The 72,089-nt window shown below is 46.0% G+C and overlaps 1 protein-coding gene across 2 annotated transcripts; it reads right to left on the bottom strand.

Moving 5' to 3' along the window:
- Window positions 1-25,423: 25,423 nt before the first annotated feature.
- RRAS2 (RAS related 2) lies at window positions 25,424-58,628 on the bottom strand. 2 transcript variants are annotated; one of them, XM_082760952.1, is made up of 6 exons: window positions 58,466-58,628; window positions 37,768-37,855; window positions 36,939-37,041; window positions 34,500-34,608; window positions 27,357-27,475; window positions 25,424-26,883 (listed from the first exon to the last, which is right to left on the bottom strand). In XM_082760952.1, exons 1-6 carry the CDS (start codon window positions 58,568-58,570, stop codon window positions 26,796-26,798), a joined length of 612 nt encoding a protein of 203 aa, XP_082617078.1. In that variant the 5' UTR covers window positions 58,571-58,628; the 3' UTR covers window positions 25,424-26,795. The 2 variants fall into 2 exon arrangements, with proteins under 2 accessions (XP_082617078.1, XP_082617079.1); XM_082760953.1 differs by lacking the exon at window positions 58,466-58,628 and adding an exon at window positions 44,707-44,763.
- Between the last annotated feature and the right edge of the window lie 13,461 nt (window positions 58,629-72,089).

Below are 72,089 nucleotides of genomic sequence, written 5' to 3'. Positions count from 1 at the left end.
TAAATGCACAGCTTCCTCTAATAAGCAGGATTATCACAGCAGGAGCATCACTCAGCATCACCCTGCACCCACGATCTGGGGCTGTTCCCACAGCAGAACTCCTCCAGGCTCAGCGGGAATGCTTCACACAGGACAAGCAAAGAAAACACAGCAGAGCACCCGTTCTTAATCAAAGATGAGAACTTACCCAAACAACTGCATTTTTGAGTACTGAAACAGCAAGAGACACAACTCATCTCCCACACATACAGCATCCTTGTGCTTGACTCTCAATGCGGCATCTCCTTGCCATTGCGTTAGCAACTGTACAGTACAACCAACACAAAAGTCTTGCTGCAATGGATAAGGAGAGAAAATGTGTCTGGTTTTGCAGACGTTATACCCTAATTACGCTTTTAAACAACCCATCAGTCCATATACATCTCTCAGTGAATGAATTCAAGGTACAGATGGTGCATTGGTAAGGACGCTATACTGATTTAATCTTCAGTTACACGCAGAGGCACAGACATGTTTGCTCTGGCCACACACAGTCCCAGCCTACCTAGGAGGGTGCTTGCCAGATTAACTTTGATTTCACTTCCTCAGCACAAGACTAGCTGCAGCACAGCACAGCCAGCATCTCCCTGATGGGCAACCCATAGCTAGTGCCCAGGGGAGGCAATAAGTATCAAGAAAACATCACTGCCTTCCCACCCAGCCTCCCAGGCAAGAGGCAGCCTATTTGCATTTAATGATACCATACTTAAGACGATATGTTTAATAATCCCTGTTGTCAGGCTGAAGCTCTGCTCTGGGAGCTCCAAAAATCATGAACAGAAAAAGCTGTGGCTTAGCCTCAGTTCCTTTGAAAAGAGCAGCCCATCTGCAGCAGGAGACCAAGGGAGGAACACACCTTCAGAGAAGGTACAATTCAGACACCAACAAAAGCAACGTAATGTTAGATGATTGCTTACTGTCATACAAGAAACCAAATAATACCTTTACAATGCAAACCCTTCTAAAAACGAGCAGACAATGGGAGCCAAAGCTCTGGCTTTTAACAAGACTGGAACATCAACTCTCAGCTCTGATTTAAGTCCTTTTCCTATTTTTTGGTCCAAATTTCCTTTTCTTGATATATGTGCATGTGCTCTAAGCAAGAGTAAATTGCCTTAAAACTCAGTTCACCTGTGTTTTTTTTTTTTGGAAATCATTTATATCTTCAAACACATGAATGAAAATAGCCCAGAGTCTGTTATAAACATCTTTGACTGTAGTATCCAACATCCCATGCTTCGGGCTAATCCTCTTACGGTGATTAGCAGCAGACCAGCAGGGCTGTAAGGAGGGACTTAAACGGGCTTTGGCCTCAGCCTGGGTTCACAGCCCAGACCAGCTCCTACACTTCCCATGTCAGTGGCTCAAACTGAATTCAAAATCCCCACTAAATAAATACATCTAAGGAGTGGCTGAATAGGAGAGGAAAACTAAGACTTGCCAGAGAGAGTGAGGAGTTTATGTTGTGTGCGCTCAGGATGAAAGGAGTGAAACGTTAGGGTGGAAGGGGCAGGTGATGGACGTACTGGAAAAAGGTGACAGTGTGCCCGTGCCCACCGAATAACATGCCTAGGAAGCAAACCACAGCCTTCTGCAAAGTTTGGGGCAAAATCACAGCTCTCAGGACAAATGACGTGTCCGTCAGCGGCTGGGTTTCCGCCTGGGTTTTCAGTGCATGAAAACAGCGTATGTCACACAAAGTTACCTTGAGTGCCTTACCAGCCGCTCTTCACACACTGTGTCAAGGCCAGCTCCAGTCCCGCTGCTTCCCAGCTCCCAATTTTTACCCATTTGCCTATTTTTCACTCATCACTAGCAAGACAAAGCTATACATTAGTTATTATTTAGAAGGCTTCATCTTCAGCAATTGCACTGTGCAAGCTGTTAGCTCTTCCGAGATTCATTTTGAGCTATCTAATTAAAACCAACTAAATCCACTGACCACACACGTCATTCCTGGTAGCTAACAATAATTTACACCCAAAAAAAATCAACTCACCTGCTCTGTAGCGAGACAGAGCAGCGGTTTAATAATGAATAGCTTCCGATTTGCCTGCTCTCTTTATTTTCTCCTTCAAATTTCTGTGTGCCTTCCGACCAAGAAGTTTGTTCAGATCTGAGTGTACTGTTTTCCAATCCAGAAAACTGCATTCTGAAAATTGGATCAAAACTATCTGATCCTCTTATGAAGCCTAAGTTTCATTGTTTCTTCCTAAGGCTAGCCAGGTTATTTTAAAAAGCAGAGCACTTTACTTATTCCACTTAAGATAATAAAAATTACGCTGGAACATGAAATTAACTTTAAACAGCAAATTTAGCTTGGGAAAGTCCATACAGTTTCACTTCTATTGTACTTCATGAGAACAAAAACAAAAACAAGTGAGGAATGAAGTAGGAATGGAGCTTCCCTGCACAGAGCAGACTCCCAGAGAAGCAGAGCAACGCCAGGTGGCCTGGGAGCACCTTTACTCCCTGCCACAAGACACCAGTTACATTTGGAAAAAAATAACTTCAAGAACTGTTCTGAAGGATTTTCAGTGAATTCTGTGAAGACAGGAGTGAGCCTAGGTAAGTAAGCACAATTAACAAAGATCAAATCAGTAGTTTCACATTAATATCACTGCTACGAGTTCTCACAGGGGCCATAAGGAGGACTCCATCCTGCAAACCACAGCTCTTTGCATTCGCAGACAGCAAAAGGCCCAGCACAGGGGAAGGTGCTGCTGGTAGCGCATGAGCAGCAAGCAATTGGGTGTTTGAGCCATCGTGGCAGAGTAATGGCCAGAGTAATGTGGCCATAACATAACAGCACCAGGGGGATAAAAGGAAGCAAGCACGTCACAGCAAGCTTATGAAAACAAGGAATTTTTAAAGGTGAGAGATACAGAAAGCTTAAGTGTGCAAGGGATGAGACACCTTGGCAAAGAGGAGCGCAGCTCCTTGAGGCACTGAAGCTATGCTATGTTGCTATGAAGCAACACAGAAGCTTTGTTTTTCTCTCCATCTTCTAAAAGAAGTCGTCACTGAATTTGTTAATGAGTATTTGTTAATGACCTCTCCGAGCATGAAGAAAACCTTGTCAACATGAAGCTGAGGTAGTTAACCGTATTGCCATTCACTCTTCGTATTTAGAGACTATACTGCTCACCCCACACCTTCACAAAGAAAGTAAAAAAAATTAGTTTTAATACCATTTCCTTTTTAAAACTAGTTTAAATTCAAAAGTTCCTGCAAGGCTGCCAGAAAAAGCATGGCTGCTTTACACACTACAGATTTATTCCCCATGCCTTTACATTTTTTCACCTTCCCTAGATGATGCATGTATTTCTCTGCTGCATGAAATATTTTGATCAAGGGGTTTTCCCTAGTCATACATTTCTCCTCAGACAGCTTAGAACTCCTCCTTTTCTTTACTTTCTGCCAGTTTCCTCCCCTTGCACACTTAACCTCCTGTATTAAATATAAGCCGGTGTTGCCCCCCCGGCCTCCCCAGTGCTCCCCATTTCCTTTTCATTACTGCTTCCTGGGCAAACAGGCTGCAGTTTGCACCTGAGCCTCCTTTTCGTGCGAACATTCTCCAATCAGATTGTCCTCACAATTAGCTGCAATGGTTATTAATAACATCTTTCAGGCCAAGGTTCAGGAGGTGCAACCCCAGCTTCTTCACTGCAAACAGAGGCCATCTGTGCCCTCTTCCATGCCGCTGGCAGCCAGTGCTGGTGCTCAGTCAGGGTGCAGGCTCCTGCCTCCCCTTTGCCAGGGGTGCCAGCTCTGACCGCTCCTTTTTTAGTCTGTTTGAAACAAGCTCCTCACGCTTCTTCACCAATACATCCCCTACAACAAACCCCCGAAACATCTCAAAAGCAAACCAGCAAACAGACCATGCAACCCTCCCACGGGGTGCTGTACAGCAGAGCCCAGGCAGATAGATGGAGCCAGGGCGCAAGGTGGTGGCTGCGCAGTTTTTCCAAGGCAAATAAGAGCTAAATTTCAGGGAGATGTGAAAAAAAGCCTAAGGTATGCCTCCTCCAGATGAGGAGGCAGCAATAAAATGGGAAATTGTCTTTTTCTAGGTTCATTAATATAGATTTCAAGGTTCACAATCATCTCTCAACAGGGAGCACAAAGTCTTGATGTCCTGGAATCGTCCCTGTGAGTGGGCCCATGGAAAACTTTAGATGGAGCACTAAGTTCTGTGCACCAGAGAGAATTAGTGATGGGAGCATGCAAGTGGCATCTCCAAGGCCCAGTTAACTCACGTAAGTTACTGTCTCTTTTTTTTACTATAAGCTCTTAACCAATACATGATTTGCTATGGATAAACTGAAGTTCATCTGTGAAATAAGTCTCCGTTGAAAAACTCAGCCTTCACTTTCCTTGTCAAGCTGCTGGCAGTGATACCAAACAATTGCTCCAAGCACTTCTTACATTCATTGCGATCGCAATGCGGTTTGCGAGCCAAGTATGCTTAACATATTTCCTCAGGTTACTTTTGTTTAAGCAGCTTTAAAATTTCTTCTTCAGCGAAGTGGGAACAGAAGCTTCTTCTCACACCTCTCCCTGCCAGGCTGCCACAATTCTCCAGGCAGTCTCTGGAGAATCACACACGCCTGAGGACATGCTGCTAGCCAGTGCAAAGCACTGCCACTGAGCGCAGGAAGGATGTGTGTGAATGCCCCTGCAGACCCTTCACTGTGTTTTGATTTGTGGAAGAAAACATCTTTCCCAACTCTAGGTTCTCCTATGCAATTGATATTAGGACACTTTATTGGGAAAGGAACCTAAAACATGTCTCAGACTTCCAGAAAACTAAACATTGCTCATAAATTCTTTCAGTTTATCGGTTATGTGAACATTTTCTTCCAGCTTCACTTCAGGGCTGGCTGGTTTTGCTCCCTTGTTCTGTTCTGCAGAACAATGTATACAAATACACCTATGGAGGTATCTGCTTCAGGAGAAAAACACGGAAGAACACAAGCTGGCAGAGGAGAGAAGGGTGGTGGTGCTCAGGGAAGGAAATGTCACACCCCTCCTCATCTGTCAGCCCACTGGGTCCCTGGCCCTGCCTGAGTGTGGGGAAGGGCTCCTGCTGGTGCCTGCAGTGTGGAGGTTTCTCCCCACAGGAGGGCACAGAAGGCAGGCATCTTGACAAATTTAGGTCCTGAGAAGAGCTGAAGAGCCAGGCGGACTGGAAATGCAGTGAGTATCAGGAGCAGCAGCAGCAGTGGAAATCATAGGGAAGATAAAGGAGTTTAAAAGCCCTCAAAAATGAGATCGAAGACTGAAACCCTCCAACACCATGACCTAAATACACAGTCACGGCTTTTCAACACAGGATAAAAAAGGCAAAACAGAAATAGCAGCTTCAAAAGGGAGCTGCGAACAATGCTGGTATCCAGAATAGAACAAAGAGAGATCAATAGAAAAAAAGTTTTCATCTGCCTCCAAGAGCTGAAACAGCCTGGGAGTAAGTTTCCCAAAACGTACTTCCAAATACTAGTGGATAAAACCTACGTTAATCACAATGTGGCAATCTGAGAGCCCAACTGCACTAAAGTCTTCCAGGAAAAGCACAGAAAATAGACATGGAAATGAAGCAGAGAGGGTAGGGGAGAAAGACTGTGAACTTATTGATCACAGGAAGAATTTTTTTTTATTTTTATTTTTAGTTAAACTTTTTGGGTAGAAGCCTGCAGGTCACTCATTGCTTCTGCTGCAAAACTTTCCACTGCTCCTGCAGAAACCCCTTCTGGACTGGCTGTTCAGCTGTCACCCTCATGCAAGCTATGCACAGCCCACTGACATCTGAAAACCCTTGCAAAATCATGGAGCCCACCACTGCCTTACATAATTTCCCCAAATGTGCGCAGCACGATCCCAGTCTGCAGTATTTGCCCGTATGTTTGATTTCAAACTGGTCTCCCATGCCTACGGGCTGCTAGAAATGAGCAGCAACTGCCCAGGAAACACTATCTCACCGTGGGCAGAGGATGAAAGAGCAGCGTTATTTTACTCTAGCAATTCTCTGGCTGATGTCAGGAATCCTCAGTGTTTATAGGACATCTGAAATATCCCCAGTTTTTTGTTCAAATCACCGCCTAGCCTCTGCTTTTGGCTGTCAACATTCAGAGGGACAAGGAAATGCTCGCTGCTCTGAGATGAGAGGAAAGCACAGACACGATGGGGGCCTTTTAGGGAGCAACAGCAAGATGTGGGAACGCCACACTCGCTCATGGGGAGCCTTTTCATGCTCTACTTGTTCCTCTTTCACATACACGTTAATGTGGTTTGGGGGGACGTGAAGAAAGAAAAAAGCTTTCCTTTGCTGAAAAGAGCTGCTGAGGGGAGCTTTATTACCTGGTGTATCTTAATTGCCTGGGGTTTCCTCCCCTCGGGTTTCACAGTCAGTGTTTGGACTTTCTCCTTGCACAAAGCACCTGCAGGAAGGAGCCACGTTTTTCCCATAGCAAAAACCTGCAGAGCAAGTCAAGGGGAAAACTAGAGTCACAGGACCAAATTCTGAGAAACATCACAAATGTTGGATAGACTTGCACTAGAAAAGAGGCCTGTGTGCTGTACGTGGTGTTTTTGTGTCCTCAGAAGGAAGGGACACAGCAATTCCCTCCTTCTCCTCTGAGTTTCTACCATCATGCAACTTACCAAGTCCAGAGGCCCAAAGCTCTGTGCATTCCTCTTTGCCCAGTTTCATTAACTACAAACATTTTTTAAATGACAGACACAGTTTATGGGAGCCGGTGCCTGCTCCGTGGGCCCTGTCCATCCAGCTGACCAGGACTCCAGCAGGGACAAGCTGCAGAAGCACCATGACGCACCCTCCCACCTTCCCTGAGGAATAATAAACCCAGCCTTACTATCTGAGTCTGCGGGACGCTGTAAATGAGGTGAGCAACACTAATCCTGCTTTATGGGCAGGAACATTTGTTTCTTGCCCAGGGTTGCAAGCTTCCCCCGAGGAAGAAGCAAATCACACTAATTGGACTTTGACGAGCAAGGCTCCTACAACTCACTGTACCTGAGTGCTACCTCCACAAAATCTGGCAGGAACTTTGTGCTTTCAGTAAAACCCCACGGGTCACAGCAGTAATTCCACAGGAGCTCCCAGGTGAGGCAGGCCCCTGCTCACCTTGGGGAAGTGCCCACACATCTTATTCTCCTCACGTCTCCCAGGCTTGGGGCACCTGGGAGCTCTGGTGATACCACAGGACACGCAGCTCATTAAACGGGGGGAAATTTGTACAAAACACTGAGCAGACCGTGCCTGCTGCCGCTGCGTCCCCCGCTCTGCTGAGCAGCAGGGGAGCAGCAAGAGTCTGCAGGGAGAATTTCTCTGCATGTCAGCCACCCAGCCTGAGAGTAATGTGCTCGCAGCATCGAGAAAGACATCATCATCTGCAAGACAGGACAGCCCCTGCCTACGTGGGAGCGCTGCTAAATCACAAGGAGCTCTCACCACTACCAAAGTGCAGTTCTGCCAACAGAAAGTTCCCCCAGACATTTTTTTTTCCCTGTCATTTCTCAGCGAGACCAAAGATGAGGCAGCGATCGCGCTCCAAATGCAAACAGCAACAGCCAGGGGGGCAGACAAAAAGGGTTGCTCCCTCCTCCCGTCATGGGCCTGGGCATGAGGGGGCTGTGGGAGGACAGTGCTGATGTGCAAGAACAACTCTGCACCATTTTTCAGCAAGGGAAGACCGTGAGGAAAACAAGCCTTTCATTTCTCAGCCTCCCCGAACAGACAGCTGAAAAATATATTTATTACACAGACATGGGTTGATGGAGCTCGGATTTGTTGCAAAAAAAAATCCTAATCTGGGAACTAGCCAGCTAGAAGCCATGCTGGAGGCTGAAATCCTGCATTTCTCCCTCAGATGCAGTGCAAAGCCCCAACAGGGCGGACAAACAAGTGCAGCCCTCCCAGTGCAACAGTAAAACAGTAATCCGAGACTTCTTTGCCACGGTAATGAAGACTGAAAATGGGAGAAAGAGATCTCAGGCAGTAAGCAGGGTGACAGCACCGGGATAAAGCATCCAAGAGGAGTTCTCGTGCCATTTCTGGTTGGTTTATTGTAGGGTTAAGATACCCTGACTGCAGCCAACTGGCATGGGATAGCTCTGAGCACAACAGGGCACTGACACTGCTGTTACTGAGGACATGGCATCAGACGAGAAACATCCTCTGTGGGGGAGAAGCCACGCATCACATCACGGCTTGTTGTATAACTCAGCTGTGCACACACAGAAGCGTGCACGTGGTTTTAAAGGTACCGTCCCCACTGCCACCGCGGAGTGCACCTGAACATATATTTTGGGGAGGCGACGCACAGAAATGCACAGAAAACAAGTGAAACTCCCTGGATGCACGCATAAACCATACAAGCCCACACAGCCGGGGAGCGTGGGCGATGCTGAGGGTGTGTTTAAGCAAGGAAAACCACTTCCAAAAGGTTATTTCTTCACAGTCTTTTGGTGGCTTGTGGTAGTGATTCAGTCAGATGCTAATAGTGCAGCTGACTGTATTTCAGGTGTACCACTTGCACAAACAGAAAGAAAAAAGAAAAAAAGAAAAAAAGAAGAGCATGAAGTTCGTAGTTTGTACCTTTTTTTTTTTTTTTTCTTCTTCTTTTTTTTTTTTTTTTTAATCTGGGCTCAAAGAAGCTGTCAATCACAGCTGTGAATCACATAAAGGCAAAACTAACGGTACAATAATTTTCCATTACACATTTCCCAGAGGAGGAGATGCAGTTGCGTCTTGATATGAAGCACAGAGCGAATATTTCACCTGTCTCACCATCGCAGCCACTTCAGCCCTTTGGACTCTGCGTTATGGACTGCTTGCAGCATTCCTGACAGCCTTGGTTGGAAAATACCACTTTTTATCCACTGTCAGGGTCCCTGGCCCCTTCCCTTCCCAATTGTTTGTTCAGATTCACACAAATGTCTGGGTGCCAGCTCTGAACTCAGTTCCTAGAGACCACCTTTCTGCATGGCTCAGCACCTGCTGGGTTGATCACCACACATAAACTGAACTGCTCAGGGAAGAGAGAAATGCTCAGCCCCTGTTGCACGGGGCTGGTAATAGCCCCGGTCCTGCCAAAGCAGAGGGAGGGAAAAACACCCCAATTTCCAGACAAACACCTCCCAACCAGCAGCGAATGCCACTGAAGTGGCTGTCAGACTGTAAAAGCAGCACCAGCAAAGGTTTATGCTTTCCTCAAGAGGGCTCTCCGCCGTGGTCAGTATAAACATCTTGCCAGTATTTCCAATATCAGGCAGGAAGCAAAGGGAAAAACAAAACAACCAAACAAGCAAAACCACCAGCAGCACCAAGAAACAGCCAAACAAAGCAAATCGAGAGAGACGGTACCTGTTGTAACTCCATCTGCTGTACGACATGGTCCTGTTGCTGCCGACTCCATCCATCTCGGGCTCGGCTACTGCCCTTCCAGCATCCCTCGCCCACCGCAGGCTCCGGCTGCTGCCCTCGGAAAGCAAACACCTGCCCGAGGACGAGGACGAGGACGAGGACGGGCCCCCACGGGCGGCTGCCTCCGGCCTTGCACCGCGGGGCCACGGCTCCGCGGGGGCTCTGCGGCGAGCCGCAGGTGCACGGAGCAAACCACTGCCCGCACAGGGGAGGGACACGGGGAGCTCCTGGGGGTCTCTGCCCACGGGCAGGATGCTCTGAGCTGCCCAGCAGGCACAAAGGCGCTCAGGTAATAAAGGCGAGCAGCAGCTCTAAGCTGCTTAAGAGATATTCGGCGAAGCTGCGCTTGGGAGCAGCAGCTTGCACGCCTCCTGCTCCAGCACACGCTTTTTTTTTTTTTTTTTTTTTTTAATTTATTTATTCTGGTTGCCACAGATACGGGTCCACCGCTCTGACATCAGCCATCTCCCACCCCACAGCGGGTCCCTGGGTCTCTCCAACGCGATTGTTCAGGCAGGCAATAATTAAACCCTCGGCGTGCAGAGGCAGCGCTGGGATGGCCGCAGCCAGCCAGCTCTGCAGGGTTGCCTCCTCTCCTCTCCTCTCCTGTAATTGCTGTATCTGTTAAAATGTGCTGTATTGAACAGGGATCAGCAAGGCCCCAGTTTCTGGCTGCACACGATTTATTGCCGTGTGGAAACCAGGCACGGGCTGTGCTTTTTCACGCACCAAAGTCCCTGCCTCAGGACTCGCTGCACTTCAGGGTGAGCGGCACGGGGAGCAAACCCCATCCACTGGTACCCGCTGTGCTGGGAGCCACAGCAGAGGGGGCAGCAAGGACCACTGTGTGGTCGTCTCCAGTGGCCAAGGATTTTACCTTCTTTCTCCTCTGAATCACAACACCCACTTTCACACCCATTTTGTGTGCTCCATGCTGTTGCATGTGGTCTGGATACCATCATTTTGCATTTTGCTATTGAGGGTCTTGCAGCCTGTTTCAGCAGCTGATCTGGGAACCCAGAAGTAAAGGGAACCACCTCTGGTGTTATAAACACCCAAATCCAATTCCAGAGAACACCTGCCATCAACACTTTTATTTCCAGTCTTTATTTTGGGAGGGTGAATTGGCCACACCCGTAATCCCTTCACGGCAGGATAGGCAGAAGCAGCCTAAGAGTTGTTCGTGCTCCAGTTTTAATCCCTATCAAATGTTTGCTGCATGTTCTTTGGCAGCCAACAGCAAGGAATTCCTCGTTTTCAGCACCTGCTCCCTGCTCTCGGACAGTGCAGAAGGGGTCCCCTGCTCCGTGCCCACGGCAGTAAGGAGGATACATCCGTGCCACAGCCTCAGGACGTGCTGCCCTGCCAGCAGGAGCCCCCAGCTGTGGGCTGAGCCCAAACACTGCTCCTTGCACCCACCCATGTCCCGTGAGCCCCTAACCACGTCTGTCAACAGGTGGATGTCCCACGCAGGTCGCACGTTTCCATTATCTGCTACCAGCGTTGGAAGTGGGCAATCTGAAAACTGACCATTTGCTTTGCCCTTAAACCACTCAGCCCAACCAGCACCTTCCACAGTGGAGCAGCTGCAAACCATCCCGACTGGCTCCTGCCTCCCAGGACATCCCATGCCTGGCATCCTCCACCAGAAACAAACCCTCTGAGGCGCTCTCATGCCTGGAGGTGGCTGCGCCACGCTGCTTTCGGACACGAGGCCTCGTGTCTGCCATCTGACCGAACAACCTGCACTACCGGCAGCACTGCTATAAACATCTCTAAAACAGCTTTGATGGGAAAGCCAGAGCCCTGGTAAGCACGTGCAAAGAGCAGACAGAAATTAGGCCCGCTTTGACTCAGGCAGCTGAGTCCAGAGGATCTGGAATATTGGGCCTGAGCTATTGCAATGCCACAGAAATTAGACTGGCTCCAGAGCTGCAGCAGCCAGTCAGTGTCCCTGCATTTTCATGCTGGTGTATACCAAGCTGCAAATGAGTGGAAAAGTACCTGCTGAGTCACCAGATGATGCGTAACATTTTTAACAATGGAAAGTCAAAAAAAAAAACAAAACAGCACAGAACAGCTTCAGGTTAGGCATCCCTGAAACAACACGAGGCCTAAGTGGACATTTCAGGCACCCCCTGACAGCACATTTTCCAGCAGGACTGTGAGAAACACTCCATAGCCAATAACTTAGGCTCAGGCGAGGATCTCAGTGAAGTAGTAATTTATTCGCGATTGCAATGGCGGGCGCCCCACAAGCAGGAGAGAGCGCCTCTACTAGTTCCAAAACACAGTTTATATACCTTTTGATGGCAGGACCCTCCCCTGTTTCCCCACTGAGTGGGTAATCCAGGTTCACAATCTATCTGATGCTTCACAAACAATGCATGGCCTTCAGTCGCCGGCCTGTTAACTTTCAAATTTCTTTTGACATTTTTACTGCTTGAAGTGGTAATGTTTCTTCACTTATCTGACTTGACTTGACACCGTGATTTTCACCTAATTGTCCTAAGGAGTCTGATTGTCTGCATTTTACAAGGTCGCCTGCTAAGCTTTCTTATCACTGTAAGCATATCTCAGTACCACATTCCCTCCTTCTAAACAATGTAACTCTGCAAAAACAACATTTCTATTCCCACAATTCCCCCCTTTTCTTTTTTTTTTATAAACTGTTGATTTTTGCAAAAACTCTTTTTATTTTTATTTATTTATTTATTTTAAGTGTAATTTGGTAAATATCTTCCTCTTCTTCACTTTCTTTGCTCTCCATTTCCTCTAATATCATTTTATCTGAGTAGGGTGGTGGATCTATGGTCATTTGTTTCAATAATGTGGTTTCAATTAACCGCTGGACAAGTCCCCTTACACAGGGGATAACGCAACAGCCAATAGCTGTCAAAACTCCTGCTACTATAATCAAGGATGTAAATATGGACATTACCATCCCTTTCCATTTACCAAACCAAGATTTCAACCATCCTGTGATGGAAGTGTCTGCTCCCAAATTTTCTGCTAATTCATTGGCAAGGGTGGTAAGCCCTTGCAATGCTCTTGTTACTGTGCCATCCGGGGCAGTATTGTTACGGATAAAAGTACAATGGTTGCCCAGCATCACGCATACACCACCCTTCTCCACAAGCATCATATCTAATGCTATCCTGTTTTCCCAAGCCATTTTGCTGATGGCATCTAGTTGTTCAGCGATTCCTCTCATCGCATCCTTGGTATAATTGATGAATCTCTGCTGATTATAATAGAAATAATTAATCCAATCCACATTTTTATTGATTGTTACCCACCAGAACAGTAACTCAAACCCTGCAGCAATTTAATTTCTGGCTTTATATTCATCCCGAACTCCTCTAGGTACCCCAACAGAATCTATGTATACTCTATCATCAAATGATATTCCTAAGCCTCCTTTACTTCTTCTGGGTATTTGTGATGTTTCTCTTTCAAATGCCAGGGTGAAGGGTATAGCTGATTGAACAAGTGCACAAGTGCCTTCCCAATTAGATGGTAGGGTGGACCGTAAGATCTTCCCTCCACTGTACCACCAGAGATCTGCCCTGGGGATCTCTAGTCTTGAGCAGTTTCCCATCAAGTCCTTGGTAGCACAAGGCAAATTCTCCCAGATGCCAGGTAGCACTCACACCCTGCCGTGAGAGGCAAGCTGTATGGTTACCTATAGCTGTAGAGAATGCAGGGGGAACTGTGATATTGTTATCATGCAAGAAACAGCAAAGAGAGACTTACAGGCCTCATTTCCCCAGGCAGTCTTTTCTTGGTACAATGCAATCATACATCGCATCCCTTGGGAGTCTTTGGTCCACCCCCATGGGAAGGGCACTATCTGGGCAATCGGTCATCCCGAGGCACAAGCATAGCAGTAGCTACGATTGAGACTCTGGACAGTATATTTGACCCATTCTATCCAGGCATTCACATCCCCATACCCTGTTTGAATCTCAAATGTTTGAACTGCCACATTTCAGAGGGCCTCCTGTTTACTCTCCTGTTTTCTCCTTGAGTTTCTCCCTTTCTCTGATGGCAATAGAGGATTGTTTCCATACAGCTATTCTCAATCTGGCTGTTGTGTCTCTCCCAGTTATTTGTTCTTTCTGCTCAATTGTCATTGGGCATTTAAATCTCCACAAGCTAACACCTCACAAGCATCAAACTTGACGGCTTGTGGTACATAACCCTCTGTCACAGTCACCCATATTTTGATGGGGTATCCCGTTTTTGCTATTATCTGGTCATGCCTTTTCCAAGTTACCAATTGACCAAGGCCTTCTCTGAGGCCTAGAATCACTAAAAACAAAATTAGTAATCAATTTTTCCCTGTCATTATTTTTAAACCTTAGGTTTCCAAATAATTATCGATACAAAAATAAGATGTACACTACTACTATAACAACCCCCCCCTTGGGAGCACTGCAGTTTGCTATAGGTCTGTCCTTTCTCTCAATCACAAGTCACACTCGTTAGTTACCTGTGAAAATAAAAGGTTAGTTTACAATTGTAAGCTCTTATCCTGCTCAGAGTCCACTACGAGATTTTTCTCTTCAATTTCAACTTCCAACAAGTCTTTTGTAGGAACAGCTTCCCAGGTACTAGCGTCGACAGATGCCTTCACTCGAGTATAGTGAGTCCAACCTTTTTCCGCAGTTCTTACGGCTGTTTCAGTGGTCAGTAATTGTCCTTCCCATTCAGGCCGGAGTTGACTCTTTCCAGGTCCGAATCAGGACCCAGTTTCCTGGATGATGGTGGTGAATGGGGAATTCCAAAGGTGGGGTTTGAGCCAACAACCCACAGGTCCTGAGAGATGACAAAGAAGAAGACAACCCCAGAATACAGTTCTTAAGGAAACTCTCTTATTTTGAATTGTGGTATCTCATCCCTTCTGCCCAGATAGGGCAATCTGAACAGCATCTCATATGGTGAAATTCCTATATCCTTTCTTGGTGCTGTTTAAACCTGTAGGAGTAAGCATTTTACCAAAGGAAGTTGGGTTTCTAACACTAGTTTAGTTAATTGCTTCTTTAATGTCTGATTCATTCGCTCCACCTTCCCAGAAGAGGAGGGGTGCCAGGGGCTGTGAAAATCCCACTCAATCTCTAAGGCCTGCTTTAACCCTTGCAGTAAAGCTTACACCCATCTAGTCACGTGGTCAATTAGGACAAACAAGTAACTCAGTAAAGTTTACCTGTATACTTTGGAAAGGTCAAACCCCTGGCTCCCGTCCCCCTCTAGATGGGTTACAGAACACCTTTTTATTTACCTTTTGACGTATGGTACATCCTCTACATATGTGCTTCCCTAAAGTGTATATTCCTACACAGACATACTTTCTTAGCACAACATCACACATTGCTTGCACCTCCTAATGACTCTTCTGATGTAAAACAGTTAATATTTGCCTCATTATCACTTTATTCAGCATTTCTCTCCCATCAGGGAGTATCGATTTTCCTTCAGACTTCATGGCTCCTGATTCCTTAAAAAAATCTTTCTTTTAAAACTTTTTAGTTCTTTCTTAATTTTCAACAATTCCCTGAATCCTCTCTGCATTTATTCTGTTTTCCTTCAGACATTAGATGCCTTAAATACCTGACTTCTCTTTCTCCATATTGTAATTTATTTATTTATTTATTTATTAATACTCCCAAGCCCTGCTTTCCCAGAAAGTTGAATAGCTTGTTAGTAGCTTTCTTCACAACTCTTTTCTCCTGTCCTGAATAGAAAACGATCCACATATTTGTTAACATTAATACCTCCTTGGGAGGTTGTAATTGCTCCAAAATCTTTTGTTATTTAAACTGACCCAAATAGATAGGTGGCCCTGTAAACCCCTGAGGTAAAATTGTCCACCTATATTGTTGCTTCCGCCCCCATTTAAGGGTCTTTCCAGTCAGAGGTGAATATACATGTATGTTTGCTCTCAGGGCCAGAGAGCACTCCATTAATAACACTGTTATTCCAGTCTAACAATTTACTATTTGAATGCCCAATTTAATCATCAAATCCCTTCCCAACAAATTAGTCCTTGCCTTGGGTACATACAATAATTACCCAGTGATCATTTTATCCCCTAGTCTCAGCTTGGTATCCCCCCCAAAGTGGCACTGTTATCCCAGCCCCACTTTTTAGGGTTTCATTAGTTAATTTAATCCCTGATACTTTACAGGTCAGTAATGACCTAGCTGTTCCCCAGTGTATTGGGTTTGATGGCAAGGTTCGGGGGCTGCGAGTAGGGGGGTGGGAAACTGCAGTGGCAGCCCCCGTGAGAAAAAAAAACCCGGAAGCCTCCCCGTGGCAGATAAGGGACAATTTCATCTGGCCCTAAGGGGCCCACTGCTGCCCAGAGCCAAGCCATGAGCAATACAGTCAGTGCCTCTGTGAGAGCACATCCACGAAAACAAACAAACAAAGAAACAAACAAAACTCCTGCTTCTCAACAGCAGTTGAGAGAGCGAGAAACCCCCCCGCAGACACCAAAGTCACTGCAGAAGGAGGGGGAGGAGGCGCTCCAGGCGCTGGAGCCGAAACCCCCCTGCGGCCGCTGGAGAGGCCCCTGGTGGAGCAGGCTGTTCCCCCCTCCCCGATGCTTGGGAAACTGACCAAACACCACAGCAAATATGCAAATATACCATAACTTCTAGACTGTTACTTAGATAATGCCTACATCCTCTTTCCCTGCTCATTCAACTTCAAACAGCTCTGTTAAATATTACATGCCACACCTTTAACACCTTCAGCAACTCTTTTAACACTTCCTTTATCTTTTTCCAGCCTGTACTTTTCTAATACCAGCACCAAAGGCTCAGTCAGGGTCCAACTTAATTCCATACCTTTTCCCTCCAAGATACTGAAACAACATATCAATATAGCATATTTCATCCCATTTTCCTTCTTTCCTCCTTCTTCCACTCCAGATATTCCCATTCGAAGTGGCCAGCCTGGCCACACTTAAAACATCTTATCAAAGCCTGTCTCTGCTAGGACTCGGGCCACAACACAGGCAGCCTTCTTTGCCTGCCATTCCTTCATCTCTCTTCCTCTCCTTTCCATCCTGGCCCTGACTCCCCCTGAAGATTTTCTTCATCTTTCTCCAACCCTCTGCCTCACTACCCGCTGCACTGTCAATACCATTAGTTTCGATCTTTTTTTTTTTTTTTTTTTTTTTTTTTTTTTTTTTTTTTTTTCCCTTCTTATCTCCCCTCCAGACACACCCCTCCAGGGCCTCCCGCAGGAGGGTCCCCCAGTGACTGTTCACTACATTCCCCCACCTTCTGAAGCATTTTCTGCGTATTTTGCAAGGCTTTAATCACACAATGAACTTTCAAGAGCCCTTGGGATACTGGGTCCTCAGGTCTCATCCCCAAGTACTTTCTCATTCTAACCCGAAGTCTCTCATATGATTTCTGTGTTGCACACTATTATTATTCCAGCCAGGATTGGCAAGTGGGTATTTCTGCCCTGCCGGTATTACCCCTGGTCCTGGAGGATGAGCTCTTTCCCATTCTTGTATAGCAGCTCTCCTCCTGATCATTCACATTTCTTTCCCTGTAAACAACATACTTATAGACATAATTCCCTCCCCCAAGAGTATAAATCAGGTCGTAGGAACTGGTCTAATTGTTCAGCTAGGCTGTTGGGGTCCTTGAATAAAGACTTCCTCTCCTTCTTAAAAAGTCCTAACCTCTCTGCTGGTAAGGAGGAGGGGGTAGTTCACCTAAGAGGATACACAGTTAGTGTTAGTACTGTTAGTATCAGGGAAGGCAAAATTCTCAACATATCTTCTACCTTGTTCTAATTCTTGCCAGAGCCTAGAGTACAATCCTTCTTTAGGGACAGTGTTAATTACAGTCCCTGTCTCCCTTCCCGGAGTGACTGCTGCTGCCACCAGTTCAATATTAAGATTATAGGGAGCATAACTTGGCTCCTTCTCTGAAAAAGGAATCTTATTGTTTACACATAAATTTAAAGCCTGAATTTTCATCAGACCCGTATTTTGGCCAAAATACTGCTGTTTCCTTAATTGATTGTTTTGTCCAGACTGATACACAATGTTTAACCTTTTTTTTTTTTTTTTTTTTTTTTTTTTTTAATTACTTTTCTTTTACAATCCCTCTAATTTTGGGATTATGTTTCCAATTTCTTATCATTTTTCAGGAAGAACTATTAGTAGGCACTCCCCCAGGGATATCTCCCTGTCCCCTGGAACTCATATTTTCCCATTTTTCCTAACCCTCGCCAGTATGTGCTACAGAAATTTCCCTTCTGCAGTGTACCACACACCAACGTACTGAAAAATGGGGGTGTACCGCCAAGCACTTCCCCGTGCCAGCGTTACCGCACACCTGAGTTTACCAGATTCCCTGGTGTACTTCCAAGCACTTCCCCGTGCAAGGATTACCGTACACCAGATTCCCCTGGTGTAGTGCCAGCACTTCCCCGTGCAAGGGCTTACCATACACCAGATCACCCGACCCCCAAGGCAATACTTAATATTTCTTACCTTGGTCTGTGCACAGAGTTACCGGATCGATTCTTAAAAACCCGGAGTGCCTACCTTCTTCCTTTCCCCACTACTTCACGGATCCTGCCTCTTTAACCAGTCTCGGGCCCTCTGTCAGCTTTCCGCAGAACCGCCACCGTCGATGCACAGGACCGCTGAAATCAGCGGGGCATGCCTTCCTGCTGCTGCGGCGGTGGGGCTCCCCAGCAGGTGACTGGATCCCGGACGAGCCCCCAAATTGTGAGAAACACTCCATAGCCAATAACTTAGGCTCAGGCGAGGATCTCAGTGAAGTAGTAATTTATTCGCGATTGCAATGGCGGGCGCCCCACAAGCAGGAGAGAGCGCCTCTACTAGTTCCAAAACACAGTTTATATACCTTTTGATGGCAGGACCCTCCCCTGTTTCCCCACTGAGTGGGTAATCCAGGTTCACAATCTATCTGATGCTTCACAAACAATGCATGGCCTTCAGTCGCCGGCCTGTTAACTTTCAAATTTCTTTTGACATTTTTACTGCTTGAAGTGGTAATGTTTCTTCACTTATCTGACTTGACTTGACACCGTGATTTTCACCTAATTGTCCTAAGGAGTCTGATTGTCTGCATTTTACAAGGTCGCCTGCTAAGCTTTCTTATCACTGTAAGCATATCTCAGTACCACATTCCCTCCTTCTAAACAATGTAACTCTGCAAAAACAACATTTCTATTCCCACAGGACCTCGTGTTCAGCTTCCTTCATTCAGGACGGTGCCTGGGTTTCCACCCAAGCGCACCCAGGGCTGCTGCCCGGGTTTCAGCGTGCCACCGAGCGAGGGCCCTACAGCAGGTAAGCTGAGCCTGAGGGCTGCTCCGGCCCCTCCTGACGGGTTCAGGAGCTGAAAGCTTCAGTCATTCGTGGGCACTGCTCCTTGTGCCTGCAACCCAGTGTTTTATAGTGTGAAAATAGGCAGGAGGAATGCTGCTGCTTTGCTGTTCTACGTGCCCTTGTGCTCCTCTGCAAAACAAAGCTCATAAAATTTGGCTTAGTGATTTTCTCTGAAAGTAGGGTACTTACACCCATAAGAGCTTCAAACCAGTGTATCCATCATAGCTCTGTATTTAATCCTCCTTTCAAAGGATAATACTGCTTCTAAAAATTCCCTGTTAGAGTCGTTACAATTTTAGTTTGCTCCCAGTGTAATAAACAACTTCATATGTCAGTCTCCAAGCACTCTGCAAAGGAGTCAGCATCATCACCTACACCTCACAGAACAGAAATCAGAGCTCGAGCTCCCCACAGCCACCAAGAAACAAGGAGCAGACGCACATAGTGATGAAGGCCTCCCTGTGCATTGCAATGCCTCCAAGCCCTGCACAGGCACAGAACACTGGCCCTGCGATCATCTCTTGTCTGGAAGTGTTTGGAAACACGTCCCTGTTTTAGCTGGCTGTGCAACCCACGCTTGTTTCAAAGTCCCTCTTTTGGACAGGCTTTGCTACCAGCCACACTGCTGCTACTCGATCGGCTGGTGCTGCACTCACAAACAGCTCCTTCTTTTTTCCTTGTAAGCGATTAACAACATTATATTTGCTGTATGTGCTACATGCGTGCTATTTTAACTCTATAGGAAAATACCGCAATTACTAAACCAGAAAAACTCTGTAATAACACGGATGCTGATCTTTGTTTTTCAGCAGACTGTGGACTCCTCACAGAGCACATTATGAGAGAATTGCATGCTGCTTTTGTCCATTTGTGCAATTTTAATCACTACAGCAACCTCTTGCTAGCTTTTTAGCCCTGTTCTCCCCCCGCTCCTCCCTGCAATATTGGCTGATTTCTCATATTTACAAGAATTGTCATATGTCAAACTCAAGATTGTGCCTATGGACAGCTATAGCGGCCTTCAGCAAATCATTGCTTTCTTAATACAGATCGGAAGTGAAATAAAAAAAAATTGTTTGGGCCACTTGGAGCGTTCCTTGGGCTTAATCAAGGCACGGAGGCGGGCTCTGGTTAGGAAGGCTGACCTAGAGGCTGCAGCCACTGACGGCAGAGCCACCAGAACTGGGCAGCAAAGCCACTCCTCAGCCATGCAAGGACAGGGAGATTTCTTGTTAGAGCCCGTCCTGCTGGACAGCACTGCTGCTGGCATCTCCCTCCAGCGTGGCTTTGCCACGAAAACTTTCTCTACCTTTTGGGTCTCCCACCGAAGCTCACCAGACGGTGAGCGAAGTGTGGTATCTTCCAGCCCTTCCTGAAGGGACGTCCCAGGCTGACTGCTCTGTCGCTGACCACCACCATGGTGGCAAAGTGCGAGCCCGACACGACAAGGAAAGGACCCAGGAGAGGCTAGGAGTCACTAGCACAACAATACTGGAGGCAACCCATGCTACACCCAACCACAGCCCTTCCAAAAGTCATCTCCTATTGCTCAGAGACCCTAATATTGCTTTAATAAATGTAACACCGGTGTGCTATTAGGGAAAACAACACTCTGCTTGTCTGCATCTTGGAGTTCAGTTGGAGCTGCAAACCAATGAGTGATAAGGGTGGAATAACTTTAGAAGTCACCTAAAAAAAAATCAATCACCACATTTAATTAGAACTAGGAGCTGAGGCCAAACCTCTCCAGCTCTTGTCTCTATTCAGTAAGCGTACCACTTGTTAAATCACAATATTCACACCACTGTTTTTTTTGTTTTGTTTTTTGTTTTTAAAGTAAACCTTCCCATTCACTGCCAGTGCAAAAATCCTGGTGTGTTTTCCCACATAAAAAGAACCTGGGCGGGGAGAGATGCAGAAAGAAAAAAAAAAAAAACAACTAGAAACAAATTAGCTCGATTCCAGTCCCCATCTGCTGGAGGATTTTTATATTACATTCATTCCTGGGGACCAACACCCTGGTTATCTGTGAATGCTGTTTCTAGCCTCCCTTCCAAAAAATTCCACCAGATACTGCCCCCGCTGCTGTGACTGAGCTCCAAATAGGAGGCGAACGAGCACCCACAGCATCAAGCAGCGAGGTTAAGACTGAAAGACGGGTTGTGGGTAAGGGATGGTGTCAGCTCTGCGAGATGCTGAGGCAGACACCCACCGACCCCTGAATCCCGTAGGAATGACGGCATCGGGCCCAGAGCAGAACCGCGTCCTGCAGCCAAAAGGTGTCGGCATCTCCACCCTGCATTACCCATCTCGCTCCCCTTGCTGTTCCTCCAGGGCTTCTGCAGGCTTCGTGACTCAGCAGCGAGCTGTTAATGCTGCCTTTGGTCATGTTTCTGCAGGCAGCTGCTGATGCTCCTGCAGGTTTCTGTAACTCCTGCGGACGGGAGGCAAAAAAGAGAGCAAGGCAGGCCTGTCTGCAAGGCAATGCTCTGACAGGGACACCCTCTGGCTGGCTCCTAATACTGGGATTTTTAAGCAACTCTGCATCCTGCTAGAGAAGTAACTCGGTACCAGGAGCACTAAAGCATGGTTCCTGCTCAGCCTTTTTAGGTCAGGATGCGAAACAAACCAACCAACCACAACAAAAATACCCCATTTACCCTTTTAAAATGAATTTACAAAGCTTAAAAAGGCAAAAGTCAACATTGGTTAAGCGTCAGCAGCAGCCCATGCTAAGGGAGTGCTCTGCGCTGAGTGGGAAGCGGGTGTCTGGGCTCCGTTTGCACATCCAGAGCCCTCCAAAGACATCGGAGATGACAGTCAAAGCAGAGCAGCTCCTGGCAGCAGGATGAGGAACCAGATCAGCAATGGCAGAGCCCAGCTCTTGGGACCTGACAGGGAAAGACGCCTTGCCAGACTTCTTGTAAAGCTAACAGAAAAGGGAATTAGACCCTGGCAGATGCTGACAGCGTCATGAAGCTGGCTATTGTGAGGAGGATTTGATGATCTAAGTTGGTTAAGGGAAAGATAAACAGGATAGGTCTAACTTCCTTTTAATTGTATTAAAAAAAAAAAGGATCAAGAAGTTAAGAAGTTCATAAAGACAACTGCACTGGCGAGGTGAGCAGCTTCAGTGCCTTTTAAAATGAAACAAAAAACCAAAGGTGGAGGAGTTCCGAGAAGCAATGACAGACAGACATGTTTTACAGGCGGTATGAGAGGTATTAAAGCACAGATGTTTTGAGTGAAAACACAAAGTCTTGCAGCAGGAAGGAAAAAAAAACACCCAAATTTTGTTTCACTTTCAAGGGTCTGCATTCAAAAGATTTCCCCACTCAAGGTGTCACACCTAGCACCTAGATAAGGGACAGCATTTACTTCCTCCTAACAGCAAGCTTCATTTAGATCTCTTATTTAGCCGAGCAGTGGGTGTTTATGCATAACTTTCTGACTGCAAACTGTACACGCAGGTAACGATGGGCTCCTGTATTCCGATACAGCTGACGACTATGAAAGTTTGGCAAACTACACCGAAATTAAGAATTTGTACGCTATTTTAAGCTGCCTTTACTGTTTTAGATCATAAACATCCTTCTTTTCACGTCAATTCCTTCAGAACAACTCCTTTATAAATCATATTTTTTTTTCCCTAGTTACCAAAAAAAAAAACAGATTTTAGAGTTTACGGAACAAAATACTCTGAAACAGCAGCGGCGCACAGCCCTGTTTAGCCACGCACTGACCGCTTCGTTCTGTTTCTTGTATTTCATGTTCTGCTTGCAATAACTTTAACTCAGTCCCAGCACGAAGACGGCGCTTGCAGCCCTGCAGTCAGCTGCACGCCCACCCCAGGCGACACCCTGTGGTTCCCGAGGGTGGTTTCAAGCAGTGCTGGCACCTGGGGGATCCCTCCAGCCCCACGCTGCCCCAGATGAGCTCTGCCGAGCTTCCCAAGCACCTTCACCACACAAAGGGAGCTGACCGCTTGCTCCTGGGTCGCTTTCCACAGTGGGGACGAACGTGTTTGTGTAGCAGGCTGGACGCATGGCCCAGGATAGGTCTCAAAGCATTACGTTACCAAATGCTCTTCAAGGAACGTAAGCTATTCATATCACTGCAGTGAGCTCACTTTTACGTGTCACGAGAAACGTGGGACATGTTCAGAGGAGCATTTGTACCCTGCTGTTGCTCTTCAGCAGTCAGGTTGAGCTGAGATTAAAGCTTTCTCAGGTACAAATTAATTCATGCCCAGGACCTCAGAGGTGAGAATCTAAAAGATGTTCTCATTGCCTCTACTTGCATCTCAGGTGCCTGTACTTTGCCACGTTGATTTGCCATGCCCTCTCTACACTACGTTGTCAGAGACATTTTTAAAGAATGCAGTAATTTATGGAGTGCAGACGACTAATTAACGAGTAGCAAATGCTGTGTGTAGCCTACTACGCTTCACAGGCCCCAGTTTAAGTAGCTGCACAGATCAGTACTTGCTTTCCAGCAGCAAGATGCATTTAGTTCTGCTTGCTGGCCGGCTCAGGAACATCACTAATTACATTACATACATTAATCCAATTTAGCTTTTGCGTGGGACATCATCTGCCCCTTATGTTCAATCCACAAAAAAATCTCTCAAAACTCTCCAAAGTAATTGTGGTCTTACTGTAACAGTCCAGCACGGCTACAGCATGCACTCCCAGTGCTGTTTTCGGGTATGACGCTCTCCCTGCGGCTTAATCCGTTGCCTCCTCAACATCTGCTGCTGCTCACTTGGAGCTCTTTATCCTCCCAGCTGGAGGCTACTCCGACAGCCCCACCGATCCTCATTCCTGCACCTGATCGGGTTGTCTTCCTCACCTTCCGTGTATTACCACTACTAGACTGCCACACGGTTTTAAGGAAAAAGTCACTTCCTTTCAGTCAGTTATTTCCACAGTTGGAGTACCAAGAGAAGATGTAAATATCCCGAACATTCACACATTTTCTGGCCTAGCACCGTGGGTAACCAGCTACCACAACTTAGGCTTCAATCAAGCGAACAAATGCTGCACGAGCGAACAAGCTGCTTAGCAGATTCCTGAGCTTTTCCAGGCAACAAACTTCAAACAATACGCCCAGATAACTTCTGGCAGCGCTTCGTCTGGTGACTGACACTGAGAGTCTTGTTTGAGATAAGCCCATTAAAGCCCTGTAACCAGATTACGTGGGAACTCCAGCCAGCGATGGCCGCAGCTACGCCACAGGTGAGGTGGTGCTGCACGAGCTGATGGCAGCAGAGAGCTGAGCTCGCAATTTTGTTTGAATCCAGGGAGACTGGGAGAGAGGGAGAGCACTGCCACCTGCATTGCACCTCGTGTCCTGCACATGGCAGGATAGGGCAAACGTATTAGTGAAGAAACAAAAGCAAAACAACATTGACAGGAGGATCAGGTCCTCGAATCTCCCTGAGGTCACGTTTAGGGATTTCCCTGCGTGTTCCTCTCCTGCAGAAGCCTTGAGAACACGTGCAGGGGAATACACTCTATTCATTAATAAGCTTGAAGCAGATTTCCACGGCAGCACCCAGTGGTCCCACTTGTTTAACTTGCTGAAAAAGTTTACCATGTTTACAATGTGGCTTAGCGGATAGGAGTAGGCTGCTTAGCATCAACCACCTCAAAGCCATTTTGCTTTACAAATGAGGAAATGCAAGGGTGGGGTGCTCTCCACCTCTTCTATGAACTACAGAGAGTTACATATTAGAATGCCTATCTGTGTAACAGTTATTTTAGGATCAATTTATTGTGAGTGAACAGTCAAAACATGAGAAAGATGAGACAATAAAATCTGCGAGGTGCGCATGTGCTTATCTCAGATGTGCACGCTGTAATTTGTCTGAACTCACCCTAGTGCCACACGTTTAGTGACTTAACTCCAGAGACCTTTTCACATTTAAGGCTATAAAACGTAAGATCTTTGCTACAGGCTGTAACTTCTTACATTTGACTTGAAAAACATAATTCGTCTCCCAAATGCACTTTCACCAGAACTTCTGTTTTGAATTTTTTAGGCGTTGTTCATAAGTAGCCTTTCATCAACCGATAACTTTATATAAAGGTGGGAAGGAGGAGCCACTCTCTCTCAAACTCAAAATTATAGAACCTAATCCAAATTATGTAAATAAATAAAAAAGAAACTTTGCATTGCTCTGCAAATGGCACTTGTGTTTCTTCTAGTTCCTTCTAATAGCTTTGCTGCAGCAAAGATAACTCTAACTTGTTTAATTACTGTTTCTCAGCAGACGTTTTCAGATTGATGGCACGGCCTGAAAGCACAAAGGAATTGTTGAGTCGCCCCCTGACTACATACTTTAAATCAAAAATATATTATTTTAAATCATCTATCATTTTACCATCTACCGTGATTTAAGTAGACTTTACTTTCAAGCTTGAAGGAAAGTCATAAAGATATGCACGTCTACCTCCTAAGTTCCATCACCCTCTTCTTCCCCCCACCCTCCAAAAAACCCCACAGGTTTTAGAGGAGTCAGAAAGAGGCCATATGCTTACCCCCGATAACGGTTAGATCATCTTTAATTCTAGCACCTGAAGTTATACAAGGGTTTGCTTAATAATCAAGTTTCAAAGAACTGCTGGACACATTCAGTAAGGTGACAACTGTGCAATACCACTCAGTATTTCAATATCAGGGAACATACTCTTGAATTGTTTAAACACAATCCACAGAACTCAAAATTAAACAACCATCCACAGTTTAACTAAACAATCAGTTAAAAGTCTTACAGTTTAATAATTCACATAATGGTCAGTCTTTAGTAAGGGATACTGCAATTGATTAAAACACAACACTAGATTTTACTCTACGGGTGTGTTGGGCAGGCACGTAATTGGCCGTTCTTGGGTATAACCAGAGGAGTAAGGAGAAGTTTACCACAGTTTGGCAAATCCCACATTTTGTCAGTTAAAAGTGAACTGTGAGAATTAAATACTCATCTTTACATATACACAAGTTATGCTGTGAAAGCATATTTGCTTACAAACATATAAAAATACTTGTTAACTAGTTTGATAAGAAAATAATGTATAAAAGTATATAGCAAAAACATTTAATCATCTCTGACAATGGAAAGATCAAATTCATTTTTATATCACATGAAACAAAAACAGCTACAATTTTAGTTTTCCTTAATCCCTTACCCAGAAATACAAAGGAAGACACTTTTTATTTTTTGTTTCCAAACAATGATGTGAAATTTCATATTAAGCTGAAATGCCTCAATCCAGAATGAGCTCAGGTATTTGGCCATAATCTAATAGTAGTAGTAATCATCCCCTAGCTGTTCTGGATTCATAAAATAAATACAGTAGACTGTTTTGGCCACTGAAATAAAACTGCAGCATAAACAAGAGATGAAAATTTTTGCTGACAATGAAATTCAGTGTAGGTTTCTTAAGGCTAGCTGAATACTCAAGTATAATTTAGCTGAGGGCAAAAAAGCCAATCCACCCCTTTTTTTTTAAAGGTATTCTCTATGCTTCAATATAGGTCTTTGTAATAGCTAATGAAACGTCAGAAGTAAAAATAAATTAATTCACAAGAGACAACTTATGCATGACTTCAACACCTTGTCCTACACGGTTTTGTTTCATCTCCTTTGCGAATAAAACTCCACAAGGTGCAAGCTCTTAAGAGAGAAGAGGGAACTGTGGTATTAAAGAAGCAGCCTTAGTGTTTTGCTTTGAAGTCTGCCCCAAGATGACTGAGTCTTCTTCAAGAACTATTCTGCCAGCTTCTTGGACTAAGGCTATTCTGGTGACCACTTTTAGGACATGCACATATAAGGCTAGACCAATACCAGAAGTGATGTAAAATGATGGAAAGAAAAAAAAAATAATCTGGCAGTTGATAGCTTGGTTCTTGGGATTCTCAGAAAATAACACAATGGCAGCCTTTCTTGTCTTTCTCTTTCCGTGTTGGCTCTGGTGAAGGAGGGCACTCTTGTTCTTGAAATTTCCTGGAAACAGATATTTCAAGTTAAATTCATAGACTCATTTTCCCTAAAATAAATACTGTATTTGAGTTTACTGTTTTTACACGTTTATAGAGGACGGACTTACTTTTGATGCTCAAACTTCTTATAAAATGAGTGATGGTATTTTGATTTCGCCTTTATTTATTTATTTTTTTAAGAAACCCCTCTTTTTACAGGGGGCCAATATTCAAATTTATTTTTATCTGTTTGGCCTACTGCGTAATCAATAAAGTCTGAAATAGTAAGGTGAAGAAGTTCTGTTTCGAATCCATGTACCATTCATGTGAGCCTTTTTGCCAACACACAAGAAAATTTTAGAACAGAGCATTAGTTGAAGTCGACTGATAACAGCAGGCAGGATTTTTTCAGTGATCTCCCACTGCATTTCAATATATTTGCTGGAGCTATCCATATTAAGACAGGGGCATCAACTATTTGGATTTCAGTTACCATACCTTATAACTCTGACAAGTTCATGAAAAGCTTGGTCTACATTCAATCGGATTTTTGCTGAGGCTTCCATGTATGTTACTTTAAGTTGTCGCGCTAGCTGCTGGCCTTCCTCCTGTGTCACCTGTAAGGGAAATCAATCATTAAGCTACATGTCGTGCAGGCACATTTGTATCAGAAGACACTGCCAACACCATTAACCCAGGGATCTGCTCCCCTCCAACAATAATGCTTATTGGACCCTAAACTGTTTTTTCTGCACTGTCTACGTGATACAACTGGAAAACAAACCCACGTGCTACAACACACAAATTGGTTGGTTGTTAGGCATGGGGATTTCCTCCGCTGCAGCTGCCTGCCATTCACCTCATTTCTGCAATAACAAGACCAGAGTTTTCCTCCTAAGCAGACAGCAGTTCCTCAAAGCAAGTGCCTGAGTCACAATCTGATGGATTACTAAGAGCACTCTGAATTCTGTTGCTAAATTCACTCTCTTCCTCGCCCAGCTAAAGCTAGAGAGAATAAAGATTACTTCTTTTAAAACAAGAAGTGATGTTTAGCTTCTGAATCTTTATTAAAATCGCAAGAAATACATGTGTGACATAGCGAAATGTTAAGACAGACAATTTTCAACGTAGCCTAAATCGCAAGAGATGTGGAAAAAACCACTGTGAAGTCTCCCCACTTAAATGAGACACTGTCTTACCCCCTGTCTCCTTGGGGCAAATGATAAAAACGGTGATTAAGAGAAAATAATGAGCACCATAAAGAGCTGGAATAAAACTTAAATCGATGAAGCAGCAGGCAGGAAGCTTCCAATACAGGAAGGAGGAATAAGCTGGTCACAGGGCAAAACCAAAGGAGTTGGCTACATGTTTTTGGATGAGCCGAAAGCAGGGAGGTCAGATGACAGAAGGCCACCTTAAGCCGTGCAAAACATGAAAAAGACTTCAACAGGAAGCTTACCCCCAGCACAGGGAGGAAAGGGCAGCTCCGAGTGATAAAAGGAAGTACAAACAGATCTTGCCAAGACAGCGGCTAGTGGCAGAAATGTCAAAGATTACACTGCTTTCACAGAAAAATGTTAAACCAGCACGTACGGGACTGATAGCACGAGAACAAAAAAACCTAAGGGTTTATTTTTAGTTTGTTTTTGAAAAGGCAGTCAGATGCACACGGAGATTAAGAAACTACACAGACATGGAAATAGAAAAACATCACTGCAAGCACTCAGCGCAGTGCAAGATGTAGAAGTTTTAAGCTGAAGTTTTACTTTTTAACTTACAAAATACTTTCCTACAGCTACACACACGGTCTGAGAGCCTTCCTGCACAGCATCTCAACACCCTTGGCTCCTCTGTCACCAGCAGCCCCACTTGTACTGCATTTATTCACTTGCTGCTGAACTGAGAGCTGCTCCCACTACACCCCCTGCAAGGAGCCCCCGCAGCACCTTTACAGCTGGGGTAACTCAGGATGCAGCCGCTGATCTCAAACACGCTTACGTTTTTTTCAGTGTTATCACCATCTGCTGAAGCCTAAAAAAAAAAGAAACACTACACGACCAAGATAACTTACTGGAGCTGCGTTTTTAATAGCCGGGCACAAAGTGAGAATGACTGGGATCCTTCATTTCTCCATTACTGTCTGAAAACTGAATGATAGTCAAGTTTTCTGCTCCGGTAGCTACCATCACCCCACTTCCATCTTCCCTCCCCGGCCCCAAATGTTGAAGTGTCCTTGTTCCAAAGCTTACGAAGGCTGCATTTAAGAAACGTCCACAGATGGCGGGTTAGTGCCACGGCACAATCCCACAGAGTTTGTATGAGGACTTTCTGAACCTTTTACGCCTCTCTGTCTCGTTCACCAGACAAAAATAAGCTAAAATATCAATAATATTGGTAGCAGTTGCAAAACCAGCCCCCTTTATTTTCCTTCATCCCTGCATAGCTACTGCAGCCCCAGAAAGTGAGAGATTGAAGTCTAATAAAAATAAGTAACTGGGAAAGCCAGCATAACAACGAGGATAAGCTCTATGCAGCCTTCACAGGTACCTGATCATTATTTTCTTCATGATTGCATCTAAAGCATGTTAGAGATACAGCTACATTTGTTCTGTAGGGAGCTACCTGTAATAAAGTTAAGCTACACTTCCACAATATTCTGCATTAAAAGAAAAAACAAACAAAAAAAACCCAGATATAACCTTAGAGCCCTTACTGCTTTTGCCAGATTATCTGTAATAATCTCAATTGCTCAATTCCAAAATAATCTATCATTTTGTCTCATTTTACCAGTATTTCCTGAAGTAGCTTGCGGTCAACGCCAGCGACCGCAAAGTCAGTTTAAAAACAACAACAACAAAAAGCAACAAAACCCCCTTGGTTTTGGACACACTACGGAAGCATTTGCAGTGCTCAAGCAGTAAATTCGAAGCCACAGCAGAGCAGTTCCGTTTTCAAAGCTGAGGGGACTGTCGGAAGGACAAACAGAAATACTAGGAAACAAAAACACAAATTTACATCATGATGTGCTCCCCAAGCATGTACGACAACCCCGTGTGTCATGACAAGTCTCAGTAAGGATGATAGGAAAGCTTATTAAGAATAAAATTATAAAAATTACAGCAAAATAAAAGTAACACATTTCTTCTTCAAAGAACACTTATTTTGATGGAGCCGCAGAGTTTCTGATGAACTGTACGTGTTGGTTCTGCTTTGAAAATCTTAGTTTTGGTAAAATGAAGGGTGGCTATGAATGGGCATCACTTGCAATGCTCATCCCTTGTTTTAGAGCATGTTACCATTTGTTTTCATATGCTGTTCTTTCACACTGTTCAGTATTTGGTAAAAGTGTCTCAAATTAAACACTGTTTACAATGGATGTAAGTGAGCAAGTCAAGCATGGAAAAACTTATTCCCCAGCTCCCTAAGTAACAGGCTCCCTTCTGAAGAAGTTTCCATTTGAGTATCTGCAGAAGAATCCTGCGAACACCTCAGACTGCCTTCCTTCTTCACTCTTTTATCTGAGAAGTGGCAGAAATACATTCATTTCCAAACTTTCTATACTTTCCTGCACCTAGAGAAATGCTACAGCGCTCTGCTGCTTCATAGACTCATTTTCAGTTAAACTTTGCACGCATATTTTAGCTCTACACTTGCACAGAGGGAGAGCGATGGCAGAGCCCCATCATTCCTGAAGGGCAGCTTTGTCACCTATCGGTGCTGCCACCTCTGGCTGATAGCAGGCAGCATGTGCCTGGGCTGCTATCCATGCACAATTTTGCCCAAATTCTGATTTCAACTGCCTAGGCACAAAGAGAAGCCCCGAGGAGCTCACCTCTCCTTAAAAACCTTGCTTTGAAGGTATCTAGCAACGCAGATGGTCTCAGCACTAGGTCACTGCATTCGTTCAGTAGTAAAGCAAAAGGAAAAGCTATCGTTTAATGAAATTCAAGCCCTTTCCTGTTGCAACTTGGATTTTCCTTGAACGCCTGCCATCTGGGGAATGATCTGACGTGATCCAACTTAAGCCAGCGGTTACCTGCAAAATATCATACCTATCGTGCACTGACAAGCCTGCGCCCCTGCTAGTAGGGGTTGTTACTAAAATATCAGGTGCTCTGCGGAATTGCCTTAGTGTAGAAACATCCACAATTGTCCGAGTTGTACAGAATCAACCCATTTCAGAGAGAGACTGCTCTTCGCCAGCCTGATGCATTCAGGACTTTGCCTCCCATGCTACACGGGAGACAATTACACAAAGTCTGCTTAGTTCCATTTATCTTTTATCGATTTATCTTCTCCATTTATCTTTATCAATTATTACCGTAGTGAATTGCTATTTCAAACTTCCATTTCCTCTCTTTTCTTGCAAAACCACACAAGTCGACCTGTAGGTATTACAACCACCACTACTTTAGGCTGCCATTTCATGAAGGTCATACTACAGGCTGGGCACTTCTGCAGTGCCAGGCAGCTCCCGTATTTCCTGGGAAACATCTGCCATTGCACCAGGACTACCAGTTACACATTATTTACTTACAGATTTATGCTATCATGGCAGCACTCTACACTATGCTCAACTACAAATTGCAGTTACCTGCATAAAGGTGTGGTTGGACCCTTGAGACCCCCAAACCACTTCCATATGTTTAACTCTTTCAGGATCCAGGAAGATCTGTGTTAGTTCTATTCGATTGCTGATCAAAACATACGCTTTAACTTAGTTTCATGTTCTCACAGTGTGTGTTTGCTATTAGTTCACTGGTTTGCCTCCTGTCTTTAGGAGGATGTATAATACAAGCAGTTGTGTTCTAAAACCTTATATCCAGCCTCCTAGATTTCCAAAAAGTGCTCAATTCTGAAGCTGAAAAACATACCTTTCGAATTGCACGAGTTTAAAAGAGCAGGATGACATTTTGCAGGACCGCCTCATGACAAAGGGGGCTGGCTGACGCGATGGGAGAGAAGCCTGACACAACAGCAGAACACAAAGCACAGAGGAGCAGCACTGCGTGTCTGCCCACAGGTCCCAGCCCCGAGACACCCCGCTAGCACAGGGCTCTGGGCCGGGTGAGGCAGAGCTCTGCCTTCCTCCCCGGAGCTCCCTTGCAGCCAGGGAGGGCCCAACCCTGCCTGAAGCTTCCCATACTTGGGAAGACAGCGGCAGGACTCGTCTGCAGCCAGGTCAGCCAGCTGAGCCAGCCCTGCATGGATGCCTGCAGCGCGAGCTCTGGCTGCTGCTGAGCATCCAGCCGATAACATCTCACTGCTGGCTGCTGCCAAAAGGCGAGGTCTCGCTGTCTTGCCCCCACCCCGGCTCCTCCCTGCTCTGCTCAGGGCCACGGTCCCACCCCTAACCATGCTTCAAGCTCTGGCGCTCACTCTGCCTCTCCAGGAGCGGATTTAACTCGCACATGGAGCTGAACCACTCCAGCCCGCCTGTTTTTCTCCCTGCCTTGAGAGATGATTCAGCTCACCGAGTGCTTCAGATGAGTGCTAGAGCCAGCACGGGGAAGAGTGCAAACGTGAAGTCAAGAGGGGCGGGAGGCCTCTCCCTCCTGGGGAGCTCTTATGTCAGCTCAGCATCCCAAAGCCATTCCTTTAGACTGACTTAAGAGCCACTGAGCCCCCTCCATGTGATGGGGAAGGGGCAGGGAAGAGTTAAAGACACCTGCTTCAGCAAACCTAGAACTTAACTTCTGCAAACCTCCAGCTGAACCAAGGCTGTTTGAGCCCTGCCCTAGTGTGGAAGTGACAAACCCACCAATTAGCACAAATTATGCACGTGGCAGTACCAGAAGTTATGCTTGCCAGTAAAAGTAATCAATTAAACAAGCCAAAACAACAACAAAAAGCTTCTGGGGACACGTGCTTTTATTTGCGTTCAGATATTAAGTTTTGGAAGCAGCTGCTTTAAGCTTACACTTTTATCAGCCTATCACGATCTGAAAAAGAAACTAGGAACTGAGTATGGAGGGACTAGCAGGAGAAAAACGAAGGGCACCTCTTCTCTGAGCAGGGAAACAGGTAAGTTACAGCCTGCATAGTAACATTAGGAGGGTGAAGGAGACAGAACAAGGACCCCAAGTATTTCTAGGAATAGATCTATAGGATTACCATTTACATCTGTAGGAATCCTCTGAGAATTGGGTTTGACAGAGATGTTATTTCCCTCTCAAAGCATTCAGATGTTTGTCCTTCAGCTGCTAAAAGTCTGCAGAACAGCTTGGTTTTACCTCCATGGTTTTCATGGCGACGTGTGCACTAAAATACATCACGTTCCCGGACCTGCGAGGTCAAATCTGGGAATTTTGATGGGTGTATGATGTGCAAACACATCTCACCTTTGTCTCGGGGACAGGCCAGATAGCTCTGTGCACGTGGGAACACATCAAGTAACTTCTGATGAGCCCCTGAGGGACTTCTGCGAACAGCTCTCTTAGAGCAGAATATCCCAGGTTGGAAGGGACCCGCATGGCTCATCAACTTTCGAGACCGCATCTTTCAGCACAGGTTTTAGTTTTGTAATGACCTTCCTGCTCATGTTCTGGGTAAAGAGGATGCAACAGTCAAGGGAGCACATTTGACAGCAACTATTTTGTACTAAAATGTTTTTTGTACTAGATTTTTTTTTTCATGTTCCAACCACTGGTTCTTGACATATGACAAGATTTTGTTTAGCCAAGAGCAGTATTTACGTAAGCAATTGTGGACAGATACTAAGTCAGGTAAATAAATCTGAGAATATCTTATCATATAAGGATGACTTCTCTTTGTTAATCTCAAAATAATTACAGCACTTCTGATAGCATTTGGTTTACTTTCAGGCTACTTTCATGTTTGCCAGTAAAACTTTAAAAGTCATCTCACTATCTCATGAAAATCACTAGGATTATGAAAGATGTTGAAGAACACCACAAATTTGACACCTGCTTCTCTCCTGCTGGTGTAGTACCACTATTCCCATTCTAGTTTGAACCACCAATTTGATTAATGAAAATCAATACAGTAAACATGGAAAACACATACAGGCTCCTTCTTTAAATCATTCTAAAATATTTCAAGCCATCTTCCAACTAGGGGTGAGAATAAAAACTACTGCTTCCAAAATTTTAGCGTTAAGATACATGAACAAAGAAGACACTGCGTTGCTGTACTTCCAGCTTCGAAAGCTGTTAAGTTAGCTGTGCAGAAGGTAAGTGGTTAAATGGAAAAAGACAAATGGCTACTCATTCATACATAACAGCAGCGAGCAGTAAAAGCAAGGAATTGTCAGGATCATCAGAGCTAGTGCTGGAATGCACTCTGCTTGGCACAGCGCGCCACAGTGAGTAACAGAAAGGAAAAATTACACATTCGTGCTTGAGTCATGACAGATAGCTCTCACCCTCGGTATGTGAATAGATTTGGTCTCAACATCACCCAAGTGAGTCAGAGTGAAGATCTGCTCCGTGTAGAATGCCATCATACTTCTGAGATTCTTCAAGCACAGCCCCCGAGCGTTGTCGTTTGTTTGGTTTTTTTTTGTGTTGCAATTAGCTAATACATGATTTTTTCATTTGTTTCTTGTTCCCCCTATTTTGGGGAGGAAAACTGTGATGTTTCTATAAGAAAGCAAGCAGTAGCTAGCAATAAATTAGTTACCTGTCTTTGGTGGTCCAGATCTGCTTTATTACCAACTAGAATCATAGGAAACTCATCACGATCTTTCACTCTAAGAATTTGTCGCTGAAACTTATAGATTTCTTCAAAACTGTAAAAAGAAAAGCAGAGCATCAGTGTACTAATTCACAGATTCTCAGGTTCTGTAGAAGTTCAGGAACAATGAATCACCTATTTGGACTTGCCCTGCCATGCCACACAAGCACAGACAGCTGCAGGCACTCTATCAACGAGTTCACTGTCATAGCATGACTGATTAGAGAATCATTCAATACTCAAACTAAAGAAGTCCTGACCCAAGCTAGCACTGGACTGCACTCAGTTTGGACAGCAAGGTAAGTAAAACCCTCGTTCTGTTTAATTCTAGAGGGACCAGGATGCCAATTAGTTGAGTAGAACCAAGCAACCACAGTCCACTTTATAAACATTGACTTTGGAGTTCAATTCTACCTAGAATATTGAAGCTACAGTCTGGAGACACTGGTGATCAAAGTTCCAGGTAGCAACCTCCACAGCTACTTCTAGGAATTCTGGTGGAAGTGGGAAAATTGTGTCTTCGAGAAAAACAGCTGGGATAAATGAGCAGAAAGCTTTCCAGTTCCCAAATTATACCAGGTAGTGATGCTGTTTAGGCATTAAGAAATATTTCAGCAGCGCTAGAGGGTGAGCAGGACAAAAATCCTCCCCAAAAGCAGTATATCAAAGAAGCTAATTCTGGCCTAGACAATGATTTTTGGAGAGAAAAAAATGCACTACTTTCAGTAAGCAGCATTAAAGCTATGTCAGTGCATGTGGAGCTCCAGCACAGATCCTGGTAGACAACTGCATTGCCTTTAGATCAGAGACATCCCAATCACTATACTTAAGTCCGGACATATAGCATGAAGTCATTTACACTCACATTTGTAAACTAAACTTTAACACCAAGAGGATCATCAGTAAGAAAATTTCATCAAAAATTACACAGACATGATAATGCCAACACAGCTCATCCTTATGGAACAACCATCAGAAGAAATTTGAATTAGAAAGAAGGAATGCCAGGAGGCATACTTGGACCTCCATTTACATATGCATTTTTAATACTCTGCTCTGATGTCTGCAGCAACTGGAGGAGAAGAGCTGCAAGTGACCAACTTCTTCATCCACACTTCTGGGTTCAGAATCCTTCCACCACACAAGACAGATACCCTTGGAAGACACATACTTCATGGACAGGCAAGGCAAGCCTTGAATTGTACGGATAACAGAACAAAACTGAAAACCCTGCTCATCAGCACTCTTAAGGATTTCAGAGGGGAAGTGATACGCAGGATTAACACATCAAGATCCGCTTAAGAAAAAATTAAGTTTTTCAGAAAAGCAGGAGTTCACGTGACGACTTTTAAAATGCACAGTCCTCTGTTACAAAAATATTTATGTTAACATAAGTGCTCCATGTGTCCTAAAAAGCATAGGCACAGACCTCTAACAGAAGTGTAAAGTCTCTTTTGACAGTACGTCAAGACAAAGTTGTACCTCTAGCAGCATTCTTAAGTGTAAGGTACAGATCCAACTGAACATGCATATGCTCCGTAGAATATTTATTTTAATTCTCAATATAGACAGATATTGTAAGAACAGAAATGACAGATTGAATCTGTAAGGAAAAGATATTGCAAAGATTTCTGTCCCCCCTCATTTTATTTCTCTTCTTTACAACCCAAAGCAAGTAGAAAGAGAGCTCCCTGAGCTCTTCTTCATCTCTACAAACCTGGTAAGTTCAACAGGGGAAGACCATAGCCAAAATATTAAGGGACTTTCTGTACACACATGGCATTTTCCTACTCTTACAATAATCAGGATCTACCTCACGGAGTTGTCTGAGCTTCCAAAAATGCACGTTTCACCTGAACTCTGCCATAAATAAATGAGTTATGCAGGTTCCAAGCAATTCATGCGAAGAGGCAGAGCAAGACCTGCCTGCAGAAGAGTGAGAGAGACAGCCTGAACTGGGCACGTGTGCTCAGAAATCCACAGCCAGCCACAGGATGCTGACAAACACACAGCAAGTGGATAGCTTTTTTTTTTTTTTATTATTATTATTAAAGAACCCATACATAATAGCGAGCAACCCTTTAAATCTGTCACCTACAGGAAACTAGGATTCGGTACTATAATGAAGTGCCTGAACAGAGTTGGCTTTTTTTTTTTTTGTTATTCTTGTTTTTGTTTTCAAGTCACCTACTGTAAGATGCAAATACTTTCATTTACGTGATCTGTTTCAAACAGGTTTTTGTCAGTGCTGAAGACATATCACATTGCAGAGTGTAAGTGAATGCATTCTGTTAGAGGTTATTTCAATAAAGGATGAGTAGCAATTTCAGATTAGTTACTACACAGATAGATTTTCTTACATTAGCTTTCTTACATCAGGCTTACCTTCCTCTGTCAGTGACTGAGAAAACAAGCAGAAAACCCTCCCCTGTCCTCATGTACTGTTCACGCATGGCTCCAAATTCTTCTTGTCCTGCTGTATCCAGAACTGAACATAAGCAAAATATTAGTTACTACAGTTCATATTCTTTGAATACAGACTGAGAATAAAAATCCTTCCTAATAGGAGATTGTGAAAGTTGTGAAAGCCTATCCTATATATTGGTAGCTGAGCAGAAATCACTTTTTAAATATTCTACTGGATTTCTGCTAAGATTCCTAATGCATCCTTGGACTGATTGAACAATTCCAGATCTATGAAGCAAACTGCGAAACAGTCTGGCAAACTTTTGTGAGTTTGGGACCAGCTGATGAAGCTGTAAAACGTACAGAGAGGCTGCAGGGGAAGGGTGTTGGGAGTGGTGTTGTTTTGTCCTTAAAGAAATCATTGACTAGGGGGAACTGAAACTTTTATAGCAAAACAACCAAATTGGAGAGGCAGCACATGACAACCCATTGATGCAGGTTTCATTCCACCACATCACCCAGGTGACTGACTGGAGTTCTGTCAATTCTCCTAGCATTTATGGGTACTAAAACTTTGAGAATAATCCTTAAAAAAACGTCCAATCTACTATAAAAGAGGCACTTACGCACATCAGTATCTCTAATTCTGGGTATCACATTAATAAAACAGAGATAGCTTTTATCAGCCACAACCTGGCATAAAACCACGTGCTGCACAGTTCAGCCACGTTACATTTACGCATACAGATGTGAACACGGGCACTGACAGCTGCAGCTGCTCCGCGTTTGGTTTTGTTTGGCTACTCACTGTCCAAGCGCGCAGCTCTTTCGTCTATCACACATTGTTTGGTGTAGGAGTCTTCGATCGTTGGGTCATAATCCGTAACAAAATAGGACTGCAGGAAAAAAAGAAAAAAAAGCACGTGTAAGAGAAGCACCTCTGGGACACCCACCAAGTAAGACGCTCCATGGCTTAGTGAAGATGAGCAGGTTGATATCCACGTACAACGGGTTGTCACTTTACTCAAAGACAGCAGCATTTCTATTCCTCGCAGATGCTCCCAAGTCACAGAAATTACTAGCAGAGTTACTGAATTTACTGCATTCCTCCAGGATTTCTAGCTTCTAGTAATCCCTTGAGTTTCCCAGCAGGAATTACTAGAAGCTAAGAAGTTTCTAGTGGCTTTTTAGGCCTCCAGGAACTGCTAAGTCTCTCTGAACATCTGGCAGGGCGTAGATGTCTTCAGCAATTCTCACGCGTTTCCAGGATTTGCTTCCCTTCCCCCCTTGAGTAATTCCTAAGCAGCAGTAGGATTTTCCCAGCAATTCCTAGAATTCTGCAGCAGATTTATAATTATTTCTAGAAGGGCAAAATCATTCTCATCTTTTCTTTCCCCTATATCCAGGACTTAGTTTTATCCAGAAGCTTAAAACCTGGCTTTTTAATGAACGAACCTATTCATAAACTATGAATTGTCTGAATCTCAAGTCCTCTGTGATCTTTAACAAACTGTGAAAGAAGAAAAAAAATCATTTATGTGACCATACCAACGTGTAAATCAAGTTATTTACAAAATCTGACTTCAAAAGGAAGATCACAAGGAAAAGAAGTCCAATGTTTCATTAAGGAAACAGAAAAAAAGAAATGAAAAAGCTGTATTTTTAAATAAAAGGGAGAGCATGCAATCAGCTTATTTCACTCTCCTGAATGGGTATTAGTAGAGCACCTGAAGCACCACGTTCATAGCCAACAAGTGCAATATTTGTCACCAGGAGAAGTCAGAAAATTGTCATCATCTCAGAGGGATTCTTCCTATTTTCCTTATTATCCCTGCAAGGTCCAAGAACAGCAGCAAGCTCTGCAATATCCAGAGCATTTCTGCACCCTCCCCTCCTCCCCAAATCCTCCAACTTTTTTTTTTTTTTTAAATGAAAACCACAAAGTGAGAGCATCGGACATGGTACACGTGCACGGAGCACTTTTCCTCCCTCAGAAGAGGGAGGGAATTGTCCCAACCCAGCATCGGCTGCATCTCAAACTCAGATTGAGCACACGCCAGAGCTCCCCCCATTTAACAAGCCTCATATGAGCAATTTCTTCCCTCCCGTGGAGATCCGCTGCCAAATCTGCTGTCACAGCCACTCTAGGAGAGGTTTGCGAGGCAATTAGTGTTGTGGTTTACCTCCAGGCAGTAGACAAAGCTAATGTGCCTGAAATAGCTGCTGGTTTTGAAGGAGTCTTCCCAAATTGCACTGGGACTATTTGCCACGGGGAGCATTAACCACAGCTCACAGGCCTTATTCAGTCAGGATTGATTTATGAAAATTAGACGTAGCAGATACAGCAGGTATCAATCTGAGCAGAGCCAGGCCTTCCTGCTGCCATCCAGGCGGCGTTTAAAGAATTAGGGGATGACACAGCAACCCCGAAATATCCCCAGGGGCTGCACCTCCACCTCCAAACGCTGCCCTGTGACAGAGAGCTGATCTTACGCTGGTGCTGAGCGCAGGCAGATGAGCAGAGCGTGCAGATGCTCAGCACAGCGCTGCTGTCCGTGGCGGTGTCTGGAGAGCTGGGCCAGCTTTCTGGTGCCTGCTTCACAGGAGTGGGATGGAGCAGGTATGGAGCAGCCTGAAGGCTTCGAAGCAGCTGCAAAATGCCCGTGAGCTACAGCAGGCGTCGTGATGCCAGCTGGTACAAAGCACACAGAGCCACTCCCCACGGGTCACCCTACGGGGACACCGCTCTCAGATGTCTCCCAAATGTCACCGAGCTTGCAGTGATGAACTGGAGGAGCTCAGTGTCATTCAGCTGGCTCCACTGCAGCTGGCCACTGCCTGCAGGAAATCATTAGAGGAAACTTCTGTGAAGATAGCAACTCCAACATGCTCTACTGTTACACCACTCCCTTAATCGCTAATGAAATCAAGGCACTTTTCCACCCACTTCCTAGAAGGGAAGCAAGAAGCCAAGCCCAGTAGGCTCATCAGCCATTCAATTTACCCCAAATATTATGCAACGAGTTTTCTAGGTTTCCTCTTTCGAAGACTGCTGAGGCAATCAAGTCCAGAGATGAGAAAACCTGCCAAGGCTGCAAGCCCAAGAGTCATTCCTGCAAGAGCTGCATCTCTCGCAGCCCACCACCAGCGCCCCTTTAGGCACACACGTGGCCTCGCCGACTGCATTTCGAGCACCATTTCCTGACCTCCCCTACCTGCAGGGCTCTGAAATTCCAGCGTTACCATCATCCTGACCACTGGTCTCACCATTTGCCTCCACTTCAGGTAAGAGTAACTCCAAAGCATTGTTTCAGTCACTCTTTTGGCAAGGAGAATGTGTGAAATTTATTTTTTTCATTTTTTAAATCATCTCCCCCGCTCATTACGCTGCCTGTAATGCACAGAGGGGACTTCCTCCATTAGCTGGGCTCCCTCACAGTCCCAGGACTCCCTCTCCATCCATTAATAACAGCAATTAGCAGGGTGAAGACATCTTACGCAAGCCACAGGGAAGCGTCACATTTTTGGTGCAGCTTTTTTGAATTATTCTTCATTAGCCCACGAATAGTCTCCAAGCTGAAAAGCCACCTGAAAGCACACGAGCTGAAAAAGCACAGCACCACGACGGGGTGACAGGGGCGCCACGTGCCAAGACACATATTTATCCTCGCCCTGCCTATAATCTCCAGTTGTATTTACTAAATATACGCTTAATGTTTCAAAGAGCTGCTAGCTGCTTATTTAAATTTTTTCCACGTGTTTAGATTTTTGGTTTCAGCCCAGTGAAGGCAAGGAAATAGAAGGGTTTCCACCCTCCAGCTGAAGTTACAGACCGCCTCTGGGTTTAAATAACACCCCCGATTTTTTAGCACTCAGCCCCGCCAGAACCATGCCATGCAGCAGGGCCAGGACAGGGACTGCCCCTGCATAGAGACCAGGACACTGCAGGAATTACTCGTGCCAACCCAGCATTGTTTTTAAACCGAAGTGCTCGAGGTTTTCTGCGGTGCTGCAGATGGCGGAGAATGTGGAACAAAGTCTGGGATTACATCAAAGCCAGAGCAGGCAGCAGACAGCTACCAAAACACCAGATCATGCTGCAGAAGGACAGGTGTGTCCTTCTCCAGTCATCCCATACTCACACAAATCCCTACGAGGCACTTTTACTTCTAGAGAGATTAACAGCACCTGTTCCTTTCTTCTGAAAAAAAAAAGAGACATTAAAACATCGTCTGTGTGCTTCAAAGCAATCAGGGATGCTTCCCTCACTCTGTCCCGCTGTCCTGGTGTCTGCTGCCAGCGCTGTTATGGCCACCCAGGGAGGCAGATGCCATTTGTCACTGCAATAACCGTAATTACCACGTGATGTGAAACCCTTGATAATTTCACTAACAGTGAAAACAGAACAACAACAGGACTGGAGAAAGTTACAGTGAAAGAAGGATGCCACGAGCCGTGCACAGAGCCACGCTTTGCAGGGGACTACAAGCCGAGCACCCTCCTCGATTCCCATTGCCCCTTCCCAGCATCTGGCAGGAACAACAAGGCTGCTGTTATCAAGATGAGAAGTTCTTTTTATCTGCTCCTGAAGAACGAGAATTACATGTACATAAAACACGGGTATTTACGTATGATTAAGCTCATGCTTACTCAAGCCTCAGAGCATGCAATGTTCTGACGTTATCCAGAATTGTCCGAGAGCACATCCAGGAGACTATCCCACAACGTGGACTTCACAGAGGAGCAAATCTTAAATGTTGAAGAAGATACGGTGGGAATACAACCATAAACATCTGACTTGGTTACGTATAACTAAGTCTTCCCCTGAGGAGATACGTATTAAATATATACACAGCACACAAGGATTGTCACAAGCTTGTGCTTTGTTTGGAAACACTAAAAGCACAAGTTAGCCCTACTACACAGCCACGTATTCTTACATCTCTCCCTCTCTCTGCTCCCTGCTCCTCCAGATGCAGCAATCGCTGAACAAGCACTTCAGAGAAAAAGTAATTTGTGCGGAGTACATGGAGGTACTTAATGCACACAGCCACACATACTACAGCTCTTCTCTGTAAAGGAAACTGCAGCAGCTCCTACCTGAAGTACCCAAAACCAAAACCAACTTTTCTTCCCCCCGCAGGCATTGGGAAGCAAAAGGTAGGCCAGGGGGTGCAAAGGGACGCAGGATAAACTGTCTTGGTTTGAAGCTGAATGCAGATGTATCTGAATCCCGGCTATGCACCTGTCAGGTCTTGGATTCCCTAAGTGAACACGTGAATTTCATACCCATAAATGTACTCACTTGTGATGTATTTTTCTAGCTAGCTGTACACTAAGAAGTTCCACGTTTGTATCCACAGCTCAGCAGGGCTGGCTCACGGCAGGATTTAGGAGCCACGATGGTTCTGGAGCCTGTTTGTGCAGGTCAGACAGCAGAGAGGAGCTCAGGAAGATGAAAGGCTGAAATGAAACCGATTCCCGTGCTCTGAACAGGAACATCTACCAGTGCTTTAGGTATTCCAGCACCCGTTAATTTCTGTCCTTCTAATTGCTACCTGTAAGGAAGCAGCTTTACCTTCTCCTACCCTGCTTGGGCTGCAGCAGCCCAGGAAAGAGATCTCCCTTCTCTTCTCCTTGAACCTAGAGCCAAGGAGTGACTTATCTGCTGAACAGATAATTAAAAGATTCTGGAAAAAAAAAAAAATGACAAGTTTTGAGTGCATGCTCCTATCGTAGAGGCTTCAGGAATAAATCTTGCAGCTCCTTTGCTGGGAAGGGTTACGTGCCTTTCTGCTCACTTCCTGCCTGGCTTACATAAGCTGTCAGGATAACCATCGTGAAGTGTTAACGCAGCCTCCACACCTGAATTATGGACAGAGGGGACAGCAGTTACACATGCAGAACATCAGTAATGGTGGTTGGGTTTTGTTACTTTGGGTGTTTTTTTTCCAATACACACATTTTCTCGCGGAAAGGAACATCATTTGCCTCAGTTACGAGCAGAAATGCGTTTAAACACCTTTTGAAAAACTATCTTCCTTAAAAACTTAAAACAGCTTTCAGATTTTAACTCAAACAGCCCTGAGCCATGCTTACATTTTTCCCGTTGCTGGTTTACAGCTACCCACGGGGTGCCCAACTCAGCACTGGCAGCTCGGTGGCCTCTGATTTATCGCGTTCATACTGAACAGAGCTGCTGTAAGCAACGCATACCTTACACTCTGCACTACAACTACTGACTTTCGATACAGTTCTCACCACTCAAGGTCAGAGAAAAGTTCACTTTCACTGTCCTTTAAGACTTCTTTGCAAAGCCCCGAATTAATGCCTTTTAATGCCAGTAAGCACCAGCAACCTTCTTTGAAGAAGGCTTTGCAGTTTCTCAAGCCTAAACACGCCTGATCATAAAACGTGCTCTACCCTGCCAGGATAGGCGAGTCCTGATTTCATTTCATTTCATTTTTGCTTCACAGCAAATATGTGCAAGAACCACTTGCAATTCAAATCACGTTTAAAATATTCAGTACTATCTCTTCAGCCATAAAATTTCATCAGGTTTGGGCAGTTTTCAGCGTCGTAGCACACTTCGGGAGAACCTCAGTTTCTACCTCGAGAAGCCTGACATCTTTTTATACTTACACATCTGCCGTTAGGACACGTGTATAACCAGGTAACAGGACTACAGCTCTAAGTAAAAAGAAAGTAACATTACTCAAAAAAATCCCCCTGGGGGTGGGGGGCAAGTAAAATTACGGGAATGTACTTTTATCGTGTACATGACATCATCAGAGCACCTCAAATTACAGCACTGCGTAGCAAGAGGTTTTGATTTATAAGTTTAGGTACAGTAATAGGGTAAAACACCTGATTAAAATAGCTCGTCACTTCAGGATCTTGAACCTAAACCAGCAAGGGCCTTCAGATTAGAGGTGATAAACCACGTTTAGGGCATTTACAGTCTGAAGAAAGAAGGCACTTCACAACTCCGAGGAAAGTACTGAAATCTACTTGAGCGTAGACTGAAAAAACTTGACTCCATGGTAAAAATAAACCCTTGAGGAGAGTATTCACATCAAATCAGAGCCTTTAAAATATATTCAAGCTGCAAACAAATTGCTTGTGATCTGGACTTCTCAGATTGCCTGGCTTACACCATGGACATTGAGACTCATATTATTACTTTAACACAGTAAGAACTTTTTCTAGCCCAAAAGAGCGCGTAAAACAGATCCACTTCAACAAGTCTAGTGCGTTTTAATAACATTAATTCCTACTTCAGATTTTCCTTTCTTCAAAGTACCTGAAAAACGTTTGAGCTCTGGGACTCTGCAACAAGCTAAGGTAGAAAACCTTCTGAAGTTCATGCCTGTCTTATTCTGAAAGCAGTAAGCAACAACCTGCTTTAGGTAGTAAAAGCCTTCTCCTACCTTTCCTACCACATCTCAGCTCTCTACAACGCCAGCTGCTTTTGTCTTTGGAAGCAGGCAGGCAGAGAGCCCGATGGGTTCCCCTCTTAAAGAAATTGCTTTAACATGGAGATACGGCCGGGTAAACTAGCCCGTTAAAACCAGAACCTACAGTCCTCTAGACTGATTCAAATTAGGATTAAACATCCACAGGACGGTATTTCACCGTATAACTGAACTGCATTAACAAGTTAAGAAAAGAAAAAAAAAAAAAGGTCCAGAATCATCAACATATATTGAATTAAAAGTGAAGATGACTTTCAGGGCCAGTAACATACCTGCTGTACGCTATGAGGCCGCTGCAGTCACAGACAGCAATGAGTCTCCACCCAGTCATTCCTTTTTTCCTATTACCACAGTAAATCCCATAGAGTTTTTGAGCACCAGCTTGGACAACATCCAACCTAAAAACATTCAGCTTCATTAGCAAAGTCTGGAGTATTTTATTTTTTTCCAAGACTTACTGGCTGATCATTAGAAGCTAATTATTTAGGAAAAAGGCTATAAAATAGTACTTAAATCTAATAAGAATTATTGTGTCAGACGAGCACTGTTCTGTTAGCTTTATGTGCCGCCCAAATCATGTATTTATTTAACTCCAACCTTTTGGCCTGAGAGTAGGCTGTCTAGACTCATTTCACAGACTGCAGACAATTACTGTAATCTGTAAGTTTTGAAAGTGCCATAACCAGAAGTGGCACTGAAATGGCAGCTGTGTTATTTAGCCATCTATTTTCATTAGCAAGGCTAATAATTACTAGCTTTCCCCCCCAACTCCTGAACAGCTTGCAGGTGGCGAGCTACAGACAAGAAGATCGTGCTAAGAAGCTACCATAAGGATAACACACGGAAGGCAGGTGTTTAACAAGGCAGTTCCCTAAATTTCTTCGCACCACCACCGACACAGCCTGCAAGCCATACCGGGTGAGGCTGAGGGCCTCAGCACGAGCCCCAGGCACCAGCTGCTTCTGGTGCCTGCTCCGACAGAGAGAGGATTTATCCTGGTTGACAAACATCGTCAGTGGCCTTTCGGATCCTGGCAGGGCCAGCACACAGGCTCGGGAAAGAGCCACACTGAGGAAGAAGCACCCACCCACGTGCCATCACACCCAAGCCCAGCAACAAGCTCCATAACTTTCATCTCCTCTCTGCAAAGACGAGTTTCTCCGAGGATCTGATGTTACAGCGTCGCTTTCTTACCCCATATATAAAAGGAAAATATTAATAAGCTTCATCGAGGCTTTAGAGCCAAACAACAAAGCTTGAGAGCATCTTCTGCCTCACCTCTAACCCAAGGTGTCAGGTTAACCTACCTGATTCTGAGAAGGAAGGAAGAGGACCTTGTCAGAAGAGGCTGTGGACACCCTTTAGCACTAGAGACAGGATGTCCAGAAGCTCCCAGGCACACAAGCAGCCTTTGTTTTTCTCATCTGTTTGGACACAGCATTTGATGGATCAAATTCTAACAGAGGAGGAAAAAAAAAAAAAAAAGCCTGAAGCTGATCACTGTCAGCCAAACGGAGCAGAGCAACGTGAGAGTTACTCCATCCTCAAACGCGCCCGTAGGACAGAGAAATTCCAGCCCTGCTCAGCAGAGATCTCTGGCACAGATTTTGGAGCTACAGGTGAACCTGACAGCACAGTGAGGCTCGAAAAAAAAGCACAAGTGCTTGAAGTAGACATGGACACTGCTGGGTCAAAGCAATACTGCCATTTCAGAGGCTGTGGGTTTCTGTAACAACAGAAGGTTACAATTCCAATATATTGAGCCCTCCAGACACCAGTGGAGTACAGGGCTTTCCCTTCCAGCCTAACCTGCGGTCACACTGACGTTAAGTCTCTTAACATCCTTGCAAAGTGTCTTCAGAGGCATTCTGTGTCTTTTTCCTCTCCCTACCGCTAGCAGCAGAGCTCCAGACCGAAGGTTATTCAGACAACAGTGTCGTTCAGGCTGCTTTTCTCACGGAGCGTGGAGTTGCAGGACAGCATGAGGGCTGTTTAGAAAAGGCAATTTTGCCTCTGATATTTCAGAATGTGCACAGTGAAACTTTTACAGTAGTTAAGTTTTTTTTACAGGAGACAGACCGTTCACATTCCTAGAAGGAATACAGGAGGTAACAGGGAAAATTTTACCCTTGAGAGTCAGGTGAAAAAAAAAAAAAAAAAAAAGCCTCATGGCTGTGAAGTCTCAAGTTTGCTCCATGTTTTGTGTCAGTGTCCTACGAGTTTACGTTGCTTACAGCGACGCAGCTTACATATAGGGAAATGCGTACAGACGCTAATTCCAGGAACCAGAAGCTATCAAGTGGTTTTACACAGCTGCTAATCTTGACATGCGAGCAAGATTTGGTACTGCAGAGCTGCTTACAGGCACTGCCTGGCTAAGCTCAGCTGGGTAGCTGGTCTGTAGGGGAAGGGATGAGATCCTCAAGCTCCAGTGAGTGCAATTTCAGTGCTCCTACATGGCGCCAGAGTTTTCAGCCACAGAAACTCTACATTTTTCAAGTCAAATGGAAATATGCTTACATCCTCAAATGTTACATAAAAAAAAAAAAGCTTTTGTCTTCAGTTTTTAGCCTACATATTTAAGCAAGCAACAATTTCCATCTAAAAAAAGCATATTTACCAGCAAAACATTTGCTTAGACCAAAACCAACCACAGAGTTTCTTCCCCTTTGTCTCTGCACCTGCAGGTGTACTTCCACTCTTAGTCAGTGTCACCCTCAGCACAGGGCAGGAAAAAGCAGGAAAGCACCTCGGGAACTCAGAGGGAGCTTACTTTTTGCCCGGAATTCACACAGACGTTGCATGGGAAAGAAAAAGAGAGAGATTACTTAATATCTGTGGCATTAACGATGTTTAGATGAATATTTCATGTGAGGCTTCAGCTGGAGGACCTACGCAGGTATGTGCTAGCGGGATCTTCCCTACCTTTAGAGAAGTTATGATCATAATAGCAAGGACTGCCTTACCTCAAGTGAGAATATAATTACATCCCAACCAAATATTGTTATAACTGAGGCAGAAAAGCACATCTCCTGTAAGGCACCATCCTCGTCCACTTAACACAACCCCGCAGCACAACAGACCAGAGCTCCCCGAGCGTTAGCAGGCTCGTTCTCACGTTCAGAGCCACTTCACGCTATGCCACGAGCTGCAGCTCGGTGTGCAAATACCTACTTTCACGTTACAAAAAGCCACATCTATTATGAACCACATCAAGAAACTGCAAGCAAACATTCAGCTGAAGCGCTATATAATCAACCACCGCAAGCAGTCAACAAATGTTTTTACAGTACAGCCTTTTATGGTAGCAGCAAAGAAAGCAAATGGAAGATGACAGCAGCTCTACACCGAGCAGCATCACCTCCTGTGATGGAGCTGGTTGCAAGTGACAAAAGCTTGCGTTAAGCCTGGCATCCACAGAGTGTCCCTGCTTGTTTAGGGAACTCAGTCTGAGCCTGCAACACGTGCTGCAGTCACGCTGACCTTAGGATCACCAGGAGAGCAAGGTCCTGTATTTTCTTCCCTAGCATCCAGTCTCCTTATTTTCCCAAAGGAAATAAAGTGTGGTATTGCCTTCCAACAGAGCAGCCAACTCTCCGGAGTCTATTAAGTCGATCTCCAGCACACAAAGTCGCTGAGGGAACCCCAAACCCCACCACCCTCCCTTCTACATCCTTTCCCAGCCCGTTGCTTCACCCTCACATTAAGAACCTCATGGGAACCATCCACGTTGCGGACATGGAAACCTTTCACAGAGGGCATTTCTAGTGCTGTTTCTGCTGGTGTCCCAAGGCTCAGGAGACTCCTCGCACACGCAGGCCTTTCCTTTCTGTTGATGGCATCTTATTCTTTCATGGGCTTCATTTTGGGGAACTGCCTCGTCCCAGCTGGAACACGGCAGACCAGTTTACCTAGAACAGATCTCAGCTGAACGCAGTTAAGTGCCATAAAGTATTTTCCTCCCCTTCCTTTTGCAACTTCATAGATTTCTATGATTACTTGATCACACTTGAATCCCTTTTTCCAATGGCTTTGCTTATTAAGAGGCATGCAGCAAAACCTTCAGAGCTATGCAGCTATGTCCACAGCAACCTTTAAGCACAGCTCTTTACCAAATGTCGCTTTAACAGACTCGATTATCCTCGCCCTGCCAGTCCTGCTCTGAATACAGCACAATCCTCTATTTGAGCAGGCTGAGTACCTCCAATGTCCTAAAGGGAGACGCACACCCCTAGAAAAAATAATAAAACATTTGGTGTTCTCACACACCGCACTCATGTTGGCCAGTCCATCATCCCATCTCAAGGTTGGAAGTTTCTAAATTTTTAGCCTTTTAAAAGCCATAAAGTTAAAATTAAGGACTGGAATACACGCTCAGATACTTCACAACACTACATGGTAAGGCAAGATTTGTTCTGGGGGTTTCCAGCAAGGTGATTTCCCTTCTGTCCCCTATGTGCTCTCATTCTTTCAAAGATTTACATAAATTCTCAAATAAACTTGTTTTCTAAACTTATAAGCTGCCGTCAGTCCGGACAGAGCAGATGGAGCATATGATTTACTTCATTTGCATCGGAGGATACGTGCTGAGCTCTCTCCATCACACTCCTTCACAGACACCAGTTAAGGAAAGCAGCGTCATTATCTGGAAAACACAGGTGCGAGCCATATGAACACCGGTCGTAAAAGGCACCAGCAAACACATTAGCTAAGCCATGAAGGCACGATTATTTCATGACTTTCAAAGCATGGAAGGACAATGGGATGATGGAGAATAAACTTCATCATGCCAGTCAGATCTTCACTTCAGACACGATGGTCCCACTGCCTGTGGCTCCGAATCCCTGCTTTTAGGATCACTAACTTGACACAAAGCTTCAGTGAAGGTGCCTTCTTCAGCATAGGTTTGGAGACCAGCCACTGCCAATGGAGAAATTTGGTAATTTGCTCATCACTAAGATATTTTGCCTTAAAAAAAACAACAACAAAAAAAAACACGTGCAATTCTCCTCCCCAGTCATCTGGGCACACCTAATCACGCCCTGAAATAAGGGCAGGGTGCCATTATCCCACCGCCTTCCCCAGCAAGCAGGGGCTTAGGCAAATGCTCGGCGTGAGGGTGGGAAGAGGCAGCAGTCCTAAGCAGGCTGAAAACGTGTGAGCAGCGTGCAGAGCCCTGCCATTTGTTTACTTTTAGAGTAAGGTTTTAGAATGCATGAGGTTTGATCGGAGGGTTTTTTTTTGTTGTTGTTGTTTAAAAAAATAATAAAAAAAATAAAAAAACCTGCTGCTATTTCCGCTCCCATATTGTACCGAGTAGTGATCTTGTGGTAAAGGCATCTAGTGAAGAGAAAACAGAGCGTGGAATGCACGAGCAGCCAGCCTTCTGCACCGAAACCACAGGAAAGCATATTAGTTTCTCTTGTTTTTATAGATTAGAAACAAGTTCTTCAGCTTCACAGCTCGAATAATGGGCTATTCAGCGCCCCCGAGCACAGGTGACATCCCAGGCAGCCACTACATCGGCACAAGAAGAAAGCCTTCGGGACACCTCATCTCCTTGGTTAACTCCTCCTGAGCTGAGCTTGAATCTCAGCTCCACCTCCAAGCATAATGCTACTGCCACAGAGCTCTGGCAGCCTCCAGCAAGCAGCAAAGCCAACGTTAGGTCATTTACAAGGGCGGGAAGGATACTACCAATTAAAGGCTTTCTTCCAGCATTAGGAATCACTGTAATTTAAACCAGAAGTTTTCTGGACTCGTTTCCTGTGCACGGATGAGAAGCAACCTTCCATAATCACCCAAACTCAAAGCTGATGCATTCCTCGGGCAGAGCCCAGATGGCACTGACCTGTTGCTGCTGCAGCTCTCTGCTTCTTACAAAGGTTTCTTCAGAAAGGTTTTTTAGCACCGGCAGCCCACAAGCTGCAGGTTTAGGAAACGACTGTCAGATAAAGATAAGGCAGAAAAGCAGACCTAGGGGTATCTTCCTGTGCATCTCGGTGGCAGCCAGCTGCCAGGACAGCAGGTTGCCACTGCTCGGGGACAGCGTGCACCCCAGAAGCACCCATCTGAAAGCTGCCAAGTTCGAGCTCCCTTCCTGACGTGCTCAGCCAGCAGGAGGACTCAGGGCACACGTGGGATTTTGCCCAGAAGAATAAATACCATTGAGTCCCTCTCACTAAGGAGATGGCTTTTCCTAGAACGAAGAGAGACCGGAGGCATCACGATCCATGAAAGGAAGAAGTTAGAGAGATAAATACCTAGCAGAACTATTAGGTAATCACATCAGCATCTTGTAACTCTTGACAGTGGGGGAAGCGGAGATCTGGAAGCACTCGGCTGCAAGGCAGCCTGCTAGCACACACGCAGCGCAGCAAACGTTTCACATAAGCTGGTTAGTGGTCACGAAAGCAGGTCTCAATTATCTAGTCTGAGGCAAGTGGCTGGAGCTTAAACTATTCGTCTGCAACCAGACCGAGCAAATTCTTCCAGATCACCACTTCCCCCCACACAGATCACTTCACGAGATGCAGCACTTGTTTGGGCTCTGTCTTCCCAATTCACAGATATTCTTAATAATTTCAGGGTACAGCATTGGCTCAAGCTAGAAAAACCTTTAAACTGTGAGCAAAACCCCTGACTTTATACAGGCTCAGCTGCATTTTCAGATCCCAGGTCACGCTTCCACTGAACAAACACTCGGCCAGCACAGAGCAGATTATTTTCAAATTCGGCTCGAAGCGATCAGTGCGATCCCCAGTTCCCTTTTCGGAGGAGACTTCTGGAGGGTCAGCCTAAATATTCAAGGCCTCCCACCAGACAAGTCGAAGCAGCCCTGGAGGAGGGGAAGCCACCATTAAAAATGTCTGGAATGCGGCCTGCTTGGAGGGAGGCAGCTCGTGCTGGGACAAAGGAGGTGGCTGCTTCGCATCTACGGCTCCTTCCCCACATCAGACTCCCAGAAAGATGAGCGAATTTTATCAACGTTTACAGAATGCACATGGCTGAAGATCAGTCTCACCCAAAAAAAAAAAAAAAAAAAAAGCTTATTGAATCCTTTGACTACCTGCTCTCCTGCTATATATCCGGCCCCTGCAGAGATGGGGATCGGAGCCGTTTCCACTCTTCCCAACCTCTCGTTGTAGTGCTCTCCGTCAGACACGCAGCTGCATAGCCAGAGTTGTTTTACCTTGCTTACACGCTGACTTGGGCCTCGTAGGTTTACCAAATTCATTGCAGGAGTGCTGCTGAGCGCATTTCTCCACACACCCCCTTGCTCCAAAGCGAGGTGAGAAGCGGGCTCCCAGGGCCAAGGAGCGCCAGGCAAAGGCAAGTCAGCGTATGGGAAACAGAAACACTTCAGCACGTGCGTCTGCAGCTGGGAAATCTCTATCAGAGTGCGTGGTCGAGACTCAGATAACTTTATTTGGGGCCTGGGGAGAGGCAGGAGAATGACACGCAAGGGCGGTATGCTTCTGGGGGACCTGGAAGACAACCACTAGGAAAAAAAAATCCCTAAGCAGCAACTGAAAACACAAAACTAATGAAAACTGTCCTGGCAATTGTTTTCTCAGCGATGCTGCGTCATGCAAAGCCTAAATCCTTTTAAATATACCACCAGTACTTATTCTGCTAATGAAGACTGATTAGCACGAGCTAGCAGCAGCAAACGTCAGAGGCGCTGTTAGCAGCATCTCCTTCTTTAGCAGTAGTGCTGGCAGCACACGCTCCAGTGTATCGTCAACAACGACTTCTGCACGATTACAAAGAACCTTCTTAAAAGGAAAGGCAAACACAGAAAAACTACTAGGGCCACGCAGTTTAGAAACACCCTACTACAAGCAGCGCGTATTAACATAGTCCCCTTTACTTTCCTTACACAGAGTAAGTTTAATAACAGAAGATATTTAACAGATCGCTTTTCCATCCAAAAATGCCAGATTTTTCACACAGCTTTACCACCGACATCCTGCCATTTCGTGGTCTGCTTCCTACATAGGAGGCACAACATTCAGCTTCGTTTGCAGGTCTTCAAAGGTTTTATTTGCTTAAATTGGAAATGCTGCGGGCACTCTGAGGCATGACCTGGGCAAGTTAGTTTTGCCAGAAAAAAAATGAAACTGGAAAGGTCTTGAAATTTCACCTTTTTCTAGCAAATGTAACTAGTGAATCAACACGGTAGATCGCTTCAGAAATACACAGCTAGGTACAGGTCTTCTGCATAAAGATCTTCAGTTGAAGAAAGAGGTGTGACAGTAACTCCGTGGCATTTTGTTGTGTGGGGTTCACGTCTAGTTAATGGTTAATGCACGCTGGTCCCAGCAGCCAGTACTTGCTCCTGTGCTTCATGGGGTCCTTCCATGCAGGCTCTCGGCACCCGAAGCCCTCTCCCCATTCACCACAGATCCCAGCTCGGTGTCTTGGCAGCGCTGGCGAGTCGGTGCAGGTCCGGGTGAGCCGGCCCCGCGGCCAGATGAAGCTGTTTGCACAGACAGGGTAACTGATCCCGGGTAGAGACATTCCCGGGTTATTTTTAACTCCGATCGCTTAAGGACTTGCAGAGAACTTCACGGAGAAAACAGTGGCACAATCGCCGCGGCAGCACGGGGACCTGCTGCTGGATGCTTTTCCTTCAGAGCAGCACCAGCTTCCCAAATTACACGCTCAGCTACAGCGAAACCCTGTTCTTCGGGCTTGAAGAGTACAAACTGACCTCATGGCCCTGCTCCTCCCCACTGGCTGCCCCCTTTTGAAAAGCAAACAACAACTTGTCCTCACGTTCAAGGCCCTTCCGTCTCTCCAGCTGCACCGCCAGCACGCTGCTCCGACCCGCTCGAGTCTCCAGCACGTCCCCTGTGTCCGCACACGCACCGCTCGCTCCCCGCCGCGTTTTTGGGGAGTAACTCCTCTTTTCACGTCTGTCCATCAGCACGAAGGTAAGACTTCCCGTCGCTGACATCTTCCTCGCTCTGTCCGCACCAAGCAACCAGCTCCTCGGGCAGTTTGGCCGCGTGTCAGCTCATCTGTAGGTTGCACAAAGTTTACCGGGGAGCTCGCCCTCAGCCGGGATCTCAGCCCATAAGCAGACCTTAGGGCACTTCCCCGAGTAATTAGAGAAGCGCGTTCCCAGCCACCTCCACCCAGCTCAGGTCAAGGCCCTGCATACACTTCAGGACAGCCACAGCGCAAGCTCCAAAGCTTTTCCTTTGCTGGCAGCAGATTAAAAAAAAAAAAAAAAAAAAAAAAAAAAGGTTAAAAAACCCTAGGGAAGCTCCATCGAGAAGCAGAGCTACACACCGAGGAGCTCCCCCGTCCGACTTTGGCACTCATGCTGTTATGTGACCAGTTCAGGTGTACACGTGGTGCGTCCTTGGATAAGGGTAGGTAAGAAAAGGCACAGCAAAGAAGCAAACACCTTTCTCTCCGCTACCTACTCCAAGTAATTAAGTTATAAAGATCGGAAAGAAATATTTTCTTTCACATCACCTATTCTCCCAGAGGGGCTTAGAGGCTATTCTGGACCCGAGCTGCAACCACAACCAAGCTGTGAGACAGAAGATACAACCAGCAAAGAACAGAGGGTAAAAAAGAGCTGGGAAATAAATAAATACGTAAATTTGAGATCATAGGGCATGCAGGATTTAGGAAATAAAAATATAGCTCAAGACAAGCAGGTAGGACCTCACCCAGTGCTCATACAGAATTCATTCCTCTAGGATCCAGCTCAGTTCCCCAGATTCCTAGCAATGGGTTAGCACTGCTACCTACCAGCATTTTTAAGCAAAACCCCACCAACTCTGCATGGCAAACCATTTGCCAGGCAACCACTGCCTACAGGTGTTATTCGTAATTAAGCTACCTAATCTGTATCCCATTCACTCCACCCCTTTTGGTAAAAATTTGTCTAGGCTGCTCTGAGTTACATCCAGAAGTTTTTGGAGGTGTTATACACAGAGCCAGAGGGACAAGTCCAGATGTGAGGAGCCATTCCAAACGCGACTTCAGTCAGTGTTGGTTTAACATATTTCCTGAAACGGAGAGCATTTACACCGCGTGGTGCTTTCACCTGGATGTTGTTTTACTTCAGCCATGCTCATGGCCATATCCGAGCACAGGACTACCAGCTCCTGCCAGACAGCCACTCTACTTCCCCCTCAGGGAGCTCAGCCCCAACCTCTGCAGCGTCCCTGGCTGGTGGGTGACGTTGCAGCACAGCCCTGGAGCCCCAAAGCCTCGCCACACACCTCCAGCCAGCAGCTGGGGCCGCTCCTCAGCGCACCTTGACAGCGGCACCAGGCGGCTGGGAAGCCGCCCCGCCAGGACGCCGCGAGGAGCCGCCACACATGCGCAACATCAGGGCGGCACACCGGGCTCCTGGCAGCTCCTGGCACCTCGTCAGCCCTTCCTTCTCGCCTGCGAGTCAGGCCAGGAGTCAGATCTGCAGCCTGGCGGCGGTTCCAACTGAGCAACGCACGGCTCGGCGGCGGCGGTGCTCCGGGAAAGCCAGGAGCGCGGGGGTTCAGGTTTCACAAGAAGCCAAACAAGCAGCCCTTATTATTCCAGGTGACTGCATCGCAAGTGCCTTGTTTGGATTAGGATTTTTTTTTTTTACTTCCCACCTTCTCCCGACACACGCACGCGCCGCCTTTAACCCCGATGGATGCCGGCGCCGAGCCGCTCACGCTCCTCAGCTGCGTTTTGCCGTCTCCTGTTAGGGCACGCTGCTTCCCGCAGGAAGGCCCCACTCTTTATCACAATGTAAGCACACCACTCGAAGCATAGCCCTACATGAATCCACAGCCTGGAATTCATGGCATTTTAGTCCATTTTTTTCCCCCCCCCCACAACGGTCTCGCTTGAAGAGCGCTTTCTGAGGGCCAGCAGCGGTTCAGCAGAGCACCTAGGAACAAGAGAGGGTTTTACAGGGGCTGCCAAACGCCCCGGGTGCCGGCACGAGCACCAGCTGCAGTTCAGTTGTTGCTTTTCCATCTGCTTTACCACTCCGCACCATTAAATTCGGAACAGGCCATTTTCTGGCCCAACAGCTCTATCAGACATGAAAGGTGCTCGGAGCTCACCCACCTTACCTTCAGCTGCGTTTCTAGTTAGCAAGAACTAACATCCCGGTGAAAGCAGCAGCAGGGGGAAAGAAAGGAAAAAGAAAAATAGCTGACCAGTTGCTCACCATCCACCTCTAGGTCTTATATGTTTGGTTTCAGAGAAACATCTCGTATTAGGCTTCAGGACTCAATAAATGTACATCCTATTTGCTTTACTCGCTTGCTCAGCAACACAGCCAGCTCAGGTCCCAGCAGAGCTCACTGCTGACAGTCGGAAGAGCAGGAGGAGATGCATTTATGTAGCAAATGCCCACTTGTAAATACAGCAGGGATTCAGTACACGCACACAAAACGACCAGCAGACCCCTACGTACAAGCTGTACCACGTATTTGTGCACTACCATAATCAGCATCAAGTTGACCAACAAACTGAGCTCAACTCGGTCCCACTGAACTACATCCAGTCACCACCACCTCCAGCGACATTTATAAAGCAACACATCCGTGTTACCCGCTGGAGTCCTGTTCAGCAGGCAAACATCCACGGGCATTTGTCCCAAAGCACAATCTTCAGCTCTGTGAAGAGGCAGAACAAATAATTTTCACGACTGGGATCAAAAGCGCCCCCAACTTCGGGGAGCAGAGACTTGAGGGAGCAGAGCGTGAGGGGGCTCCTTGCTGCACAGTGCTGAGACCAGCTACGCACAGAGCAGTTTAACCCAAAAAAAAAAAAAAAAAAGCATGAAGTAAATGGCAACTGCAGGACAAAATATGCAGAGGGTGATTAAGTATTTGCTAGGCTGTACTCCCTTTGAGCAAGGAAACCTGAACATTACAAAGGGCTGAGTTAGAAGGGAATGTGGGGTATTTTGTGACAGACCTCTGCATGACAGCTGGAGAAAAGCTATTGTGGCAACAGCTGTGTGCTCTGCACAGCTCATACTCCCAAATACCTCAGCCTGCTACAGGGCCAGCTAGCTGCCTGCAAGTTATTTCAAAAGTTTTCTGCCTCTTTTGGGATCTCTGCGTGATGGATTATTTGTTTATTTTTCCAATAAGAGGAGGAATGCTTAGCTCCAGCGCTTAGAGTTTTAAAAAGACCGTGGTATAGAGCCCGACTATCGTTTGCCGGGGCTTTCCTGAGGTTTATAGCTGTGTCGGATCCCATCTACTCCACGATTGAAACTTCTCCACTTCCTGCCTAACAGCGCGCAGCCCAGGGAGCACGAAGTTCATATATCACATCCTGATTTAAAGGAAATGATTTTAAATTTCCAGGATGAAATCCTGTCCCACCAACGCCACTACCAAGCTCTGTTTATCTCCTCAGAGGAAGGATTTTGAGGAGCACGGCAGTTGTCTCCCCGCCGAAAGCTTTGATCTGTTACTGCGTTGTCTGAAATTTCTCCGGGTTGTAAGAGGAGCCCCCGAGGAGTGAACCCAGCCTCTCACGGGCAAGGAGCTGCATCCCACATGCTGCTCCCGCTGCGCTGGTCAGCACGAGGACGCCAAACCCAGCACGGGGAAGGGCTTTCTTGCGTGACACCGGCTCGTTCACCCAGCCCCCTTACAAGGACATGGTTGTTTCAGCTCGGATTTTAGCACCACAGTCTGCAGCTACCTCAGAGCCACAGTGAGAGCCTGGCCCCCGCAGCAGGTCCTGCTCTCAGGGCGGGTGCCGACACCTGAGCAAGGCTGAGAGACACGGAAAGCAGCTGACCCGGTCCTGCCCACACCCCCAGCTCCCTCTTCGCTTATTCCAGCTGAAATGAGCCAACAGCTTCCCCTCTTTCCAAACACAAAACCCCTTCGGTCTTTCAAAGGGACACGGTGAATGAAGGTGTGTGCACATCAGTCCTGTTTGCTGGGAAATATCGAGCAGCAGCAAAGCAGAAGCAGCAGTGACTGCACTGAAGTACTCCCCTGCAGGAAGTTAAAGCCCGGGGCTATAGGGAAGCAAGCCCAAGTGTGGAAATATTCACTAGTGCCAGTAAGAAAAAAAAAAAAACAACTTTCCTTTTTAAGCTTCAGAACTGAGAAGCAACAACCACGCTACCACAAGCAATAGGGAGGCAAACCAGGACCGAAATCCCTCGCTGACATCAAGGCTTGTCAGGAGGCCAAGTCCCGTACCCAGCCGCGTTTGCGTGAGGCAACGACAAGTTTGTCACCTAATCCTGAACAATTCCAGAAACGACGCGTGTGACTCGCTCGTAATCAATTTTAAAACACCTCGGGGTGGCTTCCAGGCAGCCTCAGAAGACAAGCAGCGTCCTGGGCAGGGTATGTGCCACGCAGAAGGGGCTGTGCGGCCAGGCCTCACCTCTGGCCGCCTGCAGCTCTGTGGAAGCACAAAACCCCCCGCCAGGCACCGATGGCTCTGCTCAGCACAGCCCAAAGCCCCCAAATCTCCATGGGACCGAGCCACCCAGCAGGGCTCATGGCGCAGTGCCAAGGCTTCACCTCACGGCAACGCCACCGAGGGGGCGAAACGAGGCAGGTGGCAGCGCGCACACCGAGCACGGGTTAATTTGGGAAATTCGCCTTCAGCTCGGCGTGATGCTGCCACTCCAGCAGCAAAACCCTTCTTTTATCGCCACCCCTCGCAGGAAACCCTCACAGCGCCGGCTGCTCCGCCACCCCCCTGCGAGCCCGGGGCCGGCAGGAGCCCTGCAGCCCCAACTCCCCCCGCGTTTTGGGGTGGCGTTACCCCCAAAGCCCTTCCCGCACCAGCCCCGGCCCTACAGCGACCCTAAAGCAGCGGGACCCCGCCCGGCCGAGCCGCCCCCTTCTCTTCCCCTTTCCCCTTCCCCTTCCCCTCCCCGCGGGGGAGCCGGGCCCGGCGCGGCCCCACCCCGGCGCCGCGGGCAGCGCCCAGGCCCCGGCGGGGCTGCGGGGAGGGGAAGGGGAAGGGGAGAGGAGAGGAGCGGGGAAGGGAGCGGAGCCCCCATGGCGGCCGAGCCCTCACCTGGATGAACTGGATGGTGAGCGCCGACTTGCCCACGCCGCCGCCGCCCACCACCACCAGCCGGTATTTCTCCTGCCCCGGGCCGTCCCTGCAGCCCGCGGCCATGGGGGAGCCGGGTCACGGCTCCGGCGCCTGCCTCCTTCCTCCTCCTCCTCCTGCCTTCCTCCTCCTCCTCTTCCTCCTCCTCCTCCTCCTCCTCCTCTCCGAGCCGCCGCTGCCCCGAGCCCCGCCGAGCGCCGCCCGCCCCCGCAGCCAGGGCGCCGCGGCTACAAATGGCCGCCGGGGGGCGGGGCCAGCCCCGCCGCATGCTAATGAGCTCATGCATATGCATGAGGCTGGGCGGGGCCTCCGCTAATTGCCCCCTCCTTGAGGGTAATTAGGTCTTGGGGGGGGTAATTAGAGCGTGGGGGGGCTCGCACGGGACAGCCTGAGGAGCCCGGGGCTGCCCAGCTGGGAAAAGGGAAGTGAGGGAGGGGGCTGGCAGGGGGCTGGCACCGCCTAACCTGCAGCGCAGGGAAGTTGGGCAGAGAAAGTTTCAGTGCAGGAGGACCCAGTGACAGGACGAAGAAATGGGCTCAGGCAGCAGCAAAAGGAGGGTTTTCTCCTCGCAGGCACACCGGGAGCGGGGAATGCTCTGCTATAAGGTGCCATAAGGAAGGCGAAGCTGTACCTGAGCTGAGAGAGGGTTAGACCACGTCACTCGGCACAGAGCAGACACCAAACGCAGAGATGAGGGACGCGGCTGTGACCGAGGAAATTTTTAACACGCCGGCAGCATGAAGAGGGCTGGCTGGGAGGAACAAGGCGCCTTGCCCCTGCCCCGCTGCTGGAGCTGGCCCCAGCCAGGCCCAGGAGCCCGTGAGCGCATGAAGGCAGCAGGCCCAGTCCCCTCCTGCGCTCCCGGCTGCAGGAAAAACACGAGGTGAAAGAAGAACCTCAACTGGTACCAGGCCTTAGTTGACCCAAGGGGTGCTTTGTTTTCAATAAAAGCCCCGTTAGGATTTCGTGGTCGGCTGCCAGCTCGCAGCTCACTGATGTGGTGGCCTCCTCGAACCCAGCCGTAACCTCCACGCTGACTATTGCAACAGGATATTTGGCTCCTTTGGTCTAGAGACACATCGAAACAAACATTTTATTTTTCCCTTATCTTTTTTTTAAGGTTTCAGTTTCATCCTACGTCACTTTAAATAGCTATTTTTGCTGGTGTGGCTATCCGGTCTTGTGAATTTCACTAAAGAAACAACAAGAGTTCCCTAACGCTGACAGATAAAGGATTAAAACAATTAACGCAATCACCCGTTACTTTAACAAAGGCTCTATTGTGAAAACTTATTGCTGTCAAAGCCTTTGTGTTGGTTATTTTGGGGAACGAAATCCAGTTTCACAAATAAAGCAATATTCTTGCAAAGCTCGAGGCAGCGGTGGCAGAAGAAGAGCTGGGCAGCACCAGAGGAACAGCACGTTTTTGGGGGCTGTAACCGTATCCAAAGATCCCAGGGTCGGATTCAGAACCTTGTCTTCCCTCTGGCAGCCCTTGCTACCAGCCCTAGTTTTGGGAAACACGGAGTTTACTCGTGAATAGACATGGAGATGAGGACACAGCACAAATCAGGATTCATTTCAGGATCGGCTAAGCTAGGAATGGCTGAGAAATGAGGTGTGTGGAAGGTGAAGACAAGAAACTCGTAACTGATACAAGGTGCCAGGGGAAGATGATTAGAAAAGGGGTTTGTACATGTATGGTCCATGAGATCGGGAAAATAAATTTTGCAGCTCCACAGGGAAGAGCAGGGTATCCATAGGGAGGTGGAAAGTGCAGAGTTTCATACTAGAGAGGAAGCGCTTGAGCTATCAGGATGTGAGATGGCAAAGATGATGCCAAAGTTTTGGTAAAGTGACTGGGAAAGAAAGTATACAGCTTTTAGAACCATTACAGAGAAAGAAGCTGCATCGTTTCAGATCTAGCCTGAATACGTGTATTTAAAGAGAGACAAAAATCAAGAATGGCATCCAGATGGCAAGCTTAAAAGATAGAGCACCACACTGCTTTATATAATGACAGAAAAAAAGGTTTCAGGAAGTGCTTGGGGGGAAAATCCAGAACTTCATTGTACGTTGGCAGCCTGGCAAGGATGTCTTCTAACCTCCCAAGCTGACATCTATGCAGTAAGTGACATACTGAGAGCTAAAAAGTGCTCTGTGAGAACATGACGGCTTAATTAAGAGAGAACTTGCTCACAGACTTAGTGCAGAAAAAAGTTACAAAATCTTTGGGACGTGAGTCAGCACGGTCGGTTACTGTAACGCTGAGTTGTGCCATTAGAGAGGTTCCTACAGGTGGCATTGTTTTTTTACCCCGTGCAAATAGGCGCTGAGCATCACCCCTCACACCGTATGGGCACCGCGACCTAATGAAACCCGTGCGCTGCAGTTCCCAGCAAGAGCTCCGCTGCTGAGCCTACGGGGGCAGGTGATGGGGCTTCACAAAGTCATAAAGCAAGGAGCTAGGGGCAAGTGTTACAATCTGATTTTCATTGGGATAAGAATGGAAGACTTAATTCAAAATAAAACGTGCAATAGTTTTTCCTGCATTAAAAATAAATAAATAAATAAACTTGATCTAGTTGTTACACTTACCAGCAACCAGAAACTAAAGAAAAGACAAGGTATTTCTTCACAGGCACATGTACCAGTTTCTATCTGAGTAAGAAGTAAAACTATTTTCAGCCAAGTAACTGCAGCTTTTGATAAAATGTTCGTGTATTTTTGTATCTACCTATTCCAGTAAAGAACTCTGAAGTAAATACTCATACACACGCACAGACACTTCAAAATATGTCATTTTCTTTGAGGTTTGAAATTGTCTTTTTCTTTTTTTTCTTTTTTTTTTCTTTTTTTTTTTTAAAGTTCTATAAATTGGGCTTGACAATTTTTATTAATTACATGATTCCTTTAGAACTTCAGACGTGCTATACCCAACGGTAATTATAAAGCAATGGCATCCCAAGGAAAAATGAGTAAAAGTCTCCCACAGTAACTGAGTAAGACCAGGATTTTAGACAAGGAATTTGAGATGCTGTATGTTTTCCCTGACACTTACATAACTGCACAGAGTAAGGAACAAGTGGGAGAATTTTCTTCAGTGGAAAATGCACCAACAGTCATTTAGTGAGCAGGTCGGGGTTGGCATGCTCAGGTGTCCAGGCAATCCTGTAGCAAAACAACCAGTCCAAAACAAACCAATGTATAGCTACATACACATTTAGATTTTGTGTTTCTATATATATTTATGTATTTATTGCTTGATATTACTAGGGAAAAAAAAAAAAAAAACAAAAAACAAGCAGGAAAGAAATCCAAGCTAGCACCTTTTGGACCTTCCCTATAAACCCTAAAAAAGTGAAGGTGAGCCTAAGCCTACAATAAAATGAACAATTCTCCATAAAACAGACATAAATTATTCCTTTTAAGCCCCTTGCCCTGTTGGGAAGGAGACTGTACCTTTCCTGGTCTCTTCCCAGGTAAGCTGAGCCACTACAGGTGCTGACGGTGGGAAGCAGGCTCCAGGCTGGTGGTGGGGTCTGGCTTGTTTCTATGCTCGTCAGCTCTGGGGCAGTGCCACCTTCCACATCTGATACCTCCAGCCTCTTTCCATCACCCGTCATGACCTGTCAGAGGGCGGAGAGCCCCACACGTGTCCACAAACACGTGTGAGCCTGTGGGGGGCGAGTTCAGGCTGGAAAGCCGAGATAACACCTGCAGGTTCTGTCCCTGGGCTCTTCTCATTCTGTGCTCCCAGTGGCAACGTGTGCCACCCGTGTGAGGGTGGTTCGGGGGATTTGTGTCCTGCCAGGCTCACATCCCCACCTTGGTGGGCTGCTTATCTCTTGCGTTGCAGCTGGTGGTGCCCAGCAGCCGAAATGATGGTGTCTGCTGACTCTGGAACTTGGGGGGCTCCACCTGGGAATAATCTGTGTCTTCCCACTCACCCAGGACCCTCCTGCATCACTGCCACCAATGCTGGGTCTTGGGACAGCAGGTGAGTGTACAGCGCAGTGCTGTCGCCGCATTTACGTCTCAGGGCAGTGAAAGACAACCCCACAAACCACAGCTGGACTTCCTTGACGAGAAAACGAGCTATTTTAGTCAACACACAAAGTTAAAACATCATTAAGAAAACCCTGCCACTCACCTTGAGAAAAACTGAGAGCTGGGGGCCATATCTTGGTTAGTTTGTCTTTTCCTCAAGTCAGGAGATCATGCAGCTGGCAGAGCTGCGACGTCAAATTCGTATTTCCACCGCTCAGACAAAGCTCCCAGACCAGTACTGTTCATCTAATCCACTTCATTACGATGTTTGGGAAATAAATAAATAAAGTACTAAAATGAGTAATTAAACTATTTGGAACTACCTGTAAGAAAACAAGATAACCGACAACCAGTGTGTTCTTCTCCAAGAACAAACTGTGTCAAACCAAAATATTTTTCTTCTCGGATTCAGTAACAGGCCTTTGAGTAGGAGGAAGCAGTAGGTGTTCTACATCTTGATTTTAGTAACGCCTTACCTGATGTTCTTACAAACAGCCTGGCTCATCTTTAGATGGCAGCGCCAAAGGGGAGACAGAGCAGGTGGGAGCACTGGACACAAGGATTTTCAGTGGTTCATTGATAAAGCTGAGGGTAGTACCACACAACTATCCAGAAGACCTGACACAATCTATCATTATTGAATATTTCAGAAATCATCTGAATATTGAAACAAGAAAGCACATCTCCTAGGTTTTCAAAAGCTGCGTGCTGGAGGACAGAACTAGAATTCTGCACAGCCACAAAAAGCTGAAGAAAACTTCAACTGAATGTAATTCAGTAAAAATGCTTGCATTGTTCCATATGTAGACAATTTGTCTACATTTCCCTGGAGTAACACATGCCTACTTCATTGCAGTTAGGTATATTAGAAAATTAGGCATATTAGAAAAGAATGAAGCAAAACAACAAAAATTGTACTTTTTCCTTCCCTGTGCTGACACAATGGATTTTCCTTGCCTCTTTGTATTAAGACCTGAGCTTCAACTCCCTCTTTTTACTGACATACCTTCAGAAGCCCCCTTTCTTGCATTTTATTTCCCTTTCTAGCTTGCAATGTAATCTACACCATAAATGCTTATGCTATCATTTCAGTATAAATCCTTAGTATGATGACCTACATTTCATTTTCCGCATGTTCCCTTCTTACACAGAGATCAAAGAAGAGCTAATGACTGAGGCACTCTGGTCTCACTAAAATTCCCATCCTTTTTTTTTTTTTACATTGAGGTGCTTTTTGCTTATGCTTCATAGCAGTTCTTCAGCAAACTGCCAACTCTGCTTTTTTTTCCCTATAAATTCACTTTTTGCGAGGCCACTCACGTGCGGTCTCATTGCTATTTCCCTTTACCCTTTCACGACCCGTTCCTGGATTATTTTTCAGATAGGATTTTTCTAGAACTCGTCGTCACAGGATTTCAGCACCCCGGCTGGATGCAGACAGCTGAAAACTCCACATCCACACAGGAGCAAAATGCAGTAGGAATCATGTAGTGCAATTCGTGACCTTGAAATAGCACAGTGCCATAGCACAGATGGAGTTTTCCAGATGTCTGGGGCTATGAAATGATGAGACTTAAAAGGTTCAGTACTGCAGAGTGGTTTAAATAACTGAGATTGCAGTATAGGGTAGATACACTGGAGGTAAATTTAAACAGGCACGTTTCTATAGGGTACGCTGTTGGTACCCAAACTAATTTACCCACTGTCTCTACAATGTGTGCTTCCCTCTGCAATACACGCACATCCCGAGGGCAGCAGAAGGCTTGCCCTTGGTTTAAATGAGATGTATGGGATTCTTCCTTGACTCACCACGACCTGCCTGGTAGAAATAACCTCTCTCTGTTGGTTGCTGGCTGCCCTATGTTTGATTCCTCAGGATATTACCTGCCTATCTCTTGGTGGCAACTGAAACTACTGGAAATCCACATCATGTGGGCTCCCTCTCTAGCCCACTGGGCTGAAAGAGCTGTCCGAAAGCACTCACTTCATCTTTGACATCTCCAGTGCTAAAAACAGGGCAGGAAGGATTCTTCACCCAGGGGGTGCCTTCAAAGAGTTGCTGCTGTTAGCAAGGGGGCTTGGTACAACAAGGTCCTGTCCATGTAGAGTTTCACAGATATAGAAATATTTTTCTTTCTCTGGTTAACACTGCTTGGGGACATGAATTTCTGTTAAGCAGATATCTTTCCTGTCCCCACTCTTCTCAATGCGTGGTATCAGCAGGATGCGATGTTTCTTCACGCTTCCAAGATCTGCAGTGACAGTTGCCCAAACTATTGAAGCTTCCCTTACTATTATGGGTGACTCTAACTACTGGCCAAGGTTGCTTATTAAGCATGGGAGGGCATCTCTGCACTAGTAAATAAAGGGCAGGCTAGTCTGTCTGTGCTTTCAAACGTCACAGCCTGCTGAAATCGTTGCTATTGCCTCGTGAAACTGTTTTCTCAGCCTACAACAGTTGGCCTCAGTGCTGTCATTTCGTCATGTAAAGGTTAGGGACGGGTGAATAGGACCTAAAGACCCGGAAGGGTGTTTTTCCAAAGCTCAGCAAAGACACTACCCCAAGGAAATTATTCTCTCCTGGTTTGCCCCAGTGGAGCTATGGGGAAATGGGAGTGGAAGAATTGCTGCAGGTGACAAAACGGGCTGCTTCAGCAATTTCTTCCGCAATTCCTCTTCCACTCCTCCTCCGCCCGCCCTGATCTGCATGTATCAAGGAAATGCTACATGCATCGTAGAATACCCTATGTCCAGAATACCTTTGGCTTGGCTCCCGAAGCACTCGAAATGCTTTTGGTTCAAAGGTGATGTTGGCAGACTTCCCCAAATCCGTCATATTCTGACCAGTGAGGTCTACTGCCAAGAAGAAGAAAAGCATTCATTCAGATACGCCAAACTAATTTGCACTAAGATTTCAGCTGAGGAATTAACATTCAATTTTTTGTATTTGCCCACGTTGTTTCTTACCATTAATCTAGGAGAGTGTTATCGGGGGGTCACAATGGTGGATTCTGTACAAGCGTTACAAGACCCAGTTGCTGTCACACAGAAGTTACAGACTGAACAGACAGAAGAAATATTATTTTCCCCTTTGCAGACAGGGCATTCAAGCACAGACTTGCTAAGGAATACGCCCGAGGATACGCAGAAAGCTGTATCAGTCAAGTGAGCCATACTGGGGAATAAACACCACAAGCCCTCTACTTATTCTTTCTGCAGATGCTCTGTACCTTCCTGCAGATCAGCCTGTTAATTTGCACCAGCAGCACTGCAGCTGAAGAAGCTGCTGAAGCAGTTTTCCTTTTTGTTGTCATTTTTAGGGGCGTGAGAAGAAAGGACTGAAGTCCATATGAGTCCACGGGATCGCTGTAGGAATGCATTCACTCAAACGTTTTATGCTTTTACAACAGCAGCAAAATTGTATCGTGTTTGTTTATGCTTTCAAATCACTGAAAATCAGAATCCATCTGAAAAGTGAAAGTGAACCTAGCAACTGAAGAATGGGGAAATTAAGGTAAAAACAAACAGGACAGCTTGATAGCGAGTGCATGATAAACAGACATTTTACTAAAAAGGAGACTTTTCAGATATTTCCATGACATGTTGTTGCCACTTGAAATGTGGTGCCTTCTGGTGCTGTCTCAGAATATCTGGCAGAACATGTTGTATGTAATCAGATGCTATTTTCTCAATGTATAACTTTTTTAAATTCTGTCTTCTCCGATAAGCAGAGTGCAAGACGAATGTTCTCCTTGCTAAATAATCTCCTTCAGAAAAAACGAACAAGCCTGTCCCCAGGATTCTCCAGCAACCTCCAACTCCCGTTTTTAAAAGTTCACTGTAATAATATAGCAAAATATTTAAAACGCCTTGGCTCACCATCAAATCTATTAAGGGAAAAGATATTCAAAAGGCATACGTAGTAGTAATCACAGCAAATGATAATGGAATATGTATAACACTTGATCATTAAACCTATTGATAAATCTAGATCTATCTTCTTACTAGTAACGCAGAATAAACAGCCGCATCAGGGAGTTTTACACCGTGCAAGCATTCACCTCTCACTGACTTCACCGGAGTTAATCCTGTGCTTAAAGTGCACTTTTTTTCTTTTTTTTTTTTTTGCTACCTTGTTGAGTTGGGATGCTGCTCAATAATATTTCAGCAAACTTGTACCCAGCTAAGTAGTTCCTTGGTTCCCCAGGTAGCATGTACATGTGGACGCCTTCCAAAAGCAGTTGCAATGCGAGGGCCTGATTTTAATCTGCAGTGTTTTAAAAAAACAAAAACAAAAACCAAAGGATGGAAAGGAAACTGGTGAAAATGGAAATCAGCAGAGACGCTTCTACATAACACATTCAGTGGGGCGCGAAGGCTTGTAAGACATCTCGCCCTGAGGTCAGCACATCTTCGGTGGCCGTGGCAGAGCTCACACAGGAAGCCAGCAGCTTTTTCTCACGTTACCACGCTGGCGAGGAGCCGTGCACAGAAGCACAGCAACTGACCTGCAGTTTGGCTGGGTTCTGGCATCCAGCTCAAGGCGCTGGGTTCGCACTTCTTCACAACAGCTTATGAGACGCAAGTAAATATTTGCGCGCTTGGCTCCAAGCAAATGAAAACATCGACGTTCTCGCCTGAGAACCGCCTTTTAACGAGGAACGCAGTGAAATGGGAGCTGATTAGGAGATCAGATTCGACTGTGCCAAGGTCTCTACAACTGCGGCATGCACTGTGCCAGCGTGGGCAAGATGCAGCCAAGGCCTCCTATCCCCCTCGGTTTCCTAGGAGGAGGGTTTAGGATCGCCTGCTTTACCCACTGACCCCCCAAGGATCTTGACCCACACATCTTCCAGGCAGCGATGGTTACTCAGACTGCCTGTGCCCTGGACAGCCCTCTGTGTCTTTTTTAACCTGTTGAGCATTCTGGCCCGTGGCTGTGACTGCTGCCTCCACAGCTCTCAGGAAACACCACGGGCTGAGGGCTACCTGTTTTGCTGGCGAAAAATGCAGTTGACAGGTGGCTGTGCCATGCAGATCAGGAAAAGAGAGAAAGCAAAGAGAGACTCGCTTGCTGCCGGCTTCTTGGGAGACGGTGGAGAGAGAGGAGAGGGAAGGTGTAAGGAGGCTGTTTAAGCAGCTCCTATGGATGGGGGCATGGGACCTGTAAGGGCTAGAAAGGCAAGGAGTGGACAAGTTAGATCCTGCAGGACAAAAAGGCTCTCTCTGAGCAAGGAAACCTCCCTCCCTGTCCATGGGGACACAGGACCTTCTTTCCTGTCCTCTCCCTTTATTACCCTGTGAGAAGTTGGCCATTTCCCCAGGCTTCTGGCCCAAGCACGCTCTGCATGGAACGGCCGTCATGAAGGCCACATCAACTTCAGCTGCTGTACCTCCCCTCTTGTAGAGAGGAGATTCCCCAAGAGTCGCTACATGGTCTGAAGCCTGTTGCCATTTTCTGTCCTTTAAGCCTAACACAGGCCCCGAAAGAGGTCCCTAAAAAGAGGGACACACAGCAGACATTACTCCTCCACTAACCGGCTTACCAGGCACGTCTTGGGAGCGTAACTCAGTGACTCCAGAGGGAGCCAGAGACTCCTCTGGCAGAAGGTGCCACTCTTCCCCTCTGCCAACAGCCCCCCAAAAGAAACTCAGAGAAAAGCAGCCCACTTATTTAGGCTGGAACAAGAAGTACTGGCTCAGGAGACAGCTGATGCCAGCTGGGAGATTCTGTGGGGTCTAAAAATGGGACCAAAGGCCACCTCCTCCTTGCAGCTCTCCTACAAGCTCTCCTAGGTCAGAGAGCTATGGTAGCTATTCATGTTAGTACTGGCATTAAGCTTTTTACACGTTGGCTCAAAGTGATAATGAGGAGATTTTGGCTTCCAAGTGCTTTCATCAAGCCAGGCCTCCACATTTCCTGAAAATGCAGTTTGTTGAAAGCAAGATTTCACACCACGTTTGACCAAACTTCTTTATCATTCCTGCCCTCAGAAAAGTAAAGTCATTTCTCATTCTCTGTTGTAGGAAGTCATAAAAACAAACCTATCATTTATTCATGCCCTACAGGCTTTTTTCTTTTGGTACTTGCCTTATTATTAGAGAACCTTTCTAGATAATTGGGCAATGAAGTATGCGTGTTTTCCAGGGCAGGGGGTGGGGAACAGACATTTTTTTCCAGAAAGAAACAGAACAATATCTAAGGAAGAGCCTTTTCTTCTTATTATTATTATATTTTTTTAATTTTATTTATTTATTTTACTTTGTTGACCTTTTAATGTGGTCTGCATCCGAGCAGGGATGTATCCTCTCCACTTCTTTCTTTCATGTCGGTCAGGATTTAATAACATGAGAGGCTTAGTGCACAGACCATCATTTCTCACCGTTTGGGAATGAAACGGACATGGTTACAGCAGTTACATCCACGAGCTGCATGATTGTGTTCTTCTCGTGTTTCAACATAGAAAAAAGGTGCCCTAAGGATAACAAGCAGGTCTAAATAACACACGCATAACATAGGTGCTCCTGCTGCATATTTTTGACACCCCTGAACAGTGGGAATGAATATTTATGACTCTCACGCCAACTGATAACATCAATACAGGCTGCAGTGAGTACCCAGAGCCATCCTGGAACCAAACTGGTCTCTGAGCAAACCCAGCAGTTCAGGTGGGAACACCTCGCTGCGTACAACTTAGAAGGTCACTTTAAACTGCAGCGCATTTAGAAACGGGCATTATTTATTGCAGCAGCCACAGCTAGAGCCAGCACTCGTCTCTGACTTGGTTCTGTGATAAAGGGTCATGCTCTTGTTAGGGGTATGGGCAAGAACTGCCCGCAGCAGCTCATAGCTGTGCAAAGAGGTAATCTCCGCTGGGGGGAACGACATCAAGCCATTAATCTTGCATTCCATTTGGGCTCTCTCCCACACGAATGGAGGAAGGTGTGTCATGACTCAGTTCGTTGCCAAAATAGCACAATGTGGTACTTCTTCGAGAAAAAAATAAAGGATCTGGTGGAACAATAAAACTAGGAATGAATTTGATTTGAGCTCTCAGCCTTGAAATACCACAGTGAGCTTCGCTAAGTGCAGCTTACCTTCAGCAAACGACCAACAAGCCCCCGGTGCTTTGGGGAGTGCAGCAGCCTGTACGCTCTCCACGCAGCTAAGCTAACAGGTCACATCGCCAGCAACAGCCATGCCTTTCCTCTTCCTTCTGCTCATGTGAAAAGAAAGACAGCAATGGTCTGGGGCAAGCGGTAGGGAGAGAAGATTGACAGCAAGACCCCTGAGAGAGCTGGACTTTGTGGGAGGAAACCCAGGGGAAACAGGGTGACCTGACCCCACTGCTGGGGATTTGAATCTGATTTCTACCTTGTTCATCCAGAGTCTTCAGAGGCTGCACCCGGAGCCTTGTGCTCTGCCACACGCCTTACTCGCACCTATACTTGACTCCTTCCTTCATTCACTATTATTTTTTCTTAGAGATGTCAGAAGTGGTTTCAACTCAGCACTGCTATTTCAGGGCTGTAGGAAGAATTTTAAAACAGGTTGATTAAGGCTTTGTAAACTCTTAATGCATTTGGCATGCGCTTGTCTTTTATACATCAGTCTGGCTTTCTCAGCAGACAAAAATGAAGACAAGGAATTCCTGCTTAGACAATTACCTGCTTAAAAGCACTGGATACACACCCAAGCCATTGAAAGTTTTTGTTTGTTTAGGGAAATACACAAGTGCATGCATGGCTACTAACAAGCTGTTGAGTTCTCCACGATACAGTCACCATGTTAAAAGAAAAATACACGATAAGACAAAGTTGGTCGCAGAAGTCAGAGTAATTGGTTAAATTTTCCATGATCTTTCCCTACTGAATGATAAATACATGTTTGTATCACTTACTGATACACTCCACTGAGATTAAGATGTGCTGGATTTCATTTCAATATTGGGTTCCTGAGCAATGGCAAGCACAGCTAACACAGAGGCTGGAAATCACCGCAAGGTAAGCAAGGTACTCAGCAAATCACCCCCAGAGTGCCATTTGAACAGTTCAAATTAATGCAAGGAATTAATGCAACACTGATTGCAATGGGTGAGGATGTTACTGCAGAGCTAATACGAAATCTGAACTATAGATTATGACAGAAAAAGGGCTCCTGCAGCCCCTGTGAAAGGCACATGGAGAAAAAGGACATACAACTACTTTTTTAATGGCGTAGTGTTTATCTGGAAGCCATCTGGAAGTTTGCCACAAAGTACGTTGCTTCTCGGTAACTGATAACCTGATAAACAGGGGCAATTCCCTTCCACCTTTACACCGAGACAGCCGTCCCGCACAGGGACTGCAACAGGGTAGGCTGAAGAAGACATGCAAAAGGTTTGCCCAGGGTCACAAACACGGTGTCACTCACGTTACCTCAGTCTTCAGCAAGGAACCTGCGCTGCTGGAGAGTCCCCAGGACCTCCCGTTGACATTGTCGGAGAGGTCAGGTGAACTTTTGGAAGTGGTACACATGCTGCGCTTTTGCAGTGAGATGTTTGTCTTTATCCAGTCATTATTTCCAAAACTATTCACTACTAACAATAGTGATAAATATAAGTGTCCAAGGCAGGAGGTACTCTGTAATTCAGCATTCAATACCTACGTTTATTAAACATTTTAAAAGGACAAGCCTAGGAGAAGTAAAGCACAAGGACTGGGATTCAATACATACATTCTTTGAGGGCAAAGTCTGCTGAGTCCTTCAATTCCAGACAGCACCTGCCCAGGAGTTCCTGTTTGCACTAGTCACCGGCGATCTTGGACTTCGCCCTTCCTCAAATACCACGCATAAAAATCAACACTACAAATAATAAAGCCCCAGCAGCAGCTGAAACAAATCAGTAGAATGAGAAAAGCAAAGAATAAACCCCCACACGTATGACGACGCTGGACAAACACTAGAGCGGAGCGGCGGTCCTGTTGGCACTAGCCCTTCACCGCCACCTGAAATCCTGGAAGAGGCAGACGTAGCTTAAACAAGATGCATGTTAGGGAGAAAGAATGGATCCACTCACACAGTATTTGCAGTGACAGTAATTTATTCAGTAACAAGAAGCTCTTGCCTGCCCTGTCACAAATTTCTAGTAAACCGATTCTGGATTTCTCTCTCCCCACCTACTTCTTATTCCTGTCTTCCTTGCCACTCATAAATCTCTCTGCAGGCAAGAGCCTCAGCATCTGAGGCATCACTTCACTAGCACTCATTTCGTCAATTAAACTCTCACCCAAGACATCCCTCACTGGAGAAGCTTGACCACCACTCGGTGAGGTTATTGCTGGCTTCGCTCCTTGGCCTCCCGAGACCCACACAGCTCTTCCTTACTTTGCCCTTCTCCCTGAGGGCTTTCCTAAGCATCTCTTGCTGAACCTCCACGCCTTCAACATCATCTCCTGCCTCCAGCTATACCTTGCTAAAAATTAGACTTTGTTAAAGCACTTTGGAGGCAGAATTACAGTTTACGGAAGTTTTTTGCGTTGTTTTTTTAAAAAG

The sequence above is a fragment of the Aythya marila genome (assembly GCF_965140915.1).
Source record: "Aythya marila genome assembly, chromosome: 5".
NCBI lineage: Eukaryota > Metazoa > Chordata > Aves > Anseriformes > Anatidae > Aythya > Aythya marila.
This window is presented reverse-complemented; position numbering and strand designations above follow the sequence as displayed.

Excerpts from the sequence above, each read along its gene's own strand:
- RRAS2 (XM_082760952.1), bottom strand. The coding sequence starts at position 58,570 with ATGGCCGCGGGCTGCAGGGACGGCCCGGGGCAGGAGAAATACCGGCTG. Across the intron at positions 37,042-37,767 it reads AAGAGCTGCGCGCTTGGACA|TTCTGGATACAGCAGGACAA; the intron begins GTGAGTAGCCAA and ends GCTTATGTTCAG. Across the intron at positions 26,884-27,356 it reads GAACTTGTCAGAGTTATAAG|GAAATTTCAAGAACAAGAGT; the intron begins GTATGGTAACTG and ends ATCTGTTTCCAG.